The following is a 72,089-nucleotide window of genomic DNA, read 5'->3' on the forward strand; positions in this document are numbered from 1 at the left end:
TATTTTAATTTTGGCTGCGTTGGGTCTTCGTAGCTGCACACGGGCTTTCTCTAGTTGTGGTGAGCCAGGGCTACTCTTTGTTGCGGTATGCAGGCTTCTCATTGCAGTGGCTTCTCTTGTTGCAGAGCACGGACTCTAGGTGCACAGGCTTCAGTAGTTGTGGCTTGTGGGTTCTAGAGCGCAGCCTCAGTAGTTGTGGCGCACGGGCTTAGTTGCTCTGCGGCATGTGGGATCATCCCGGACCAGGGCTTGAACCCGTGTCCCCTTTATTGGCAGGTGGATTCTTAACCACTGCGACACCAGGGAAGCCCCATTTTTTTCTTTACTTTCTTTCTTTTCCTTTTCCTCTCTCTCTCTCTCTCTCTTTCTCTCTTTTATTTAGTTTTAGCCATTCTAATGGGTGTATAGTGGTATCTCATTGTGGTTTTAATTTACCTTTTCCTGATGACTAATGATGTAGCATCTTTCCATAAGCTTTTTTGCCATCTGATATTTTCTTTGGTGAAAGATCTAAGTCTTTTGCCCATTTATCAAGTTGTTTGGTTGTTTTTTTCTTAATATTCAGTTTTGAGACTTTTAAATGTATGCTGGATATAAGTTCATTATCAGATATGTAATTTGCAAATGTTTTCTACCTATTTGTGGTGTATCTTTTCATTCTCTTTATAGTGTCTTTTGAAGAACAGAGGGTCTTAATTTTGATGAAATCCACCTTATTAATTTTTCTTTTATGGATTGTGCTTTTGATATTATATGTAAAAATTTTTTGCCTAATCCAAGATCACAAAGGTTTGCTCTTATTTTTTTTTCCTAGAAGCTTTATAGTTTCTGATTTTGGATTTCGGTCTATGATCCATTTTGAGTTGCTTTTAAAATAGGGCACAAGTTATGAATTGACATTAATTTATCTTTTTTGCATATGGATACCTAATTGTCCTGGTGCCATTTGTTGAAAACATTATCCTTTTTACATTGCATTGCCTTTACAAAATTATGGAAAATCAATTCACCATATATTTGTGGGTCTATTTCTGGACTCTTTATTCCATTGAACTATGTGTCAGTGCTTTCTCTGATACCACACTGTCTTAATTACTGTCTATTTATAATAAGCCTTTGCCTTAATCTGCTCAGGCTGCCATAACAAAATGCCATAGACTGGGTGGCTTAAACAAGAAATTTATATTCTCATAGTTCTGGAGGCTAGAAGTTTGAGATCAGGATGCTAGCATGATCCGGTTCTGGTGAGAGTTTTCTACCTGGCGTGCAATCAGCCATGTTCTTACTGCATCCTCACATGGACTTTGTGCTTACACAGAAAGAGATACTTCTCTTTTTTCCTCGTTTTATAAGACCACTAATCCCATCATGAAGACAGCACTCTCATGACCTAATCTAACCCTAACTACTTCACCAAGGCCCCATTTCCAAATACCATCATATTGGAGCTTATGGTTTCAACATATGAATTTTGGAGGGACACAGTCAGTCCATAACAACCTTGAAAACAAGTACTATGAATCTTCCCATCTTGTTGTTCTTTTTCAAAATTGTTTTGACTATGCTAGTTCCTTTGACTCTCCATATAACTTTTAAAATCAGTTTGTCAATTTTTATTTAAAATCTTTGGGAAGAATTGACATTTTAACAGTATTGAGTCTTTTAATTCATGAACATAGAATATGTCTCCAATTATTTGTTTTCTTTGATTTCGTTCACCAGGGTTTTATAGTTTTCAGCATACAGGATGGGGATGGGTGTGGGAGCGAGGTCCAAGAGGGAGGGGATATAGGTATACATATACCTGATTCCCTTCATTGTACATCAGAAACTAACACAACATTGTAAAGCAATTTTACTCCAATAAAAATATAAATAAAAATAAATAAAAATAAAGTAAAATAAAATAAACTAAACCTAAGTATTTCACATTTTTTGGTGCTCTTATAAATGGTACTCTTTTTTTTTTTTTTTTTTTGTGGTATGCGGGCCTCTCACTGTTGTGGCCTCTCTGGTTGCGGAGCACAGGCTCGGGACGCGCAGGCTCAGCGGCCATGGCTCACGGGCCTAGCCACTCCGCGGCATGTGGGATCTTCCCGGACCGGGGCATGAACCCGTGTCCCCTGCATCGGCAGGCGGACTCTCAACCACTGCGCCACCAGGGAAGCCCCAATGGTACTCTTTTTAAAATTCAGTTTCCAATTGTTCATTGCTGGAATGTAGAAATACAGTAGATTTTATTTATTGATCTTGTATCCTGTAGCCTAATTAAACTCGCTTATAAGTTCTGGTTGTTTTTGTTTTGTTTGTAGATATTTTGAGATTTTCTATGTAGAAAAGCATATTGTCTGTGAATAGAGATAATTTTCTTTCTTCTTACCAATCCATATGTCTTTTAGGTCTTTTCTTGTCTTATTGTACTCTCTAGACCTCCAGTATGTTGTTAAATGGGAGTGGTGAGAGCATTCTTGTTCCTGATCTTAGGGAGAAAAAGTTTATTTAGTTTTTCATGATCAAAAATGATGCTAGTTGTAGGGTTTTTTGTTTACCTTCTTTATCAGATTGAAAAAGTTGCCTCTATTCCTAGTTTGCTATAAGTTTTTATCATAAACAAATATAGAACTTTGTTAAATCCTTTTTCTGCATCTACGGGGGTAATAATGTGGCTTTTCATCTTTAGTCCGTTGATGTGGTAAATTAGATTGATTTTCAAATGTTGAATAGCCTTTCATTCCTGGGATAAATTCCACTTTGTTATTATACATTATTCTTTTTATGTGTTGCTAGATTTGATTTACTAGTGTTTTGTTGAGGATTATCTTCATGTTATGTTCATGTGGAATGTTGATCTGTAGTTTTTTTTTTTATGTTACCATCTGGTTTTTGTATCAGGGTATTGCTGGCCTCCTAAATGAGTCATCAGTGTTCCCTCCTCTTTTACAGTCTGGAAGAGTTATGAAAACTGGTATTATTTCTTCCTTATGTCCTCTGAAAAAAAATGCACAACCTAAAAGTTGAGAGTTATGTTTTATTTGGCGGACATTCTTAGGACTTCAAGCCCAGGAGGCAGGATCTCAATTAACCCTGAGAAACTCCGAGAGGGCGAGGGGGAGCTAGGATATGTAGGAGTTTTGCAGCAAAGGGCAGGTAGTCGGAAGTCAATAGATTATTGTTAATTAAAGAAAACCAGATATCTCAAGTTAAGGAATTTAGCGCTTTTCTATGGGAATATGCAAGAGTCCTGGCTCTCTGAAATCATTCCTTTGATATGCACCTCAGCTATCTGGGGCCATTATCCTGTATGTTCTCATCCTGAGTTCCCTCAGGGCTTACCAGCTCATCATTGGAGGTGGCTGCAAACGCTGATGACTGTGCATTCCTTTGTTTACAGATATGGCAGGCAATATTTTATTTCTCACTTAGATATTTGGTAGAATTTTAATATTTGAAGACATTTGGGCCTAAGTTTTCTGTGTTGGAAGGTTTTTAAGTGTACATTCTTTAATAGATATAAGACTATGCTAATAATCTATTTCTTCTGAAGTGAGCTTTGGCAGTTTTGAGTCTCATGGAATTTGTTTCATTTAAATTTTTGAATTTGTGAGCATAGACTCGTTTTTATTATTCCCTTATCTTTTTAATGTATGTAGGAACTATAGTGGTGTCCCCTCTTACTCCTGATATTTGTAACTTGTTTCTTCTCTTTTTTTCCTTCACCATTCTAGCTAGATGCTTATCAATTTAATAGATCTTTTCAAAGAATCAAGCTTTTCATTTCATTGATCTTCTTTATATTTTTTTTCTCCTGGTCTCACTTTCCTTGTTTTCTGCTCTTAATTATTTCCTTCAGTCTGTGTCGGGTTTGATTTACTCTTCTATTTCCAGTTTCTTAAGGTGATGTTTTAGATAATTGATTTTAGACCTTGCTGTGGGTTTGTTTTCTAATATAAGTAGTGCTTCAGTTGCATCCCATAGATTTTGATTTAAGATTTTTTTTGATGTGGACTATTTTTAAAGTGTTTATTGAATTTGTTACAATATTGCTTCTGTTTTCTGTTTTGGTTTTTTGGCTGTGAGGCATGTGGGATCCTAGCTCCCTGACAAGGGATCAAACCTGTACCCCCTGCATTGGAAGGCGAAGTCTTAATCACTGGACTGCCAGGGAAGTCCCCCCCATAGATTTTAATTTTATTTATTTATTTATTTTAAAATTTACTTATTTGGTTGTGCTGGGTCTTAGTTGCGGCAAGTGGGCTCCTTAGTTGTGGCGTGAGGGTTCCTTAGTTTCGTCATGTGAACTCTTAGTTGTGGCATGCATGTGGGATCTCGTTCCCTGACTAGGGATCGAAGCAAGGCCCCCTGCATCAGGAGCATGGAGTCTTAATCACTGCCCCACCAGGGAAGTCCTGGATTTTGATATTTTAAAATTTTGATCAATTAAAACGTTTCTAATTTCCCTTGTGACTTCTTCTTTGAGTCATGGGTTATTTACAACTATCTTGTCTAATTTCCAAATATTTGGGGACTTTCAAGGTATTTTTTTGTTAAACATTCCTAGTTTACCTCCTTAATTGCCTTAGAATATATTTTGTATGATTTCAATTATGTTAAATATTCCAAGTTTTTTTTTTCCCCTAGAATATGGTCTGCCTTGGTGAATATTCTGTATACTCCTAAAGTCAATGTATATTCTGCACTTGTCAGGTGAAATGTTTAAATATGTCAGGTCAAGTAAATTGATGATGTTGTTTAGATCTTCTGTTTTCTCATATTTTTTTCTATTTATACCATCAATTATTTAGAGAAGAGTATTAAACTCTCCAGCCATAGTTTTGTACTTGTCTATTTCTCCTTTCAGCTTTATCCATTTTTGCCTTGTATCCTTTGAAGCTACATTATTTAGTCCATATGAAACAGTAGGGAAGGGGGCAGGGCACAACCTTTAAAAGAATGACATAGCTGTTGAAGATGTGACATAAACTGGTTAGAACCAACTAGGTCCAAGATGGTGGAAGATTCAACTTCCAGTGGACCTTGAGCCTCATTATACACTCATTGTAATATATTAACATGCTAAATGACACACCCACCAGCACCATGACAGTTCCAAGGCTGACCATAAAAGGCTGAAAAGTGGGTGGTGGCTCAATTCCTGGAAATATCCGCCCCTTCCCCAAAATAGTTGGAATAATCCTCCCACTCATTAGCCTATGAAATTACCCAGCCCATAAAAACTAACCACCCCATATTTTGGGGCCTCTTGCCTTCTGAGATGACCCACACTCTGTCTTTGGAGTGTGTTTCTCCCAAAGCCATTCTTGCCTTTTTAGAGGGACTGTATTCTGTCTATGGAATGTGTATCTCTCTAAATAAATCCACTTCTTACCTACCACTTAGTCTTTCACTGAATGCTTTCTGTGATGAGACATAAAGAATCTGAGCTTTGTTAAGTCCTGAGACCAGTTGTGTGACCTCAATTAAAAGACAGTGTGTTCAAGTCCCAATCTGAGTTGTGTGGTTTCACATACATATTTAGGATTGTGATATAGTCTTGGTGAACTGACTCCTTTCCATTAATGTAATGTTCCTCTATCTCTGGCAATATTCTTTGTTCTGAAGTCTACCTTTCTAATATTAATATAGACACTCCAGCCTTTTTTTTTGGTGTTAACATGATATGTCTTTTCCCATCTTTTTACTTTTATTCTGTGTTTTTATATTTAAAATGGGTTCCTATAGACAGCATATATTGGGTCTTGCTTTTTTTTTTTTTAATCCAATCTGACAATCTCTGTATTTTTTGGTTTATTGCAGAGTTTAAACTATTTATATAACTATTGACATGTGTTGACTGAAAAAAAAAAGCACAACCCAAAAGTTGAAAATTATGTTTTATTCGGTAGACTTACTGAGGATATAAGCCCAGGATAATACAGCTTCTCAGATAGCTTTGAGGGATTGTTCTGAAGAGGTAAGGGAAGAGCCAGGATGTATAGGAGTTTTTGAAAAAGAAAAAAAAAGAAAAAACAGGTAGTCAGAACATCAAAAGATTACTGCTAATTAAAGAAAGCCAGACTTTGAATTTAGCGCTTTTCTATGTATGGGAAGATGCAAGAGTCTGGGCTTACTGAAATTATTCCTTTGATATGCACGTCAACTATCTAGAGCCAGTATCCTGTTCTTTCCCATCCTGAATCCCCTCAGGGTGCACCGCTGGGGTGGCTGCAGAGGCTGATGTCTTGATGGCCTCAACATCCTTTGTTTACTGAAATGGCAGGCTGAAAGGACTCTAGAGTGAAACCTAGAGGAGTTAAGCTCACAAACAGTACGTTGGCCCACCACAGGATCTTCACTAGTGATTTTTTCTCAACAGACCAACTTTGGAATGGGGAACAAAGCTTTCAAACTAAAAGAAAAAGGAGCGACAGATTGTCAGCCTCCAACTAACATCCCAACCAGGTTTATGTACGTACAAAACTTATCCTTACAAGTACTTACTTAATTGGGAATTAAAGGAAATCTCACCCTGAAAATGACTAAGATGGAGCTCTTTATTGTGTTTTCAGTTAAGTTAGAGAAAGCCGGCTTGATAAAACAACTCTTCAGAAACATTTGGCAGTCAGTTGAATAGACTGGGATTCTAAACAGGGAATTCCCAGAACTCTTAATTTTCAGTTTAGTTGGAGATCATCTCACTGATACAAATTAAAGAAAATATAGCTGGGCAAGTCAATCTTTTAATATCATTTAGGTGGCAGACCAGTTTTTTGGAGAATGAAAAGTAACTGTTTTTGTCTTGCAAATCTCTACAAATCAGAAATGTAAATACAGTCCACAGTGACCTGAGACTGAGGCTAATTCACTCAATCAGATAGAACCTGAAACCAAGGGAGAACAAAAAAGGGAAATAAGGCCTTTTTAAACTCAAACCACTGGAAAGGCTCCCTCAGCCCAAATCTGATTCATAGCCTCCTTAATGGTTTATCAAGGACAAATACAAATCTTAAAAGTCTTTTCCACAAATAGTAAAAGCCTTAGTCATCTGAGTAAATAAATTTAACTTATTCCAACTGTTATTTACAAACTGGTAAGTTTATATTGTAATACCTGATTCATAACTAAGTGTTAAAGTGAAGCTATGAGATCTCTAGTTTTGTCTGTTTATATGTCTGTATGTACATTATACATATGAGATGTCTCTACCTCCAGAAAATATTATCAAAACTGAATTTATAAAAGAGTTCTATCTAACTGACTTAAAAGTAAGTGCTTACAAATTAAATGTTTCTAAATATAAAGGAAGCAGGCCAGAATGACTTTCAGGTTCACATAATCTAGGAAATATTAATATTAAATTAATATCTGGTATTAAAGCTAGCTTAAGCTTGTTGATTTAATCAATACAGACATGTCTTACTTTTATTGTACCTAGGTATACTGAAGGTCAGTAAGTTCATGTTATTTCTATTGCAGAGTTTATCAGCAAAAAAAAAAAGAAAAAAGAAAAAAATTAACTTTGGTATGATGATATTTTCATAAGTTATAAAATAAAGATAAATGAGGTAAGAATTTTCAATGTACACTCTAGGAATAATTATGTTTTGGGTGTGTCTACGTAAAATAGTTTCTGCAGATTTTTTTTTTTTTTTTTTTTGGCTGTGTTGGGTCTTCATTGCTGCATGTGGGCTTTCTCTAGTTGCAGTGAGTGGGGGCTACTCTTCATTGCAGTGAGCAGGCTTCTCATGGTGCTTGTTGCGGAGCATGGGGCTCTAGACGCGTGGGCTTCAGTTGTTGCAGCACGTGGGCTCAGTAGTTGCGGCACGCAGGCTCAGTAGTTGTGGCGCACCAGCTTAGTTGCTCCACGGCATGTGAGATCTTCGAATCCGTGTTCCCTGCATTGGCAGGCGGATTCTTAACCACTGCGCCACCAGGGAAGTCCCTGATAACTTTTAGATAATACTGTTACTCAAAAAACTGTGTTTGCCTCTTGAACCAAAAGATACAACCAAGCCAAAGACTGGGAGAAGGAAGGATTTATTACTTGCAGCAAGTAGAGAGAACATCAGGGATCTTTTCCAAAGCACTGTCTCCCCAAACAGCAAAATTGGGGAAGTTTTAAGCTAAGGGTACATGCATATTCACGAAGGGGCTTGGGTGGTGTATGCGTATTCATGAAGGGGCTTGAGCAGAGGAGAATTCAGCATAGAATTGGGGCAAAGTTCAACAGAGTCCAAGCTTCAGTTGATTGAAATCAGAAAAGGTCAACATCATCATTCCATCCTCTATCTGGGTGGGGTCCTTAGTTCCTGCAGAACTCAAAGATATGTATCAGATTGTTATGTACATCCCTTGAGAAGGAACTAGGATCTATTTTATCCCTGAACTATTGTTTCTTGACTGTTTTTCCTTTGTTCCTGTATTCTCTCACTTCCCTTAAGATCATTAATTACTGAGACATGTTTTTAAGGGCTAGCACTGTGGCCAGGCTTAGACCACAAATTGACTTAGGCCCACAATGGCTTCTCTTATGTTAGGAAAGCCATACCTGGTTCTCTTTCTCCGGGGAGCCCCTCCCCTATCTGCTTACAATACCACTGAATTAGGTAAGAAATTACAAAACTCTAATGAAAAACACGATAACTTCATCCAGATCAATAGGAATTAATTACCTGGGGCTGAATGAACTGATAAATATGGTTTATAATGTTATGACTTTTTTCTGAAATATACTGGCTAAACATCTTGAGGCAGTTGATCATATATTTATCTCTACGTAGAATAATTATAATAGAGCAACTCTAGATATGGGAAGAAGCAACAAGGGAAAATACTTCCTGGATTATAAGAGGCTAGTAAGAAAAGAGAGCCAGAGAATTTCAGATTATCAACAGGGCCTAATCCAAAAAATACCCCAGCACATTGAGTGGCCTATCAACAGAATCCTCACCTGATCCAGCAGTGAGCCTTCCTAGGGTAGTGGGGCAAAATTGGTCATGAAATGCCTACCAAATGTTGGTCAGATTTATGTCCAAGAGAGGGTGCTGTGGACAAAGAATGTCACCAGCCATTTTATTATAGTAAATAAAGGATGTTGAGACCATCAAGCCATCAGCCACTGCAGCTGCTCCTGATGGCGCACCTGGAGGGAATTCAGGATGTAGAAAAAAACAGGTTACTGACCCTAGATTGTTAAGGTTCATATCAAAGGAATAATTTCAATAAACCCAGACTCTTGCCTCTTCCTATTCACAGAAGAAGGCTAAATTCATTAACTTGCAATGCCTGGTTTTCTTTAATTAGCAGTAATCTTTTGATGTTCTGACTACCTCTTTCTTTATGTTTGTTTTTTTGCAAAAACTCCTCTATATCCTGGCACCTCCCTTACCTCTTTGCAACAGTCCCTCAGAGTTATCTGAGAGGCTGTATCCTGGACTTAAGTCCTCAGTAGGCTCACCAAATAAAACATAATTTTCAACTTTTAGGTTGTGTATTTTTTTTTCAGTCAACTTGTCTTTCCTTAGATTTGGGGATAATTGGTTGCCCTGCAACCTCAGGTCACTGATGGGTTAAAGAAAATTGTAAATTTTCAGATTATCTGAATTTTTAAAATTGTTATGAAGATGAGAGCAAGACTTTTCCAGCTTTCTACATCCTAAATGGAACATAGAAGTTTTATTCTGCTTTTTTCCCCTAAATTTTTCTCTCTGTGCTGTTCAGATATTTTCTGTTGACCACTCCTTGAGTTCACTCACCTTGTCTTCTGTTTTATCCAGTTCGTTAAACCATTTTAGTTAGTTCTTTTTATTTTATTTTATTTTTCTTTTTTGGCTGTGTGGTGTCTTCATTGCTACACGTGGGCTTTCTCTAGTTGCAGCGAGTGGGGGCTACTCTTCATTGTGGTGCGCAGGCTTCTCATTGAGGTGGCTTCTCTTGTTGTGGAGCACGGGCTCTAGGCACGCGGGCTTCAGTAATTGTGGCATGCAGGCTCAGTAGTTGTGGCGCACAGGCTTAGTTGCTCCGCGGCATGTGGGATCTTCCCAAACCAGGGCTCGAACCATTGTCCCCTGCATTGGCAGGCGGATTCTTAACCACTGTGCCACCAGGGAAGCCCAGTTAGTTCTTAATTTTAATCCCTAGAATGTGCATTTATTTTTTACAAATTTTAATTGTCTTTTCTAAATCTCCATCTTTTCATCTATTTCTCCACCTTTCCCCTTATTTTCTTGAAAAGATTAATCATAGTTATGTTAAAGCCCCTGTTTGATATTTCTAATATCTGAATCGTTTACGGATTTGTTTCTATTATCTGGCTTTTTTTTTTTTTTTTAAATGTGTTGTTCTTTTAAATTAGATGCTGGACATTGTAATTGAACATTTGTAGAGGCTCTGGATGATATGTTATATATGCTTAAAGAAGGTTAGCATTTCTTTTGTCAGGAAGATAGGGTAGAAATAGACTGACTTATTTCTGTTGAGCCTTTGTTTTATGTTTGTTATTTCGGCTTTGTCTTTCCCCTAGGGCACAGTGTTTATTCTTAAGACTTGTTTCTTATTACTAGGCTATGGCCCCTTTAGGGTCTCAATAGAAAGCCTGATGTGTTTACCAAGGTCGAAAACAAACATTTGTCTCTCCAGTACCACATAGTTGCTGAAATCTCTGCTCAGGTCTTTTTTTTTTTTAGTATATTTATTTATTTTTGGCTGTGTTTGGTCTTCGTTGCTGCGCGTGGGCTTTCTCTAGTTGCAGTGAGCGGGGGCTACTCCTCATTGCGGTGCCCGGGGTTCTCATTGAGCTGGCTTCTCTTTGTTGGGGAGCATGGGCTCTAAGCTCATGGGCTTCAGTAGTTGTGGCACGTGGGCTCAGTAGTTGTGGCTTGTGGGCTCTAGAGCACAGGCTCAGTAGTGGTGGCACATGGGCTTAGTTGCTCCATGGCATATGGGATCTTTCCTGACCAGGGCTCAAACCCGTGTCCCCTGCATTGGCAGGCGGATTCTTAACCACTGTGCCACCAGGGAAGTCCGTCTGCTCAGGTCTTTAAGCACTCCAAATACTGTTTTTCACTGAGTTTCTTGGTGTCTTGTTTTGAGCATCTAAAATTTTTGAGTTGGCCAATGACTTTGAAATTTGGTTGCAGGTTTTTAGGCTCTTTCTTCATTATTCTTTTCTTTTTTCCTTCAAAAAGACTGCTTGAGCATTATTTCTCTGCATTGTGATTTGAAAAATAAAATGCCTTCAGGAAAAGAGCTGGGATGAATGTGGAACTCAACTGGTATGCTTCCCTTCTCTCAAGAATCAAAAACCTCCAAGTCCTGCTTCCATTGATTGCTCTGCAGTGCTTTCACCTGTTGATTTATATATTTGTCTAGCCTTTTTAGTTGTTCTCAGCAGGAGAGTTAGTTAAGTGTAAGTTACTTCAGTAAGACCAAAACTGGAAGTTTCTATATGCTCTCTAGTTCCCCTTGCTTGTACTAGTAATCAAGGAGAGGTCAAAGCAGGAAGGATAAAATCATTTATTATTTATACCCTACTTATTTCCCAGATGGGTTTGTGGCAGGCCACCTGGTTTTCCAGGAGCAACCCCTAGACTTTAGGAGAGCTCTGAGGCCAGGCTTGCATGGAAATAACCATAGCTAGCCTCCAGTCCTGACTCTGCCCTAACCAGCTGTATGACTTTAGACAAATTGCTCGTTTTCTTTGAATATAATTTTCTCTGTACCTAAAATAGGATTAGTAGTTGACATGCTTACAGGAATATTATGAGGATGAGCAGTGAAAGTACAGGAAAATCTTTTGAAAAACTGTAAAAGTCTGCAGAGACAGAGCATCTCTTATGTTTCACCCTACAGCCCAGAAATAGCACAGAACCAGGAGTGAGGATCCCAGGATATTGGTTTGGCTTAGCCACTAACTAGCTGTTGACTCTGGGTAAATCATTTCATTCTTCCTGATCTGTACTTTGAGAGTTTATCAAACTGTAAATGATAAGAGAAAAAGAAAACATTTAAACAATGAAGCCCAAGCTTGTGAGCCAACAGTTACTCAAGGGGAGGTATCAGCCGGATTAATTCTCTTCCTCTCCGCAGTTGGGTGTTATCAATTGTACCTGCATTTAAAGGAAACTTGGATCTGCTGGACAAGTGAGATGAGTGCTGTAGCCTGCATTTAGAAGATGAACATGGATTTTTCACGCCTTCTAGAGGAAAAAGAAAGAGGGAAGAGGAAGGGCAAGAGAAGACAGATGTGATCACTGGCATCATTTCACCTGGACTGAACGCTAGGCTCTGTGCCTATAACTATACCTGGGCTTGACCCCAGAACTGGCAATTTTCTAACGTAAAAATGAAAACAGAGATAAAGTGTGTGCTAGGATGAGTCAGAGAGACTTCGCAGTCATACTGAGATTGTAATCAGATGTCAGCTTGAAAATATCTTTAATTTTCCTGAGTTTCTATAAGAATGTACGATAGTAGACTACAACTGCAAGTTTACCTACTCTTTTTCAAATTCTTTTTCTGTATTAAATTACTTAATTTTCCTAATCATCTTGTCAAATGGCATTGGGCAATTAGGCGGGGCAAGAATAACAGAAGGGGCCCAGAGAGGCAAAATGAGTTGCTCTAGGTTGCAGAATATAACACACATTTACTCTGGTAGGGCTTTTATGTTTGTGTGTACATGTGTGTGTGTGTGTGTGTGTGTGTGTGCATGGAGCTAGGGAAATAGAGATATGTTTTCCTATTTTGGTGGTTGTTATCATCATCTACATACCCAATAATCTAAGCCAGAAATCTGTGTTTGTTTGTTTCACTTATTTTACAGATCTTTATTGATTGCCTAATATTGTGGCAGGCCTTGAGCCTGGGGATACAGTGGTGAACAAGATAAAGAGCCTGTGCTTGATGAGATCATGGTCTACTGGGAGACAACTAAACATTTAGAGCACTAAATGCTCTGTAGTCTTCTGCAAGAGCATGTTGCAGTAGGGGTGTGGGGAAAGGGCTCTTAAGTCTCATCTGGAGGGAATCATGGAAAGCTTCATTGAAGAGTATCCTTGCAACAGAGACTTGAAGGTGGTGTGGGAATTTTCCAGGTAAGTAAATAGGAGCAGGGTGTTGGAGGCAGAAGGAACAGCATCCACAAACAGGCACAAGGGAACATCAAGTGTTTAGGGAACAACATACAGCTCAGTATTACTGACAGGTAGGAGCAGGAAGAAAATAGATCATTTTGAACAATTTTGAAGAATTAACTTCCCCCTTTCATTTACTCCCTTATGCCCAATTAGTCACCACATCCTGTAGATTTGTTTCCTTCTCTCCATCTACTGCTTTGGTTAGAGCTTCACCATGTCTGACCTGGACTATTGCTTTTGTCTCCTGACTGGTCTCCCTGTCCCCAGTGTGCATCCTTCCAATCCATTCTCCTCTTGCCTCCGCAGCTGGTTCCAAATAAGCCCAAACTTTTAGCCTGGCTTACAGAGCCCATCTCCATCTGGCACTTGACTACATCTCCAGACTTATTTCTTGATAAACTACCACCGTCTCATTCACATTTCCCCCCTCCATTCCTTAACTAATTTCTTAATTTATTTTGTCCCTCCTTCATTAGTTTCTCAAAAATTTGCCTCTGTTCTTTAGCTATTTTTTTAACATCTTTATTGGAGTATAATTGCTTTACAATGGTGTGTTAGTTTTTGCCTTATAACAAAGTGAATCAGTTATACATATACATATATCCCCATATCTCCTACCTTTTGCATCTCCCTCCCTCCCACCCCTCTAGGTGGTCACTAAGCACCGAACTGATCTTCCTGTGCTATGTGGCTGCTTCCCACTAGCTATCTATTTTACGTTTGGTAGTGTATATATGTCCATGCCACTCTCTCACTTTGTCCCAGCTTACCCTTCCCCCTCCCCGTGTCCTCAAGTCCATTCTCTAGTACGTCTGCATCTTCAGCTATTTTTTACAGCCTCCTTAGTGTGTCAGGGAAGTCTTCACCTCTGTGCCTTTGTTTCAGTTTCTCCCTCTGGTGGTATATCTTTCCCCTTCTCCATCAGTGATTCCCTACTTACCTTTCAAAACTTTCCAGACTCAGGGCCAATGTTACCAACTCTGTAAAGCCTTTCTTGACACACGTCTTTCCTCACTGATTTGTAATTCTTTCATGGCAGAGGCAATATCCCATTCATCTTTGTGTCCTCAGCACCCAGAACTGTGCCTGGGTGATGGTGAATACTTAACAAATATTTGTTAAATGGATTAGTAAAAGACTTCCTAGCAGTCATTTAGAATTGAATCATGTACAGTCCTTCATTCTGTTGTTTTCTAGCAACTGTCTTTCCTGTACAAAATGATGCTAAGTTTTCTGAGTACAGAGATCCTTCTCTTATTTTTCTTCTCCATACTACCCCGTGCCTAGTTCTGTGCTGGGCAGCGCTCCTGCTGATGTGCCTGTTAGGAATTCCTGCAGAATTCTTAGACCTGACCCTGCAAAATAGTCTTTAGAACATATAAATATTTAACTTGAGAGTTGCACTCCTCCTCTACAGAGAAGGGCAGGAACAGCAAAGGAGGGCCCAGGGCAAAATGGGCCAATCAGGAAATCCTTCTCTCTCATCTCCAGCCCATCCCTTCAGAGTCAAGGTCTTGTGGAGCTGAGTTTTTCTTTCTGTCCTTCACTGAGGCACCAGAAGGAATCCTGCAAACTGGAGTAAGTAATGGTCTCGGAGGAGGGCAGGAACCTGATTTGCCAGATTTCTTAATTGATCATATTTAGACCAAATTCAAGTAGTTCTGTGCCTATACAGGAAAGTCCTGATTTAAAAAACAAAAGTTGTTTATGTATGTTGAATAAAATTATATTTAAATGGTTGAAGAGATCACAGTAAAAAACAAAAAACAATTCCATAAAATTGAAGGAAAATTTCTACAAAGTAAAAAAAATCTCAGATGAACCTATATTATAACTTTGAATGTTTATCTATTAAGGTTGCTTATAGTGAGGCTCAAGTGTTTGTTTCTTTATTCTCTCATTTTGTTTTAAAACTTTCTTTACTGGGGATAATTAACATTCATACTGATTATTCTACATGTAGGTTTCTTTTATTTATCTCATTAGGTACTCTCTTAGATGCTCCAAAAACAATTCTCATGCTACATTATAGTCAGGAACTGGAAAGTCTGTTAATCTTGGTTTCTCAGTAGTATGTTGGGGGCTGTGGTCTTCCCAGCCCTCTGCCTCCTTGTTTTCTTCTTACTCAGCACAGCTCAGTGGGGCCACCTGGAGGCTAACAGGAGTAGTTGCCCTCTAACCCTTCCTTACGGGGACTGAAGAGAGTCCTTTTTAGTTCGGGTCCTGGAGCCCTGGGTGAGCCACTGATTCATTTCAGTTCCCTTGCCCTTCATTTCTCTTTTCCTATCTTATTACCCCTTCCTTTGCTATTCACAATAGGAAGTAGAAGTCTATATTTCATTGTTTATTATTTTAGAATTATGTTTCCAATTTTCTCAATTCTTAAAGAAATCAACTAAATCTCTAAATATTTTTAGTTTTGTTTTCCTGTGGGTAACTGGCCCTAAAAGTTCTATCTGGCCCCATATTATAGAACAACTAATCTTTCAGCCTTGGCTCTGAATTTGTTTTTCAGGAGAGCAGGAGATGGAGAAAACAAATGGAAGAGAGGGCATTGCTCTGTCCACAGTGGAGATTGGCATAGAGAACCCAGGGCTGGAGCTCACGGTAACTCACCAGTTTAGTTTCTGCACATCTCTGTGGGCTGATGCATGGCCTCATGTACGGTCTTTGATTGCTCGCAATCCCTATCACCCCTGGAAGGGCCTTATGACTGACCTCAACTCTACCTGTGCTTACAGGAAGAAGGAATAAATCCTGAGGGAACCAGGAAGACTGAAGAGCGAGGACACAGCCTTGGGGATGGATTGGAACCCCTAACTCAACAGAGGTACAGGTGTTCTGGCATTGATTCAGTTAAGGCCTAGGGTTGGCTAGTATGGTTGGTGGACTCAGAAGAGGTCAAACTTACCCTGTTCTCAGGAGCTTATGATCTATGTTGTCGAAATAAGACTCACAGCCACCTGCTGTTACCAAGTGCACATATACATTTTTATGTAATTAATTGTTACATAAACCTGTGCCATAAGTAACGAGTTCAGCGATATCAGTGTTGGTTGGACCGGCAACAAAAAGAACAGAAATGAGAATAACAACAACTAACATTTATTGAGTACTTACTATTGTGCAGAATGCTTTACGAAACGAATTCATTTAATTTTCATGCCAACAGGTGGGTACTAATTTTAGTCCCCTTTTTCAATTAGAAAATTGAGGCTTAGATATTAACTTACCCATATAATTTTTTTAAAATAGCTCTTTTGGAATACTCAGATTTGGGGATGAGGAGAAAGAGAAATCAGAAATTTAAAAAGATGGAGAAGGACCCACCAAAAGAGATAATAGAGAAAGGTAAAAAGTACAGTCTTGAAAGTCAAAAGGGAAGAAAGTGTCAAGAATGAAGGTACAATGAATCCACAATGTTCTGTGTATCAGGAGACAAGGAAGGAGAAAAATCTCTGAATTTGGTCATGGTCATAATCGCAGAAGTAATGTCTATAGAAGTTGTTGGGGTAAAATAGGTCAGCTGGAAGCTGTGTTCCACGGTGTGGAAAAGAGTCTGGGTATTTATAAAAAAGTGCAGGGTTTTCCTGGTGGCGCAGTGGTTGAGGGTCCACCTGCCGATGCAGGGGATGCGGGTTCGTGCCCCGATCAGGCAGGATCCCACTTGCCTCGGAGCTGCTGGGCCCGTGAGCCATGGCCGCTGAGCCTGTGCGTACGGAGCACAGGCTCCGCAATGGAGAGGCCGCAGCAGTGAGGGGCCCGCGTACTGCCAAAAAAAAAAAAAAAAAAAAAAAGTGCGGAAGTCATACGTTGAGAAGCTTAAAAGAGGATATTGGATAGTTTCTAAAGGGAATATATGGATATGTGTTTTTTCTTTTTCTTTTTTGGCTGTGTGGTGTCTTCATTGCTACTCGTGGGCTTTCTCTAGTTGCAGCGAGTGGGGGCTACTCTTCATTGTGGTGTGCAGGCTTCTCATTGTGGTGGCTTCTCTTGTTGTGGAGCATGGGCTCTAGGTGCGTGGGCCTCAGTGGTTGTGGCACGCGGGCTTCAGTAGTTGTGGCACACGGGCTTAGTTGCTCCGCGGCATGTGGGATGTTCCCGGACCAGGGCTCGAACCCGTGTCCCCTGCATGGGTAGGCAGATTCTTAACCACTGTGCCACCAGGGAAGTCCTGGATATGTCTTTTCTTCTCTTTATTTTTAGGAATTAACTAAGTGACTTCATAGAGAAAACAAGCTTAACTTTTTTTTGGGGGGGGGTGGTACGTGGGCCTCTTACTGTTGTGGCCTCTCCTGTTGTGGAGCATAGGCTCTAGACGCTCAGGCTCAGCGGCCATGGCTCACGGGCCTAGCTGCTCCACGGCATGTGGGATCTTCCCGGACCGGGGCGTGAACCCGTGTCCCCTACATCGGCAGGCGGACTCTCAACAACTGCGCCACCAGGGAAGCCCAAGCTTAACTTTTTAAATTCTATATTCTTCTCCAGAATTTCACATCTAGATACAAATTGATATATATCAATGTGGACATTACCACTTTGTATTTTTGTTTTTCCACTTATTTTATACATCACATTTCTATGAATTGACAGTAAGCTTTCTATAAATTTTCATGCTTACATAATATTTCATACTCTGTTTAGCAATATAGTGGTTAATGTGAATTCTAGAATCAGACTGCTTAGGTCTATATATGAACTCTACCCAGTGATGTGCTGGTATATGTTTAAGAAATGGCTCTCCAAGAGTAGTTTTTTTTTGCGGTACGCAGGCCTCTCACTGTTGTGGCCTCTCCCGTTGCGGAGCACAGGCTCCGGACGCGCAGGCTCAGCGGCCATGGCTCACGGGCCCAGCCGCTCTGCGGCATGTGGGATCTTCCTGGCCCGGGGCACGAACCCATGTCCCCTGCATCGGCAGGCAGACTCTCAACCACTGCGCCACCAGGGAAGCCCTCCAAGAGTAGTTTTGCCATGAATATTGGTTCATATTTTTGCTCGCCTTAGTGAGTAAGACCCTGGGTTGGCAAACTTTTTCTGTAAAGGGCCTGATAGTAAATATTTTAGGCTTTTCAGGCCATAGGGTCTCTGCCACAGCTACTCAACTGTGCCATTTTAGTGGGAACGCAGCCACAGATGATACTAAACAAATGGGCATGGCTGTGTTCTTAAAACTTTATTTATAAAAACAAGGATGGACTGGCCCACAGACCACAGTTTGCCGCTTCTTGATCTAGACAAAATAATAAATCAACCTTTGATTTGTAGCATTTGCCTGTAGTATAAATACTCTCAACATGGCTTATTTCAAGCTACCAATGGGATGTCATTGAATGAGGAGTTGGGAAGAGATGGGCAGTGGCATATCATTACATAAGATTTCCACCATACACACAGAAGAGAGAACCTTAAGAGCTTAGGTAACAGTAAAATGTAGCAAAATGATTCGGAGGTGTCCTGAGATTTATGACCTGTCTTGTTAAAAACCAGAAGCTTGGTGTCATAGTTATGGCATATTAGTCAGCCTCTGCCTCTTCCGGTAGCGTCAGGGCCTCCTGCTTTGCACCTGCCATGCTGTGGCTCAGCTTCCAGTGATGTGTCCTAGTGTGCCCAGTGGTTGTTGAGACAGTGGTCAAGCTACCTATAGATTAAAGCCTATTTAAACACAGGGCTGTGTCTTTCTCTATTAAACTTAAACCTTCTAACTTCTGTGGAGCCTTTAGAAGATTGTTTGATAATTGGTTTATATTTAGCCCAGTGACTGTGCTGGGCATAGAAAAGACAGAGTATAGATCCACCTTAAAGTGCCCTGCCCAAGTTAGGGAGTAGGTTCCATGAAGCTGTTGATCAGCTCTTGACTCTTCTAATACTGGGCTTAATTTTTTTAAAATTTCATTTAAAAAAATTGAAGTGTAGTTGATTTACAATGTAGGCTTGAATTCTTATTCTATTTTATTTTTTTCTGGCTGCATTGCACAGCATGCCAGATCTTAGTTCCCCAACCAGGGATGGAACCCGGGTCCCCTGTAGTGGAAGGGTGGAGTCTTAACCACTGGACCACTAGGGAAGTCTGTGGACCTGCCTACATTTTGTCAGATTGCTGTTGGTGTCTTAAACTGCTCTGATGTATAATTGTGTCCAGTTCCCTCAAATCTCATCAACTTTATATTTTCTCAGATGAAAAATTTGTTACATAGATGTTAAATCATGCTTTAAAGTTATAACTTGCATTTCTTTGAATCCTAGTAAAGCTATACATTTTCCCCATTTAGTTTACTTTCCGTATTTCTGTGTGTGGTTTGCTTTCCTTCTTTTACCACCTATAGTAGAATCTGGATTTTGAAACTCATTTCATTTCTGCTGAACTATTCAAATAGCACCCATACAGATTCTTGTTTCCAGTCCTTCCCACTTGCTACACACCTATCTTATATAGATTCTACCAGAACTGCCTAAAGCATGACTCTGAACTGCCTTGTTCAAAAACCTCTATCATTCCCCACTGGTTGGCATTCAAGTCTTCCCCACTCCTCCTGCTCTCCAGCCATGATTTGTACCTAACTTGACTTGCCAAAATTAACTCTTACAATTCCCTTTCTAATGCTACTCTATGCATTAGAATTAACCCTCAATTGTTCCTTAAACATAACTGCCTCTGTGTCATGTTTTCCATCATTCTCTCTGTGTCAAATGTCTTTTCATTTTACATCTTTCTGCCCAGATACAACATATCTTTTAAGGCCCAACTCAAGAGCAATCATGTCCATGATATTATCACAAATGGTCTTCCTCTTCCTCAACCTCACTGGCCGCAGTCCAAAGAGGCCCCTTCTTCCTCAAAACTCCCATAACATTTCTATTTGATCTTCTCTAATAACACTTAAAAGTTTTGACACTGTGTTACAGATTTATATGTATATTGCATCCCCTAAACTGGACTGTAAATACATTGAGGGCAGGATCCATGTCTACTTCATCCTTTTATCTCTTATAGCACCTGGTACAATGCTTTACCCATAGTATATACTCAAAAATTCAAAAATATTCAGAGTTCAATAGATACACTTTCGAAGTAGAATTGACAAGATTTGATGACGATTAAGGCCAGCCATTCTCAGGACACATACTCAGACCCCTGTCTTTATCCTTTCTTCTGTTCTTGGTTCCTCAGGATATCCTTAATCTGATCCTTCAGTGCAAACTATTTTAACTTCTCTTTCTTTTCATTACTCTTTCTGAATTTAGACATTTCTATAAAGCAATTTAGCAAAACATAAACATTTTAAAGAGGGTTCTTTCTGTTGTTGTTAGAATTCAAAAATGTTTGGTGGTGGTGAGGGGTGTTTGTTTTAAAGAACTGGTGAACTTGAGCACATCTGATGGCTGAAAGAAGGAGCCAGAAGAGTCAAAGAAAGAAAAGGAATGGACAATAGAAGAGGATGGAGATAGTGAGATAAATAATTGTCAGATAAGCCCTTAGGAGTTGCGAGGAGGTGGAATTGAGATCAAGAGTTGGAGGATTTGCTTTGGTAAGTGGGAAGGCCAGTTTTCCCTAAGATTTTAGAAAGGAGGCTCAGAAGCTATTGGGTCAGAGATGTGCTAAAGGATCTAGGTCAAAAGAGGCTGACTTTCTGTAAAACAGAGGGTATACCTGCTGAAAGCAAAGGAAACTAGGCTTCATAAGAGCATCCCTCTACCCCTCAGTCCCACAGACCCTCAGCCATATGCCCTTATGCCCCCCACCACCACCCCCACAGTGATGCTAGGGTCCTGGGGCTGGCTTAGCAGGGAAGCATCCTGTCCTAAGTTTAGGTCTGGCTGATGGAAGGGCCAGTAGACCTGAGGAGGGCTCTTCTGCCCTAGAGGAAAAGAGTCATGTACTTTTTCCTAGCTTGTCTTCTAAATACTAGCTCTTCTGGTTCTTGATTCCAGAAATGAAGAGTTGGATCATTAAAATTTTCTTTTACATGTATGGTTTTTCATTCAAGTCAATTACCAGGAAAAAAAGGATAATGATCATGTACCAAATTAATATTGCTTTAAATCTTGCTGAATTTCAGCTATAAATTCTGTTCAGATAGGCCTAGTCTTCACGTGGAGCCCAGTAAAGTCATTAGAACTTAAAACAATTAAGTGGAACTTTGGCACCAAACTGGACTGCCTGAGCCATCTTCAGTGGTTTGGCACTTCACTTTGTTACATGTGGACTCACCTGCTTATTTACCTTTAGTAGTTGTTTTAAAACTTCTATTCTTTTCAAATTCTCAACCCATTTTTTCTTACCCATCCCCATCTCCACTGCTATATAATAGCTATACAATCTCCACTGTGTATAATCCAATATCATTCCTTTCTAAGAAGACTAAGTATTTTTGTTACTAAGACCCCCATTCATTACTTATAATTTTCTTTGTCTTTTCCTCTTTTTTTTTCCATTCTCTCAGAAAAAGAGCAGTCTCCCTCTTGCTCTTTTTTTTTTTTTTTTTTGTGGTACGTGGGCCTTTCGCTGTTGTGGCCTCTCCCCTTGTGGAGCACAGGCTCCGGACATGCAGGCTCAGCAGCCATGGCTCACGAGCCTAGCCGCTCCGCGGCATGTGGGATCTTCCCGGACCGGGATATGAACCCGCGTCCCCTGCATCAGCAGGCGGACTCTCAACCACTGTGCCACCAGGGAAGCCCCTCCCTCTTGCTTTTTAAAGCTAACCTGCCAGTCTCTGCTTTTTAATTGGCATTTTTAGGCCATTTACATTTAATGATTTAAATCTACCATCTTGCTATTTATGTGTGTGTGTGTGTGTGTGTGTGTGTGTGTGTGTGTGTGTGTGTTTGCTTTGTTTTGTTTTGCTGCACCGTGTGGCATGTAGATCTTAGTTCCCTGACCAGGGATTGAACCCATGCCCCCTGCAGTGGAAGCATGGATTCTTAACTACTGGACTGCCAGGGACATCCCAGCTATTTATTTGTTTTTATTTGGCTCCACTGCTCTTTTCTTTTCTCAACATATCAAATTTATTTCTTCCACTGTTAATTTTCCCAGTCATCCACTAAGAATAGATTGTCTTTTCACTAGTTACCCAATGTTACATTCCTCTCATCAATTAAAGTCACCCCATGCCACTGATTTTATGAAAGTTTTCTTAATGATAAAATTTAGGATTTGGGAAGCATTTATAATTTCATTTGTCATTCTTGGCTCCACAAAACAAAACTAGACAAAATAAAAAGTAAAGGCCCAATTCACAGTCAATGAGAATTTAGCTCAGCTGTTTACCCAGATCCTTCCTCTCATCTCTGGATTGCAACTAAATGTAATTTTAAAAATTGAAATATGTTTGACATATAACATTGTGCAAAGATAAGGTGTACAACATGTTAATTTGATATATTTGTAATATGATTGCCACTGTAGCAATAGCTAGCACCTTTATCATGTTACATAATGATCATTTCTTTTTAGTAGTTGGAATCAAGTTCTAGTCTCTTAGCAAGTTTGATGATTATAATACAATACTGTTATCTATATTCACTATACTGTGTGTCAGTTCTCTAGGGCTTATTTACTACTTGTTGAAAGTTTGTACCCTTAACACCATCTGTCCTATCCCCTCACCACCCCATTCCTTGGTAACAACCATTTACTTTCTGTTTTTTAATGTTTGGCTTTTTTATTTTTAATTTATTTTATTATTATTATTTTTTTGGCCATGCCACAAGGCTTGCAGGATCTTAGTTCCCCAACCAGGGATTGAACCAGAGCCCCGGCAGTGAAAGTGCCGAATCCTAACCACTGGACCACTAGGGAATTCCCGAGTTTGGCTTTTTTATAGATTCCACATATAAGTGAGATCATACAGTACTTGTCTTTCTTTCTCTGACTTACCTCATTTAGCATGATATTCTCAAGGTCCATCCATGTTGTCAAAAATAGCAGGATGTCCTTTTTTCTCATGGCTGAATAATATTCCATTGCATATATATATATACCACATCTTCTTTACATATTCATCCATTGATGGGCACTTAGATTGTTTCCATATCTTGGCTATTGTGAATAATGCTGCAGTAAACATGGGAGTGCATATATCTCTTTGATACCCTGTTTTCTTTTCCTTTTGGCATATACCAGAAGTGGAAATGCTGGGTCATATGGTAGATCTATTTTTAATTTTTTGAGGAAACACCATATTGTTTTCTATAGTGGTTGAACCAATTTATATTCCCACCAACAGTATATAAGTGTTTCCTTTTCACCACATCCTGGCCTACACTTGTTATCTCTTGTCTCTTGATGATAGCCATTCAAACAGATGTGAGTTGATATCTCATTGTGGTTTTGGTTTCCCTAATGATTAGTGATGTTGAGCATCTTTTCATGTACTCATTAGCCATTTGGATATCTTCTTTGGAAAAAATGTCTTTTCAGTTCCTCTGTCCATTTTTATTTTATTTTATTTTATTTATTTATTTATTTATTTATTTTGTGGTACATGGGCCTCTCACTGTTGTGGCCTCTCCCATTGCAGAGCACAGGCTCCAGACGTGCAGGCTCAGTGGCCATGGCTCACGGGCCCAGCCGCTCCGCAGCATGTGGGATCTTCCCGGACCGGAGCACAAACCCGTGTCCCCTGCATCCGCAGGCGGACTCTCAACCACTGTGCCACCAGGGAAGCCCCCTCTGTCCATTTTTAAATTGTATCTTTTGTTGTCATTGTTGTTATTAAGTTGTATGAGTTCTTTATATATTTTGGATATTAACCCCTTATCCAGTATATGGTTTGCAAAAATTTTCTACCATTACATAGGTTGCCTTTTATTTCATTAATTGTTTCTTTTGTTGTACAGAAGCTTTTAAGTTTTTTTAATAATTAATTAATTATTTATTTTATTTTTGGCTGCATTGTGTCTCTGTTGCTGCACACGGGCTTTCTCTAGTTGTGGTGAGTGGGAGCTACTCTTCGTTGGGGTACGCGGGCTTCTCACTGCAGTGGCTTCTCTTGTTGCGGAGCACAGGCTCTAGGTGCACAGGCTTCAGTAGTTGTGGCACGTGGGCTCAGTAGTTGTGGCTCACGGGCTCTAGAGCGCAGGCTCAGTAGTTGTGGCACACAGGCTTAGTTGCTCTGTGGCATGTGGGATCTTCCCAGACCAGGGCTGGAACCTGTGTCCCCTGCATTGGCAGGCAGATTCTTAACCACTGCGCCACCAGGGAAGTCCCGCTTTTAGGTTTGTTATAGTCTCACTTGTTGACTTTTGCTTTTGTTGTTTCTTCTTTCAGTTTCCTAGCCATAAGAGTATTGCCAAGACCAATGTCAAGGAGCTTCCTCCCTGTGTTTTATTCTAGGAGTTTTATGGTATCAGGTCTTATGTTTAAGTTTTTTATTCATTTTGAGTTAATTTTTGTGATTGGTATAAAATAGGGGTCCAGTTTCATTGTTCTTTATGTGTTTATCCAGTTTTCCCAACACCATTTGTTTAAAGAGACTATCTTTTCCCCACTGGGTGTTCTTGGCTCCCTTGTCAAATATTACCTGACTGTATATGTGGGACTTTAAGTCTGGGCTGTCTATTCTATTCCATTGGTCTATGTGTCTTTTTATGCCTGTACCATACTGTCTTTATTACTATAGCTTTGTAGTATAGTTTGAAATCAGGACATTTGATATCTCTGGATTTGTTCTTTTTCTTCAGGATTGCTTCAGCTATTTGAGGTCTTTTGTGATGCCATACAAATTTTCGGATTGTTTTTTCTATTTCTGTGAAGAATGCCATTGGAGTTTTGCTGGGGATTGTATTGAATCTATAGATGGCTTTGGGTTGTATGGACACTTTAACAATATTAATTTTTCTGATCCATAAACACAGGTGTCTTCCTTTTTTTTTTAAATGCCTTTCCTCTTTAATACCCTTTCCTCTTTTTATGCCTTCTTTCAGATTAATTGAAAAAAAATTTTTTTTGGCTGTGCCACACAGCTTGCAGGATCTCAGTTCCCCAACGAGGAACTGAACCCGGGCTCTTGGCAGTAAAAGCATGGAGTCCTAACCACTGGACCACCAGGGAACTCCCTGAATATTTTTAAATGATTCCATTTTACCTCCTTTATTGGCTTATTAGGTAAACTCTTTGTTTTGCTATATTAGTGGTTGGTTTAGAGTTTTTAGTATATATTTTCTTTCTTTCTCTCTCTCTCTCTCTCTTTCCTTCCCTCCTTCCTTCTTTCTTTCTTTCCTATGTGGTATGTGGGATCTTAGTTCCCTCACCAGGGATGGAACTGGTGCCCCATGCAGTGGAAACATGGAGTCTTAACCACTGGAGCACCAGGCAAGTCCCCTGTAGTGTATATTTTCAACTTATCAAGTCTACCTTCAAGTGATATTATACCCCTTGGCATATAGTATAAGAAACTTATAATAGTATACTTCTGTATGTCCTCTTCCAGCCTTTATATTACTCTTGTTTATGTTTATATATTTTACTTTCACATATGCTATAAACCCCATACAATATTATTATTTTTGTTTAAACATTAAGTTACCTTCCCATATGTTCCAACTTAAATATACCTGCACCTGCATGAATCCTTATCTTTTCCCCTCCTTATTAGAAGGCCTACTCTCCCTGAGTTTGAAGCCAACCTCTTTATCCATCTTCTTAATGCCACCCTTCTCCATCCCCTTCAACAGGGCCTCTTTCCCCTACCTCTTCAATTATTCCTTCCCTCAATCTATAAATATACTCAAGTTTCTTTCCTCAAAAATCAACCTTATCTCAAACTTGTGATATCCTTTTCCTTCATGGCCAAGTTTCTTGGAAACGTGGGATTTCCTTGCTATTTCCATTTTTCTCACCTCCCCATTCAATTTTCAGCCCAGTACAATCTAGTTTTCACCATCACTGCTCTGCTGAAAATCTTTTACTCAAGTGAGCAATGAAAACGTACATACCAAGTCCAATGTACACACACTTTCACTGGGCATCTGCAGCATGACTTCTGACCCTTTCTTTCTGGAAACTCACTTATTGGTTTTAAGGGCACTATCCCCTCCTCATTCTTCTACCTCTCTGGATGTTCTTTCTTGTCTGTTGTTCTCCAGAGCCTGTCATTTGTCTTCTGTTCTCACTCCTACACTTAATGTCTTGATTCCTAAAGCCACATCTGAAGCCTGAATCTTTGTTCTAAGCTTCTGACCTATATATCTAACCACTTACCAAACACCTTCATCTAGGTGTTTCATATACACTTCAAATTAAACATTAAAACCAAATTTCTGTCAGCATAGGTTTGATACTTTTCTACTCAGTCAGGCCCTAGTCAGCCTGGGCTCTAGGCACACAAAGATAAATAAACTCACATTTCCTCCTCAGGTCTGTTCCTCCTCCTGTCTTTTCTATTTTGGTTTATGTTATCACCCTGACTGAGTCACTCACAGAAGGAACCTCATTTGTCATCCCAGTTTCCCTCCCCTTGATGTGGATCCTCTTTCTCAAACACCTATGCCTTTGTTACAAAGTTTTAAAAGAAGAGATTTTTTAAATCTTCTAAAGTGGAAATGGAAAATAATTTAAAATAATTCAGTGCCTTAATGAAAAACTGATTAATGAATTAAAGTGGCCTAATGGAGATCATTCTGGAAAACAATTTCTTGAGGAAAATCCAGCAAGGTTCATATAATTCTGAATAAAATGTTTATAATAAAAACATGAATTTCCTAATGAATTAAGAGATCCTGGCAGGGCTTCCCTGGTGGTGCAGTGGTTGAGAGTCCGCCTGCTGATGCAGGGGACACGGGTTCGTGCCCCGGTCCGGGAAGATCCCGCATGCTGTGGAGCGGCTGGGCCCGTGAGCCATGGCCACTGAGCCTGCGTGTCCGGAGCCTGTGCTCCGCAACGGGAGAGGCCGCGGCAGTGAGAGGCCCGTGTACCGCAAAAAAAAAAAAAAAAAAAAAAAAGAGATCCTGGCAACAGTCATCAATGCTAACATCTCAAAAATAGAGACAGCCTGTGCCTTCTGATAAAAGCACACAACGTCTCTGACACAGTCCTGCACACCTGCCTCCCCCGCTAAAAATGGAATCTGATCAGGTCTCTAACTCTACCTACAATTTATAGGAAATACAGGGGTAAGGAGTAACAGGTTCAATTGTACCGCAGGGATGCAATCATCAAAATGCAGCCTGGGGGAAACCTACAGAATAAACAACCTACTTTACTCAACAAATAAAAGATGGCAGGACATTCAGATGGAAAGACACTTGAAAGAAGCTTCGTCCAACTGCAACATATGGACCTTAAAAAGATCCAGATTCAAAACCCAAACTGTAAGAACAAAACTAACAAAGGACACTTATGAGAAAATCAGGGAACTCTGAACTCTGACTAGATAACTGATATTAAGGAATTAGTGTCATACTGTGATTAAATTGAAAATTAAAAAAACAAACAAACAAACACCTATGCATTCACCTCCTATCAGTCCTCCCCTGCACCTTCAGTTACTTCCATACTGGCCCCTAGCCCATCCCTCACCACCCGCCTCCAGAGTGATCTTTCTAAAAAATACATATATACTTATGTTATTACCTTGCTTAAATTCTTCAATGGGTCTCTGCTTTCTACAAGATAAAACTGAAATTCCTAAGCATGATATATAGTCTAAATGACCTGGCTTCTGTCTTCTTTGCATGCTTTCTTCCCACCATCCATCCACATGCTCCCTGCTTCTCAGCGACAGTAAATCATACTGTTCTTCCTTTCTTTCTTTTTTTTTTTAAAGAAGATGTTGGGGGGTAGGAGTTTATTAATTAATTTATTTTTTTGCTGTGTTGGGTCTTCGTTTCTGTGTGAGGGCTTTCTCTAGTTGTGGCAAGTGGGGGCCACTCTTCATCGCGGTACGCGGGCCTCTCACTATGGCGGCCTCTCTTGTTGCGGAGCACAGGCTCCAGACGCGCAGGCTCAGCAGTTGTGGCTCACGGGCCCAGTTGCTCTGCGGCATGTGGGATCCTCCCAGACCAGGGCTCGAACCCGTGTCCCCTGCATTAGCAGGCAGAGTCTCAGCCACTGTGCCACCAGGGAAGCCCCATACTGTTCTTTCAAAATGCTTGGCTCACTCAAGTATGCTTTTCCTCCTCTAGAGGTAGCCCAGGGCTCTCTTCTAACTCCCTGAAACACATCCCCCTGACAAGCGCCTTCCCCTTTACCTTTAGGATCAGTTCATCTGTCCTCTTCTTTGTGAAAGCTTCTTTGACATTCACCTGCTCCTTCTCCTCTGCTCTCTTCGTAATTATAACTTTGGAATTCTGGAATGTTCCCTCTGGAATTCCAGTCTTTCATGTCTAATTAGAAGCCCCATGGAGTAATGGAAAGATCTGGGGTTTAAATCCTAACTTTGCCAGCAGGCTCACTTTCCTTGCCTGTGAATATAATATTAACCTTGTGGTTTTAGGGGAAGATGATTGAAGAGGTCTTGCAGTACCTGGTAAAAAGTGCTTACTAAATAGTATCTGGTTTTTCTTTCCTTTATAGGCAATTTTTTGAAAAAGTAGTCCATATATACTCACACTCCCTCAATCCCCTGCAATTCCATTTTCATCCAGTCACTCTCCTGTAAATGGCTCTTTCAAACAGAACCAGTCACCTGTTCACGGCCATCTTCTCATTTGCTATGCTACCTGATCTTACACATCACTGAATGTTGTTGACCTATCCTCCTTTTTTTAAAAAAAATATTATTTTTTTAAAATTTATTTATTTATGGCTGCATTGGGTCTTCGTTGCTGCACACAGGATTTCTCTAGTTATGGCGAGCGGGGGCTACTCTTCGTTGCGGTGCGCGGGCTTCTCATTGTGGTGACTTCTCTTGCTGTGGAGCATGGGATCTAGGCATGCGGGCTTCAGTAGTTGTGGCACACCGGCTTAGTTGCTCCGCGGCATGTGGGATCTTCCTGGACCAGGACTCGAACCAGTGTCCCCTTTATTGGCAGGCAGATTTTTAACCACTGCGCCACCAGGGAAGCCCTCTCCTTTTTTTTTTTTCCGGTACGTGGGCCTCTCACTGTTGTGGCCTCTCCCGTTGTGGAGCACAGGCTCCGGACGCGCAGGCTCAGCGGCCATGGCTCACGGGCCCAGCCGTTCCGCGGCATGTGGGATCTTCCCGTGGGATCTTCCCGGACCGGGGCACGAACCCGTGTCCCCTGCATCGGCAGGCGGACTCTCAACCACTGCACCACCAGGGAAGCCCGGGATAAGAGTTCTGGAAGGAAGACGTTGAGGCTGGGTAGAAGGGCCGGTTGGAAAACCCACTAACTAGGTCCCTCTTGTTTTTGTGGATCTTTGGATCTCTACTTTTAGTGTGAAGAAGATCTGACTTTTTATTGCACATCAAGCAGAGATTTGGGTCCTGTGTGGAGAGAGGGTTCTTTTCCAAGGCAACACATCCATCACAACTCAGCAGTTAAGCACCCGGCTGTGTTCTGGTTTAGGTTCCCTTCTCACTCTACCTGGGGTGATGGTTCTCAGAACTGGTCATCCCCCGGTGCACAGAGCCTCTGACTCCAATGTAGGTTTGCTGGCCTCCATCTGATACACTTTTCTCTTGCCTTCCCAGGTTTTCCAACTCCTTTTTGGCTTTCCACTTTGGTTTATTAATAAGCTTTTTGCTTCTCAATCACCATTCTCCCTTGGACACTTTTTGTACCTGTTCTTGAGCTCCTCTACCACACTATCCAGCAACCCTTGCCCATCCAGTTTTAAACCAGTTTTATACACACCTTTGAATCTGGCAAAGTGGTACCCAGTACAATACCCACGGACCAGTTCTTCTTATGCTATCATCAAATGAAAACTTTGGACACCTTGAAAAGATTCTGGTCACTTCTACCTGGAGGCCCTTGCCCTTTACTCAGACCATCATTTGGGTTGACTCATTTTCTTTCTTCTAGTTCTGACTTCAAGCCAGGGCAAGCAAGGATTCACCCAGGGCCCCACTGTCAACAGTCACAGGAGATGGATTTTTTGAAAGCTACCTACGCCTTCCATTCTAACTGCTAAAAGATAGTACCCCAGACCCTGGGAATTTCCATAGCTTTGTCTCCCTTAGTTGGGGGAGTTTCCACAACTTGTGGAAAGGGTCACTGAGAAAATGCATGAACACCCGTGCTGCTAGGCCTGACCTATAGTGACCACTAATGCTGTGTTCAGCTAGCACAACCTACCATCCTTACCCTACTCTTTCCCATGCTGTCACTTGAGGCTGCAGGCAGTAAGCATGTAAGTGAGAGAGTTATTATTAGTCCATATCTGGAAAGCCTTCCACATACATACCTAGAGAATTTATGAGTGGGTACAGACATCACAGCAAGTTATGGACAAGATATCAAGTGTCACCATCTACCAGACAGATTTTTTTTTTCTCAATTAAGCTTCTGAGTATAGCACAGTTACTAACTCTCAAACTGAGCCATTATGTAAAGAGCTTGGTTGTATTAGCAAGATCCTAGGCCAAGCAGGATGCCAGGACCATGAACACCCGTGCCCATACCTCTATGCACTGCTTCTCAGTTGGTTTAAAAGGGTCTGAGAACATATATTCTCTTTTCCTTGGAATGTCCTGTATGATTTTTTTTAATTTTCATTTTTTAAAGCAGAGGTCCAGTTGTAAATTGATATGCTAGGATCAGGTTGTTCATGGGTTTTGCAGAAATGAGTGCTCTTCACTGACTTCTGGTAGAACCCACTGATCTTTAGTTCCCAGGGAACGGTTGAATGTGGTCCTGAGGTAATGGCAGAAATCTTTTCTAGGTGTGTGGTTTATATTTGTCCTGGACTAGTGAGTGTCCCCGCTCATTTTGCAATGGCTTTGCTGAACTGGCATTTGATTAGGTATGATTTTAAATCAGCTTCACCTAATAGATCAGTTTGGGTCCTAACAGGAACAGACGGAATACTTAAATTAGTATAATTAGAGAAGGGTTTATTTACAGAGGGGGTTTATTTACAGAGAGACCATTACAGGGGTGTGTGCAAGATGTAGCGGAATCACAAGAAACAATAGTGCAAGAACCTGAGGCTGGAAGCAATGAACAGTTACTATTGCTAGGCAAGGGACAAGATATAAGAGAACCCAGAAGGAGAGTCAGATAGAGAAGACTTCACTATGCTGACCTCAGTCTTTTCATCCACTCTGATCTCCTTTTGGATCCTCTTGGTAGAACCCAACTAGATAATCCAGAGGGTTATGTAATCCCACTGATGCAGTCCACATGGGTTAGAATCCCAGGGCACAGAGCAAGATGGAGAGTGGATCTGGAGGAGCAAACCAAAGATATCTGGCGCACATGGGAAGTCTAGGATTGAAATTACATTAGTTCCTTGATATACTTTGCAAATGATATTCCAAAGATATTGACATCCTTCAGGTACACTGACACCTCTCAGCAATGGTTTTTACTCACTACTTTCTCTATTAAGCATGGAAAGTTAGCAGAGTTCTTGAGATCCTAAAGCGTCCTCTTGAACTGATAAGTCAGGTGGTGATAAAGAATGTTTTCTCCTTTCTCAGATCACCTATATCTAATAATACACACTCTACTCAACTAACACAAAGGGTTGGACTCCCTGAAGAAAGAAGAAATAAGGAGAAGGAGAGAGGAGTGAAAAGGAAGGCTTTGTATAAAGAAGAGGAGGGAGTGTGTTAGATGGGAGAGGTAGCAATGGAGAAAGAGCCATGGAAATCTGTGAGCTAAGTCCCCAGGGCATTTGGAGCTAGTGGTTGGTCTCAGCCCTGGCTAAGCTGTCCTGCCTCAGCATGATGGGCTTCTTGCTGGGCTCACCTTCTTTGGAGCTTCTAAGAGTTTGGAAATTAGAGCTTTTTGTTCATATGACTTCAGTGTGCTGAGGACATTTAAAAGTGGCAGAGACAGGCGAGCCCGGGACCTGGGTAAGATGCAGCAAAGGAAGATGGTTAAGAGCTCAGATTCTGAAGCCAGACTGCCTGAGTTTACATTTTATCTATGCTCCTTACAACTTCCATGACCTTGGGAAAGGTACTTCTCTGTTTTCCAGTTTCCACATCTGTAAAATGGGAATGATAATAGTAGCCACCTCAAGAGTTCTTATTAGGAGTCAATGAGTTAGTACTTTTAAACTTCTTAGAAAGAGTTCAGCACATAGAAAGCACTATATAAATGTTTGATAAATTAAACTTGAAAAGTTCTACTTGCTGGGCACCTTCTTTCAGGCCCTCTCACCCAGGGATTCTTGAGGGTGGTAGTGTTTTCCATCCAGTCTGTCAATTCATATCTGATTGACTGTTCAGGGTTATGGGTTTATGTGATTTTTATTTTCTCTCAGAAGAATAGGCCCTTTTCTGAATCTGGAAGCTGAGCAATCCCTCGTCCCTAGAGAACAGGAAGGAGTAGGTCCCAGTAGTCTCTCCCTGATGTGACCAGTGTTCCCTTCTATGGTAGGAAATTACTGAGGATATTGCTAGTCCAGGTTGGGTAGGAGTGTTCTGACCTGCTGCCCATTGACAAGGTTGACCTGGCCTTTTTGGCATCGCTACAACACTACCTAACTTCCCCAGGATGTATTTCATTAAGAGAAAACTCTTCCTCAGGCCAGGCAATCTAAGTTCTGGGAATTGATATAAATGGGATGGAATAATTTTTGGTTCTTAACTTTTGGATTCTCATCAGGAGGAACCTACAGCCTTTCACCAGGGCAAGAAGTTTCTGTAAGACACATGCTGCCTTGTTCAAGAAGGTCCTGCTGAGCCTGTTGTGTTTGGGTAAGGTATTGAGGATCCACGGAAGTGAGAGACACAGTTGTTTTAGAAATGTGACCTTGTGTCAAGACTATTACTAGATGGAAAGCAAATTTATTCACAAGTTGATCTAAAGGGCTATATGATGTATAGATCGTAATTACTTGTAGGTGAGCTGTAATTTATAGAATTGCACTTCTAGGAATAAGTAAATAAGTTGCACTTCTGAGAATAAGCTATTTTTCAAAATGTACTATTTGATAGACTTAAATATGTCAGAGAATCTGGGCTTGTCTCTTTTTTAGTATCTTGATTAGATGAGGGGCATGGTTCTTAAAGTCTGTGAAAGAAGCCTGTAGTATGTTACTTATTTGCTGGTTTACTGGTAAGATCAATGATATAAAATATTTTTAAAAGATAGCAAACCTCTTGGGAATTCCCTGGCAGTCCAGTGGTTAGGACTCAGTGCTTTCAATGTTGGGGCCCGGATTCGATCCCTGATTGGGGAACTAAGATCCTACAAGCCGCGGGGCATGACCAAAAAAAAAAAAAAAAAATAGATAGCAAACCTTTATTTAAAATATACCGTCAGTGACGTATGGGACTTTGATGTGAATATTAGAGGCAGCTGGGGTAGTGAGAACAAAAATTATATTTTGGGGTGAGTCAAGGGGCCATGGAATGAGAACCATATGGCTGTACCCCCTAGTACTAGCCTTGTTTACTAAAAGAATGGCTCTGCTGAAGAGGAAAGGTTAAAATGACTGGGATTGTAAAGTTTTGAGAAAAGATGACTTTTTAAGAGTATAAAGGTGGGTGCTGATCAAATCCACTTCCAGGGATTGAAAGAGAATATCAAGGGAATGAGATTTTGTCAGGGTCAAGTGAAAATATGCAACATTCAAACTAAGTTGGTTCCTCCTTGGGATACCCCAAGAAAACAGTTAGCCATCTATCCTGGCCTTGAGAATTGCATCTCAGTCTGACAGGGCTGGGTGGTAAGGTCACTGGAGGGTTTTACCTGCCTTAAGTCCCAGACATTCATGACTAAATCTTCATTTGGTCCTAAGGGGCTCTGCCTTGCTGGTCCTTACTCTGTACTTTCTCTTTTTAGCTTATGCTGCCTACTTCCTGGCAGCTTGCATCTTGAATTTCCATAGGGCACTGGCCTTGTTCGTCCTCACCTGTTTGGTGCTTTTAGTCCTGGTTCACCGCTTTCTGAAAAGGTTCTTTGGTGAAAAATTAACGAGATGTCTGAAGCCCCTTGAAAACTCATGCCTGAAGCTTTGGATGAAACGGTAAGTTAAGAATCTCAATATCCCTCATCCCACAACTTGTCTTAAACCCCAATCCATTACCCTTTTCCTCCTTTGACGGTTCTTGGGCTGTCTCTCACACCCTCCCCTATACTTTACAAAACCAAGGCTCATACGGTATTTGTTTTTCTCTTTCTGACTTACTTTACTCTGTATGACAGACTCTAGGTCCATCCACCTCACTACAAATAACTCAATTTCATTTCTTTTTATGGCTGGGTAATATTCCATTGTATATATGTGCCACATCTTCTTTATCCATTCATCTGTTGATGGACACTTAGGTTGCTTCCATGTCCTGGCTATTGTAAATAGAGCCGGAATCTAAAAAAAACAAAAACAAACAAAAAACCTAGGGGCAAGATGGGAATAAAGATGCAGACCTACTAGAGAATGGACTTGAGGACATGGGGAGGGGGAAGGGTAAGCTGGGACAAAGTGAGAGAATGGCATGGATGTATATACACTACCAAACGTAAAATAGATAGCTAGTGGGAAGCAGCCGCATAGCACAGGGAGATCAGCTCGGTGCTCTGTGACCACCTAGAGGGGTGGGATAGGGAGGGCGGGAGGGAGGGAGACGTAAGAGGGAAGAGATATGGGGATATATGTATATGTATAGCTGGTTCACTTTGTTATAAAGCAGAAACTAACACACCATTGTAAAGAAATTATACTCCAATAAAGATGTTAAAAAAAAACCAAGGCTCGGTGAGCAAATAGCAACGGGCCTCTGAACCCTGAACTTAGTCCAGTTTCTTATAGCCTCATGTCTCAATATTGCTAGGGGGCAGGAGGGGTTCCATTTCAGAGAAGAGTTTCAGTCTGTTTATTGTCAGGGCTGGTATCAGAAATGAGAAAAACCATACTCCTCTTCAATGAAGAAATCAAGGCAAAGAGGCTTATAGCAGCATTAAACTATCAAATTGATTTGGTGGTCATGTGTTTCTCCCTTAGTTCCTGGATACTTTTTGTGCTTTTTTTCCCTCTAGTCCTCCAGACTTCCTGCACCCACTGGTGTCTTATAATTCCCTAGAGTTTAAGGAGCAAACTCACTGTTCAGTGTATACTGAGCTGGATGCTACAGCAGCCGCACCTCATCTAACTAACTGTGGCATGCATATGTCCTTTGATCACACGCCTGGGCTGAGAGGATAACTTTCAGACTCTCTATATGTTCCACTTTTATGACTTTTGTCCAATGGATGCACAGAAAATAGCTGTTCAGATGTTTGCAACAGCGATCGTTTGGAGAAACACACCAGACTACAGCCTAAATTTTGGATCATTGATTTATTTGACACTGGAGCGATAGAGCGAAAGGACTTTCTTCATTAACAGGATGGATTCTGGAAGCCAGATTTATTTATTTATTTATTATGTTACTTTATTTTTTTAATTTTATTAAAAAAATTTTTATACAGCACGTTCTTATTAGTTATCCATGGAAGACAGATTTAATTCACTTTGAGTTCACAGTGAGAACAGCTCCAAAATTCAACCCTGACCTGTGATCCCTTCTGTCGTCGTCATCGTTGTTCCTATGGCATCTCAACGGACAATGTGTTCTTTTTGTTTTCTTTTCTTTTCATATGTGATTCACCTTCTAATTCTTTTCCCTTGAACTGAAATGACTCCAACACTCAGACATGAGGAGACTAGTTTATGTATTTTTTTTTTTTCATTTTAACATCTTTATTGGAGTATAATTGCTTTACAATGGTATGTTAGTTTCAGCTTCACAACAAAATGAATCAGTTATATATATACATATGTTCCCATATCTCTTCCCGCTTGCGTCTCCCTCTAGTTTATGTATTGATCAAGCATGTTTGGTACATAAAGGGACCACAGGGCATTAAGTAGTTGATTTGTGGCTTAGCCTTTACTCTTGCCCTTGGAGTGGTTGGAAAGTGGGTGGAGATCCATGGGAGGACTTTTCCTCCTTCTTTTTTAAATATTTTGGTTATGCATTAGAACATTCTTAAAGAACAAGTCTTTATATCACATCTTACTGATATGATAACTTGAAGAAAAGGAGGTCATGAGATTTATGTCCTCAGATTGGACTCTTTCAGCTTCATTCTGTGAGTAAAAGAGTTGAGGGGAGGGGAGAGGTGTTAACTGGGAAACCACCAGATGAATGATTCTAAAGATATGTCTCTGTGTCTAATCTATTGGGTTGTTTCATTTATCCTTGTGGTGAATTTCTAATTTTTAGAGGTAAAGTTAATGATTTCTTATTCACTCACTGATTTGATGACATGGTCTTGAAATTCCCTCTCCAGTGTGTTCGCGGGAGTCTCCTTGGTTGGCCTTATCCTGTGGCTGGCTCTAGACACAGCCCAAAGGCCAGAGCAGCTGACCTCCTTCGCAGGAATCTGCATGTTCACCCTCATCCTCTTTGCCTGCTCCAAACACCACAGTGCAGTGAGTTTTGGGTATTGCAGGGTGGGCGTAGTAATACCTAGCCAAGGACCATGTCTTACTAATTACAAAGTGCATGAGCCAAGTATTGATTACAAAGGCATAGAACTAAGTTCTTAACAATCTCTGGAATTGGCCCCTTTGACAATATTGCCCCTAAGTGAAGTTTAAAGTTCTCACAGGCCCTAGACCATTTATTTTCACACTGTAGGTTGTGATCCGTTAGTGAGCCTTGATATCAATTTTGTGGATCCAGGCCAGTGTTAAAGAAAAAACAAACAAAACAAAAAATAAAGAAGGAAAGAAAGAAAATAGAATACAATAGAGAATGAGCTTGCATTGCACACAGTAATATTAAAGTAGTGGTTTATGATGCTTTTATAGGTATGTGTGCGTGTGTCTGTGTGTGAGGTCTAACCTGTAGGCATAGTTTTGAGAACCACATAGACGTATGTGGCTCTTTATATACTACTGCCCTATTTCCCCCGCTCCCTGTTCCATCTTACCCCAGATTTACTGTTAACATGCTAAGGTGGTTCCAGAGTACACGTACCCACGTTTAAAACCCCAGCCAGGTAATGAACAAGTCGGGTTTAGAGCTCACATTAGAATAACGTTCTTATTGGTCCCAGGTGTCCTGGAGGGCAGTGCTTTGGGGCCTAGGTCTTCAGTTTGTCTTTGGGATCTTGGTCATCAGAACTGATCCTGGATTTAATGCATTTCAATGGCTGGGAAACCAGATTCAGGTATGAGAAATTGAATATGAGAGCTCTTTTAGAACCCTAGAGAAAGGAGACTGGGGGAAAGCATGAGGAGATCAGGCTGTGTCTTGTTAGTGATGGTGGTGGGTGATCTGGTGGGAAAGGAGAGAGTATACTGGGGTACAACTATGCATACAAATAAAGAGAATGGAACTGCTGAGTCCTCTGTCATTCAATGAGTAGCTCATAGTGACTTAGGCTGCTTCCCATGCTGTCAAAGGGAGGCCAACCTCAGTAGCAGCACTAGGTCCTCATCATACATGAGGCTGATCCTATCTTCCCTGTGTCCTTTCTGGCTTCACTCTAGTTCTGTCTCTCTTTTTTTTCTTTCAGATTTTTCTCAACTATACTGTGGCTGGCTCCAGTTTTGTTTTTGGGGATATGCTGGTCAAGGATATCTTCGCTTTTCAGGTCATATGTTTCATGAGCAAGAATGAGGGTCAGTGGCAGTGAGGGTGAGGGGGATAAAGCGAGATGACGAAGATGTGTGTCCAAGAGATCAGCCAGTCTATATACCAATTTGACCCTAAGAAGAGGATTTGATCTTATCCATATAGGAAGCAGCATTAATGTCTTGCCCTTTGATCATTGTCATACTGAAATTGGAATGAAATAGGGGTGGGAGAAGAAGGCTCAGAAAACATCTCCTTGTGGCTTAGTATTGACGGCATAATAGATTTGCAATACATTTAAAATTTATTCCTAGACTAGCTTGTGTTTAAATATCCAGAGTATCTATTACTGTATCAGCAGCTGTGCTTGGGATGCTAAGAACTTAACTTAGAGACCTGAAACACAGTCTCCTTACGGCACACAGTTGCACATTCAGTGTAGTATCTCACTGGTTGCCCCATCATTCTCATTATAGGCCTTACCGATCATCCTTTTCTTTGGATGTGTGATGTCCATTCTTTACTACCTGGGCTTTGTGCAGTGGGTAGTTCAGAAGGTGAGTCATTCTCCTGCACAGTCAGGAGGTGGGCCTTTGTCTTGTGATCTATCAAGAGGCATGAAGATGGCACTTACTTTGGGGAAAAAATGATCATATGTCAGATCTAGAGCATTAGAACGAATGTGAAAAGCAAACTCTTTCAAGCGTGCCTGATACCAGGTGGTCAGGACCAGGCCCTAGGCAGGCTGAGGGGCAGAGCAGGGAGAAAAAATGGGCTGAACTACCATTTCATACTGAGTTTTAATCTACTTTTTCTGGAAGCCAAGAGTCCTGAGTTCTGGTCCAGGCTCTGTTTGTAACTTGGTTTGTGGTCTCGGCCTTGTGCCTCTTCTTCTCTAGGCCTTAGTTTCCTTACCAACATAATGGAGGAGGAGTTTTGATGGATACACCCCAAGATTTCTGCTAATGTTAATGGTTTGGAACTTTGCATCCCTTTAGATTGCCTGGTTTTTGCAAATCACCATGGGCACCACTGCCGCAGAGACCCTGGCTGTGGCAGGAAACATCTTTGTGGGTATGGTAAGCACCCTGAGGCCTTCTGATCTTTTCTCTGGGGAACAGAGAGTATGGCAGAAAACAGTGTGAGACATGTATGCTTTCCTTTTGAAAAGTCAAATAGATGAAGACTGTATGGGCAGCCAGTCACTCTGATGAAAGAAAACTTGGAACTCAGCTCATTGCTTTCACCTTTCATGCCTAATAATACTTATTTGGGTGTATGTAATGGGGACATACTTAACCACAGATCCAACTTCTTACACAGGAATTTAGGGAAATGGCCTGGTCCAAGTCATCCCCCTTCAGGGGCTATGAAAGATGTTTCCTCCATATTCTGGTTTCTTCCTGTAACCTTTGTTTTCCAGAATCTCTAAGGAGACAATAGCTTGCCTTGCTCAGGGCTAACACCAAAGCTTGTCCCCATAATACTTGTTTGATACATTTGTCTGTATGGAGTAGGTGTTCAATATATGCTACTGACTGATCAACTCAGTGTTAGGGACAATGGCTTGTCAAACTGACAAGGAATTAGTATTGAGGTCTTTCTCTCCTAAGGCCCTAGGCTGATTAATGGTATTTGAAATGTTCTCAGAAAACTTCTGTACACTTCTACCATAGCATGCTGCATTTTGCTGAAATTCTCCATAATCAGCTTAGTTTCCTCTGCTAGACTGTAAAGTCCTAAGAGTAGGAACTTTGCCTTATTCATAGGAATGTCCCTAGCATATCATATAGCACTAGGCACATAGTTGTCACTCATTAAATAATAAGTATTTCTTAGGTCAATGCTAGATATATTTTACATAGTTGGGTCTTCATAATTTCATACCATTTTCACAAACATTATTTCTTTTGATTCTTTCATCAACATTGGGCTTCAGTAATCTATTTGCAATTCATTTAATGAGTACCTTTTAAGCAATTAATATGTACGCAGTAAGTACACTATACTAAAGTCATTCACTAAATATATAGTTTCTGTTTGTTTGTTTGTTTGGGCCACACCACGTGGCTTGTGGGATCCTAGTTCCCCAACCAAGGATCGAATCCTGGACCTTGGCAGTGAAAGTGCGGAGTCCCAACCACTGGACCACCAGGGAAGTCCCGAGTATATAGTTTTAGACATTGAGGACATAAAAAAGAAATATACTGTTTGTCTTCTATAGCATTCTAAATTTTAAATAGATGAGACAAACTGATATGAAAACACATGAGAAGAGTGCTAGCCAGGATATGATTAGGTGCCAGAGGGGGTGAGCCAGACACTGGGAGAGCCTAAAAGCAGAGCTTAGTTTTGGAAGCGCACCCACACTGGAGGGATGTGTGCCCGGAGCTGGGGCAGGCACTCTGGGATGGGGAGCTGCACCTTCTTGACTCTGACTCTCTTCTCCTTTTTTATAGACAGAGGCACCTCTGCTCATCCGTCCATACCTTGCAGACATGACGCTTTCAGAAGTCCATGCAGTGATGACTGGAGGGTTTGCCACCATCTCAGGCACTGTCTTGGGAGCCTTCATATCCTTTGGGGTAAGCATAGTCTGTTTGATCACTCCTGGGTGAGCCCAAGTCTGGGTTCTGTAGATGCTCATTCCTAAGTCTGGCCTTACAGATTGACACGTCATCCTTGATTTCTGCCTCTGTGATGGCTGCCCCTTCTGCTCTTGCTTTGTCAAAGCTGGTATATCCAGAAGTGGAGGAGTCCAAGTTCAAGAATAAGGAGGGGGTAAAATTGCCCCGTGGGTGAGTCCAATGAGGCATATAATTTGGGAGATGATGAGGTCAGGTGCAGAGTCAAGAGTGGTGCTATGGTGGTAGAGGCTTCAAGTCTCCTGGAGAAGGAATAATATGATTCCATATCTCCTCTTGTCTACCTCTGCCTTTAGCTAATCATGTTGATTTTTTTCTTTTGTTTAACCCTCCCACCTGCCTCTCTCTTCTGCATGCCATTATCCTCTGTCCTTTGTGTCAGTACCATTTCATGGCGATTAAATCTGATACTGCTTCAGTGTTATTTCCACAAAAAGGGTCACCAGGAACCCCCATCATCTCTCAAGCTGTTCTTGCAGTCTCCTGTTGCACTCCTGCACTGTTGGGACCCTGGGACAGCTCTTCTGTGAGGAGCCGAGATTGCTCTAGACACCGTATTCTTCCCCTATGCCCAATAACCACAGGAAGGAGAAGAATGTTCTGGAAGCTGCCAGCAATGGAGCCACAGATGCCATAGGCCTTGCTGCTAATGTAGCAGCCAACCTGATTGCTTTTTTGGCCGTGTTGGCCTTCATCAATGCTGCCCTCTCCTGGCTAGGGGAACTGGTAGACATACAGGGACTCACTTTTCAGGTAAAGGATTCCATTTGTTGGGCTGTTCCTCTAGGGTGTGTTTAAGTAGTCCTTGAATTGTGCATGTCTTCCTGACCCACAGTGCACTGAGGGAGCGTGGAGAGGAGAAGGGTGGAGGAGACTGAGTCAAGGCTTCAGAGAAGTCTTTGTCTCCTGTCTCTTTCTCTCACCCAGGTCATCTGTTCCTATATGCTAAGGCCCATGGTTTTCATGATGGGTGTCGAGTGGGCAGACTGTCCGATGGTGGCTGAGATGGTGGGGATCAAGTTCTTCACAAATGAGTTTGTGGCCTATCAGCAACTGTCTCAGTACAAAAACAAACGTCTCTCTGGAGTAGAAGAGTGGATTGGAGGCGAGAAACAGTGGATTTCTGTAAGTGACAATCTAGAAAAGCATAAACAGTCCAGGCAGACAAAAAGTGTTACGCTAAAGTTTAACACCCACAGATCCCTTTCCAGGGTCCCAGGCCTGACCACAAAGCAAGAGTAACAGTATGCTGAGCTTCGGTGCCTGAGCTGCCCTGAGGTCTGTGTGCTAGTCCCCTACTCTCTGACCCAACTTCTCTCTAGAATGTAATTACTGAGCCTTTACAGTTGGGGCAGTCCAAGGAGGATACTATTTCTGATAGTCTAAGGTCTCCTTCTTCATTTATAAGTTTAAATTGCTATAAACTGAGCTCCTTTTTTCTCTCCCTCTGTCTCTTTTCTCTCAATCAGCCTCATTCCTAGACCTCCTAATTCATAGGCTTCAACAAGAAGAGCACTGGGTAAAGAGGCCATGGTGGTTCCATATCATTATCCCTATAATAACTCATGAAGCGATTGTTTTCTGAGCATCCTTTCCATATTCCTTAGAGTAGCACACACAAGATTGGGGGTTCTAAGTACTCTGGAACGTCTATCATGATTATACGACTGCACATATAGGACTGAGTGTACTTATTTATTTTTGTTTTCCCTAGGTGAGAGCCGAAATCATTACAACATTTTCACTCTGTGGATTTGCCAATCTTAGTTCCATAGGAATCACACTGGGAGGCTTGAGTGAGTTAATTCATTTTCCCAGCTACCCAATGTGCCAGCCAGTTCCCAGCATCTGTAGTGGGCACTCCTGGTGCTTCAGTATGAGTTGAGACCAGATAGAGAAGCTGATGTGAAATGGGCCTCTCAGGTGAAAGTTAATTTGGAGTTAAGGTAATCATGCTACCTGACTATTCATGAAGCCCAGGCTGGGTTTGCAATCTCAACTTCTGCCATTTTTTTCCGTTTCAGATGGAGGCCCAAAAGACCAATTTTATTTTTATTTTCCCTATGAGGAAGACTATAATGATATTATTTTTATTTTGCCATTAAATGGACATAGTGCATATATAGTAAAGGTATTTTGTTTTTTATTCAGTAGTGAAGGTACTTTCTGAAATTATGCTGCGCACCAGTTGACTTCACAGAATTAAGCATTGCACAAGGAATCAAAGGACAAATAAAAGCAGCAGACACGTAAGGCAGATAGATAATTAGAGCAAGTGGTGTGAAGTGTTGCATTAAAAGCTACAAGTCACCAGGTGTGGGAGGAGTGAGTATGTGAAGCATACATAGATACAATTAGATTGCTGAAAATCTTGCTGAATGGTGATGGCTGGAGGAAATAATATGAGGAAAGTGGAATTGTCCTTGAAGGCAGGGGATTCCAAGAGTTTGGAAGATCCAAGTGAGAAATAAAGTGTAAGAAAAATACAGCTCAGTGTGTCCATTTTTTATGGCACTCATATTCTGGGCTAGAATCATTAAGTTGATTCACTTGGTAGCTGATCGATCAATTTAGAGGTAAAACAATTTCCTTTCAGTTTATCTTTTTCCCTTCTGTTAAACACTTGTCTGTATTCTAATTCTTTTCTTTATAAATGTATTTATTTTATTATTTTTGTTTATTTATTTATTAGTTTTGGCTGTGTTGGGTCTTTGTTGCTGTGCGCGGGCTTTCTCTAGTTGCTGCGAGCAGGGGCTACTCTTCATTGCGGTGAGCGGGCTTCTCACTGTGGTAGCTTCTCTTGTTGCAGAGCACGGGCTCTAGAGTGCGCAAGCTTCAGTAAATGTGGCGCGTGGGCTCAGTAGTTGTGGCTCACGGGCTCTAGAGCGCAGGTTCAGTAGTTGTGGCACATGGGCTTAGTTGCTCCGCGGCATGTGGGATCTCCCCGGACCAGGGCTTGAACCCGTGTCCCCTGCATTGGCAGGCGGATTCTTAACCACTGTGCCACCAGGGAAGCCCTCTAATTCTTTTTTTTAAAATATTTATTTATTTATTTTTGGCTGTGTTGGGTCTTCGTTGCCGTGCACGGGCTTTCTCTAGTTGCAGTGAGCGGGGGCTACTCTTCGTTGTGGTGCGCGGGCTTCTCCTTTTGGTGGCTTCTCTTTGTTGCTGAGCATGGGCTCTAGGTGTGCAGGCTTCAGTAGTTGTGGCTTGTGGGCTCTAGAGTGCAGGTTCAGTAGTTGTGGTGCACAGACTTAGTTGCTCCGCGGCATGTGGGATCTCCCCGGACCAGGGCTTGAACCCGTGTCCCCTGCATTGGCAGGTGGATTCTTAACCACTGCGCCCCCAGGAAACTCCCTGTATTCTAATTCTGATGCCTGATTACAATCTGATTGTGAGCTTGTCCTCCAGTAGTGGGATATGCATCATGTGACTAAGGCTTAGGTGAATGTTGCCCTCCTTATTTCTCTGGCTCAAAATAGTCTGTCTAATTCTGTCCAGGTTAAGAATGCAGATTTCAACTAGTGAACACCCAAGGCATTTTCACCTGTCTGGAGCAACCCAGGGCTTTGCTTAATTCAGATATATCTTGGGAATATTCACAGAACCACTAAATAGTTAGGGTCAGACACACAATCCTTGACCTGGGGAATGTCTAAGTTAGTGACCCCTTAGGACTAATGAATATACACACTTCTTAGGGTACCACTGTCCAGCCTCTGGTGGTTGGTGGTAAGAATGCTATTCATCTGCTGCATTTTGATCCTCAGCATTCTTCTAATGGGGTTTCATGGGGTATGCCTAATTGCCTTGTGGGGAAGAGATTGAATTATTTTGTTGTGTTGTCCGCAGCATCAATGGTGCCCCACCGGAAGAGTGACTTGTCCAAGGTTGTGGTCAGTGCCCTCTTCACAGGGGCCTGTGTATCCCTTATCAGCGCTTGTGTGGCAGGTAAGTGTCTCAGCTTAGTCTCAGAATATTGTTTTAACTCTCCATCTCACATATGCATAGAAAAGGCACCAAATCTACAGTGTTCTCAGTTTATACCCAAAGAATTAAGAGCCTTAAGGAACATGTGTAAAAGCTTCCCCTTAGCATCTCTGTCTCCTTTACCCAGGAATCCTCTATGTCCCCAGGGGAGCTGAAACTGACTGTGTCTCCTTCCTAAACACAAGTTTCACCAATCGAACCTATGAGACCTATGTGTGCTGCAGAGAGCTCTTTCGGAGGTGAGTGAGCACTGGGATCCCTGCCCCCTCCTCCTCTATGCTTTCCTCCACTCAGGAGTCTTCTGGGAGTGGGGAGAAGTCAGGTCTTGAGGGTAATCACATGGATGCTGAATAGAGTGTATAAGAAGGGAGACAGGTATTTGTGGTGGTCTAGATCTCCGTTCTTTTCTCTTACTAGATGCATACTCACTATTAGCTCTAGCATGGACAAGTGACAGATTTTACCTGTATTGCTGGGGCACTGAGAAGTGGAGGGTGAGGGGAAGTAAAAGAGGGTGGTTTCCCTGATCAGAAGTGATGTATTTATTGTGATTGGAACATAGATAAGGTGTAGGTGAAGACTTGGCAATGGTCCTAAGTGACTAAAAACTTACAGCCTTCTTCAGACAGAAATGAAGACTGAGAGAGGATAAACTTGAATTGATAAAATCATGATGCATTCGGATAGTGTAAAAATGAACTTGTTTACCAATTTCTGGGATATTATTAGAATAGTTTTCTGGTTCGGCATGTAAGGAGCTCAGAAGTCACCACTCCATTGTAACAATAAGAAAAAAACTGAACAGTCTGAAAAATCAATAACTCTTCTTGGATCTGTAAGAGACACAGGGCAAACTGCTGACCTGAAGATTGGAGAGACAGACAGGCAAACACATGGCTTACTGGAGCAGACTCATGAGCGGAAACTGCCACAGAATCCTGTGCTGGGGCAGGAAAACCTGAAACTAATTGCTGGAGCCTCAGTGAGGACAGGTCTGGATGTTAAAAACTCTGGGGGGACCCAGTTATAGGGGGCAACCCTACACTTTGGGGAGTTTTACCTCCGGGAGCTAGACCAAGTTCTCACAGTAAATATCAGGCAAAATCCCCTCATTCTTCTGGCAGGAGGAGGGGAAAAGGAGCCATTTTGAAATACACCAGAGCACTCCGTTTTTTTAAACAAGGCCTGCCCTCAGGAGAAACTAGTTAACCAGAACCTAACCAGCTGGGGTATTATCAGAGCCTACCTGACCTGGAAGTAGGGAAATACCCAACTAAAGCCCACTCTAACCATCCTATCCCACTTAAAGGGGGAGGAAAAACTGAGAAACACTTGTGAAATTCACAGTGCAGAGGCACAGGCTCGCTAAAAGCCTGAGACCTAATCATAGGACTACAGAATGCTTCCCCTTCCCCACACCTCACCACCACATTACTAAGGCCTATTTACAGCAGTTCCTTTTTTGGGTACATCATGTCCAGTTATCAAGAAGAAAGTACAAGGCCTGCTAAAAGGCAAAAAACACAATTTGAGGAGATAGAGCAAGCATCAAAACCAGACATGGCAGAGATTTTGATTTATCAGAGTGGGAATTTCAAACAACTATGATTTATGTGCTAAGGGCTCTAATGGATAAAGTAGACAGCAAGCAAGAACAGATGGGCAGTGTAAGTACAGAGATATAGGAATCCCAAGAAAGAACCAAAAAGAAATGCTACAGATCAAAAAACACTGTAACAGAAATGAAGAATGTCTTTGATGGCTTACTAGTAGACTAAACACCTCTGAGGAAAGAACTCCTAGCTTGAAGATATATCAATAGAAGTCTTCAAAACTGAAAAGGAAAGAGAACAAAGACTGAAAAAAAAAAAAACCAGAATGGAGCATCCAAGGATTGTGGGACAAATACAAAAGGTGTAACATACACATAATGTGTATACCAAGAGAAGAACAGAAGAAATATTTGAGACAATTATGACTGAGAATTTCTCCAAATTAATGTCAGACACCAAACCACAGCTCCAGGAAGCTCAGAAAACACCAAGCAGCATAAATGCCAAGAAAACTATACTTAAGCATATTTTGAAATTATAGAAAATCAAAGATAAAGAAAAAACACTGAAAGAAGTCAGTTAAAAAAAAGAGAGTATATCATTAAGCTGAAAGAACTAGTTACAGGACACACAAAATGAAAGATTTGAGGAACTAGAATGTTTGGTTCTTCAAAAGCAAAAGATGTGTATATTAGTAGTGATATATGGGTGAATGAAGAGAGTTCTGAGAGATGAGGCTGAAAGATCTTATAAGGCCTTGTGTGAAATGGTAAGGAATTTAGACTTCGACTTATAGAATTCTTAACACTGGTATGTTTTTTCAAAAGATCATGCTGGTAGCCATTTGGATGTCAGGGAGATCAATAAACACATTGCTGTAATACTCCCAAGTAAGAGATGATGAGAGCTGATACTAAGTAGTTGTGAGGATGAAGATGCACTAGAACAAGGAGAATCAATAGGATTGGTTATTGAAGTGAAGGGCAGGATAAGGATGACTGTACCCTTTCCGGCTTGGGCAAGTGGGTCTGAGGGATGCCATTCATTCACTGACAGGAAGAGGACTAGTTCCAGGAATGAGAGTAAAGGGGAGAGATTATGGCTTAATTCAGGTGGATATGTTGACTTGGAGGTACCTGTGGGACCATCAAGTTAAGCAACTCACAAACCAACTTGGGTCTGAAGTTCAGGAGAGAAAAAAGAACTGGAGATAGATTTGGAAGTTGTCATTAAGTAAATGATCTGTTCAGTATATAGGTAGATGTTTGGGTACCAGCTCCTTAACAGTTTACTATGGCAAGTAAACAGTTTACTATGGCAACCTCCTGTGTTTGGAGGTTTTCACCAGAGAAAGCAACCAACATCCTCTGAAAAAAATAATCCTTTTGCTGTACTATTAAAGATGAATTATAAACTGGATAGATCATTGTTCTGGCATAGTTATGACTCCTATGTTCTTGGGGAAGTTCAGTGGATGTCATTGTAAGCATAGTCTAAAGTAAATGAATGAAGTGAAAATTGCTAATTTGTGTTTAATGATGAGTTGTCTTTACATCACTGAACTTCACTAAAAAATTAGTAGAATACTCTTTCCTGGTCATTTCTGCCTTCAAAACAGAAACTGACTTTTTGCCTAAAGTCACATACTAAGCATCATTAGTGTCGAAAATCTGAAAGAGATAATGTTTTTGTCCAGTTCATTCATGCTAAATATATTTGGAGTGACTCCAGACCAAGATAACAACAAAGGAGGCTTAAATTTCCCTCTTCCTATGGATGCACCAAATGTACAGCTACACATGGAGTAATTCCCTCTAAGCAAAATCCAGAAACCAGCTGAATGACTCCTACAACTGAGAAAATACCCACATTGAATTGGGTAGGAAAGGCTGAGAAACAGTCTCATCATAAAACCCACCCCTGGCACAGCACCATATAATGGAAGGAAACTCCCAACTCTAAGCTTATCCCTAAGCAGTGAAGGGTTTAGACTGAACATCTAGTGCTCCAATTTTTAAGACTGTACTATGCCTACCTCCCCACCACCCCCTGCCTGCCCCACAAGGCTCAGTGTAGAGGAAGCAGTCAAAAATGTCCATCTCCCACTCTTTCCCTGGAAGGGGTTTGACTGCATACTTTCCAGCTGGTGCCTGAGGGTCCAGCTTCTAATCAGCCTGCATCTAGATGCTGGCTGCAATTCTCCTCTTTGGGACACTAAAGAGACCCACACTGAGACACATTATAATTAAACTGTCAAAACTAAGACAAAGAAAGCATAGATAAAGGCAGCAAGAGAAAAGCAACTTGTTATATACAAGGGAGCTCCCATAAGACTATCAGCAGATTTTTCTGCAGAAACCTTACAGTCCAGAAAAAAAGTGGGATGATATACTAAAAAGAAAAAAACTACCAACCAATGCTTGGTAATGCTTTACCTGGCAAAGTTGTCCTTCAGACTTGAAGGAGAGAGAGTTTTTCAGACAAGCAGAGGTAGCTATACTTATATCACACAAAATAGACTTTAAGCCAAAACAGTAATGAGAAACAAAGAAGGTCATTATATAGTAATAAAGGGGTCAATTCATCAAGAGGATGTAACAACTGTAAATTTTTATGCACCCAACATGGAGCACCTAAATATATAAAGCAAATATTTACAGATCTGAAAGGCAACAATACAATAATAGTAGAGGACTTCAGCATTCCACTTTCAACAACAGATAGATCATCCAGGCAGAAAATCAACAAGGAAACATCGGACTTAAACTACATGTTAGACCAGATGGGCCTGACAACATTTACAGAACAGTCCATCCAACAACAGCAGAATACACATTCTTCTCAAGTACACATGGAAATTATGTTAGGCTACAAAGCAAGTCTTAATATATTTAAGAAGACAGAAATTATATCAAATGTCTTTTCTGACCACAATAGTATTAAACTAGAAATGAGTAACAAGAAAAAACCTGGTAAATTCACATATATGTGGACATTAAACAACATGCTCCTGAACAATGGGTCAAAAATGAAATCAAAAGAGAAATAAAATATCTTTACTCACCACAAGGAAAAATCTGTAACTGTGTGAGTTGATGGATGTTAACTAAACTTATTGTGGTAATCATCTCACAATATATACCTATATCAAATCATTATATTGCACACCTTATACAATGTTATATGTTAATAATATCTCAATAAAACTGGGGGAAAAACTTGAAAAAATATCTTGAGACAAATGAAAATGGAAACACAATATACCAAAACTTATGAGATACAGCAAAAGCAGTTCAAAGAGGGGAGTTTATATTGATAAACACCTACGTTAAGAAAAAAAGAAAGATCTCAAACAACCTAATTTAACACCTCAAGAAAAAGAAAAACAAACTAAGTCCAAAGTTATAGAGAAGGGAAATAACAAAGATCAGAGCAGAAACTAATGAAATAGAGGCAAAAACAGACAACAGAAAAGTTCAAGGAAACTAAGAGCCATTTGTCTTAAAAGACAGACAAAATAGATACATGTTTAGCTAAGCTAAGAAAAAGAGAGAGAAGACTCAAAGTCAGAAATGAAAAAGGAGGTATTACAATTAATAAGACAGAAATACTAAGGATTTTGAGAAACTACTATGGAAAATTATATCCCAACAAATTAGATAACATAGAAGAAATGGATAAATTCCTAGAAATATACAACTGACTGAGACTGAATCATAAAAAAATAGAAAATCTGAACAGAATGATTACTAGTAAGGAGATTGAATCAGTAATCAAAAACCTCCCAACAAAAAAAGCCCAGGACTAGACAGATTCACTGGTGAATTCTTCCAAACAGTTAAAGAATAATTAATACCAATCTTCTCAAACTTTTCAAAAAAACATAAAAGGAGTGAACACTTCCAAATTCATTTTATGAGGCCAGAATTACCTGTTGCCAAAGCCAGACAGGGACACTATAAGAAAAAATTACAGGCCAGTATTCTTGATGAACATAGATGCAAAAATCCTCAACAAAAAGTTAGCAAACCAAATTCAACAGTACATTAAAAAGGTCATACACCATGATCAAGTGAGATTTATTCCTGGGATGCAAGGATGGCTCAACATACACAAATCAATAAATGTGATATACCACTGTAACAAAATGAAAGATAAAAACCATATAATCATTTCAATAGATGCAGAAAAAGCATTTGACAAAATTCAACATCCTTACATGATAAAACTCTCAACAAATTGGATGTAGAAGGAATGTATCGCAACATAATAAAGGCCATATATGACAAGCCCACAGCTAACATCATACTGAATTGTGAAAAGCTGAACACTTTTCCTCTAAGATCAGGAATAAGACAAGAATTACCACACTCACCATTTTTAATCAACATAGTATTGGAAATCATAGCCAGAACAATTAGTCAAGGAAAAGAAATAAAAGGCACCCAAATCAGAAAAGAAGTAAAACTGTCTCTGTCTGCAGATGACATGATCTTATACATAGAAAATCCTAAAGGCTCCACCAAGAAACTGTTAGTACTGATAAACAAATTCAGTAAGTTGCAGGATACAAAATAAACATACAAAAATCATTTGTGTTTCTATACAATAACAATGAACTATTGGAAAGAGAAATTAATGAAACAATCCCATTTACAATAGCATCAAAAAGAATAAAATACTTAGGAATAAATGTAATCAAGGAGAGGAAAGATCTGTACACTGAAAACTATAAAAAAATTGATGAAAAGTGGAAGGGATAAATAAATGGAAATATACTCCATGTTTATGGATTAGAAGAATTAATATTATTAAAGTGTTCATACTACCTAAGGTGATCTACAGATTCAATGCAATCCCTATTAAAATTCCAATGGCATTTTTCATAGAAAAAACAATTCTAAAATTCATATGGAACCACAAAAGACCCTGAATAGCCAAAGCAATCTTGAGAAAGAAGAACAAAGCTAAAGGCATCACACATCTTGATTTTAAACTATATTACAAAGCTGTAGTAATCAAAACAGTATGGTACTGACTTAAAAATAAGCACACAGGGCTTCCCTGGTGGCGCAGTGGTTGAGAGTCCGCCTGCTGATGCAGGGGACACGGGTTCATGCCCCAGTCTGGGAAGATCCCACATGCCGCGGAGCAGCTGGGCCCGTGAGCCATGGCCACTGAGCCTGCGTGTCCGGAGCCTGTGCTCCACAACGGGAGAGGCCGTAACAGTGAGAGGCCCGCATACCGCAAAAAAAAATAAAATAAACACACAGATCAATCAGACAGAATAGAGAGCCCAGAAATAAACCCATGTTTTCAACAAAGGAGCCAAGAATATACAATGGGGGAAAGAGTAGTCTTTTCAATAAATGGCATTAGCAAAACTGTATATCCACCTGTAGGAGAATGAAACTGGACTTCTGTCTTACACCGTATACAAAAATCAACTCAAAACGGATTAAAGACTTTAACATAAGACCTGAAACCTTGAAAATCCTTGAAGAAAATGTAGGGAGTAAGCTCCTTGACATTGGTCTTCGCAATGATTTTTTGGACTTGAAACCAAAAGCAAAGGCAACAAAACCAAAAATAAACAATTGGCGGACTTCTCTGGTGGCACAGTGATTAAGAATCCTCCTGCCAATGCAGGGGACATGGGTTCGATCCCTGGTCCAGGAAGATCCCACATGCTGTGGAGCAACTAAGCCTGTGAGCCACAACTACTGAGCCTGCACTCTAGAGCCCTCGAGCCGCAACTACTGAGCCCACACGTCGCAACTGCTGAAGCCCGCGCGCCTAGAGCCCATGCTCCGCAGCAGGAGAAGCCACTGCAGTGAGAAGCCCATGTGCCACAACAAAGAGTAGCCCCTGCTTGCTGCAGCTAGAGAAAGCCTGCACACAGCAACAAAGAACGAACACAGCCAAAAACTAATAAAAATTTTAAAAAGCAAAAAACAAAAAACAATTGGGACTTCATCAAACTAAAAAGCTTCTGCACAGCAAAAGAAACCATCAACAAAATGAAAAGTCAACCTACAGAATGGGAGAAAATATTTGCAAACCATATATCCAATAAGGAATTAATATCCAAAATATACAAAGAACTTATACAGCTCAATAGCAAAAAATCCAAGTAATCCAATTTAAAAATGAGCAGAGGGTTTGAATAGACATTTTTCCAAAGAACTCAACCAAATGGCCAACAGGTACATGAAAAGGTGCTCAATATCACTAACTAGCAAGGAAATACAAATAAAAACTTCAATGAGATATCACCTTACACCGGTTAGGATGGCTGTCATAAAAAAGACAAGTGATAGCAAATGCTGGCAATAATGTGCAGAAAAGGAAACCTTTATACACTCTTAGTGGAAATGGAAAATGGTACAGTCACTATGGAGGTTCCTGAAGAAATTAAAAATAGAACTACTACCATATGATCCAGCAATCTTACTTCTGGGTATATATCCAAGGGAAACAAATGTTCACTGCAGCATTATTAACAGTAGCCATGGTATGCAAACAACCTATGTGTCCACTAGCAGATGAATGGATAAAGAAAATATTGTGTACGTATACAATGGAATGTTAGTCATCCTTACAAAAGAAGGAAATCCTGCTATTTGCAACAATGTGGATGAACAATTACACTAAGTGAAATAAGCCAGACAAAGGCAGATACTGCATGGTCTCACTTATATGCAGAATCCAAAAAAAAAAAAAACAAAAAAAAAAACCTCATAGAATGGTGGTTAGGGCTGGGGCATAGGGGAATAGGGAGAAGCTGGTATAATAGTACAAACTTTCAGATATAAGGTCAATAGGTTTGAGGACCTAATGTATAACATGGTGGCTATAGTTGATAATACTGTATTATATAGTTGAGATTTGCTAAGAGAATAGAACTTAAGTGTTCCCACCAAAAAAAAAAAAAAAAAAAGTAAATATGTGAGGTGATGGATGTGTTAACTCAATGTTGGGAATCCTTTCACAGTATATGCATATGTCAAATCATCACGTTGTACACTCTCTATATATTACAATTTTATTTGTCAATTATACCTCCATAAAACTGAAACACATATACATATATACATACACACCGAGCCTGAGCTGTTTTCCTTTCTCAAGAGGAAAGTGGCTTTGGAGTACCATCTCACTATTTAGAATAAATTCAGTTCTAAATCATTACAAGGCATAAATGTTGCTTCAGTGATGTTTGGACAGGAAATTCCCCAAAAGACTATGGTTATGAACTGGACAGAGAAGCAGACACATTGTATAGGATTTCTTGCTAGTACTATCTTGGGCATGAATGAGAAAATACGCTTAATTCTGTCCTTTTTATTGGTTAGCCAAAAAGTTCCTTCAGTTTTGAAGTAAAAATAAAAGACACATTTTCCATTTTCACCAAGAGCTTTATTTGAACAACGTATTCACTGTTTTGTTCCACTGCCTTCTGCCATTTTTCAGGCAGCTTCATAATTCCGTCTTCCCAAAACTTTTTATCTTTTTGAGCAAAGAACGGTCCCAGGTGCCTTTTATAATCTTCCGGGGAATTGAAATTTTTTCCATTAAGAGAATTTTGTAAAGACTGAAATGAATGGAAAATCCAAAGGTGCAATTGTCTGGTGAATAAGGCGGATGAATCAGAACTTCCCAGCCAAGCTGTAACAGTTTTTGCCTGGTCATCAAAGAAACGTGTGGTCTTGCCGTACCCTAATGGAAGATTATGCATTTTCTGCTAATTCTGGATGCTTTTCTTAGAGTGCTGCTTTCAATTGGTCTAATTGGGAGCAGTACTTGTTGCAATTAATTGTTTGGTTTTCTGGAAGGAGCTCATAATAGAGGACTCCCTTCCAATCCCACCATATACACAACACCACCTTCTTTGGATGAAGACCAGCCTTTGATGTGGTTGGTGGTGGTTCATTTCGCTTGCCCCACAATCTCTTCCATTCCACATTACTGTACAGTATCCACTTTTCATCACCCGTTACAATTAGTTTTAAAAACAGAACGTTTTCGTTACATTTAATTAGAGAATCGCATGCAGAAATACGGTAAAGAAGGTTTTTTTCGCTTAACTTATGTGGAACCCAAACATCAAAGCAATTAACATAACCAAGCTGGGGCAAATGATTTTCAATGCTTGATTTGGATATTTTGAGTATGTCAGCTATCTACTACGTGGTATAACGTTGATTGTTCTCAATATCTCGATTTCATCACTATCAACTTCAACTGGTCTACCCAACCGTGGAGCATCGTCCAGCGAGAAATCTCCAGCATGGAACTTTGCAAACCACTTTTGACACGTTCGATCAGTCACAGCACTTTCTCCATACACTGCACAAATCGTTTTTTTTTTTTTTGCATTTCAGTTGCATTTACCTTTCTTGAAATAATAAAGCATAACATGCTGAAATGTTGCTTTTTTCTTCCATCTTCAATATTAAAATGGCTACACAAAAATTCACCAATTTTGATAAGTTCTTTTTTTTAATTGCATGCTGATATGACAGCTGTCACAATACAATCTAATACAATTGTTTCGAATGAAGTTAAAGACAACTAAGTGCTACTAGAGCCATCTTATGGAAAAAACCGAAAGAACATTTCGGCCAGCCCAATATTTGGTCATTGTGATTGGATTCATTAATAAGTTTCTGTTTTTGTTTTCACCTGCTTGGTAGAACTTATTGATACATCTTGTTGCATTGTTTTTATCTGACCCACTATGTATCTCTCTGGCTTTTCATTTCAGTACCTCTCTGAATGGCACCAACCCTCCTTCTTTTCCTGGTCCCTGGGAAGATAAAGAGTTCAGTGCCATAGCCCTTGCTAAATGCTGTGACCTCTACACCAATGCTGTCTGTGCCTAAAGCTGGTGCATTTCCGTAACAATCCTGATCTGGATGGCTTTTTGATGGCAAAGTTATTTTCGTACTCAGAGTTCTCATTGTACAGCTAATTCACCTTGATCTTGAATAGTAAATGTAAAATATTCATTTTGGCTCACTGTATGTCAGTAATGAAAATTAGCACTCGTTTTTCCATTATTTGGCTGAACCAAATGAGAAATTCCTTATGGGCTCTGTCTGAGCTTAGAGTTGAAATAAGAAATGTTACGATGTCAAAAACTGTCTTTCAAACCTTGCTTCTAGTTGCCATCAATTATGTGATGTGTGCCAGAACTCTTCTGTATATGTTTTGGTAAAACAAATATGGGAGGCAGGCACAGTCTGCCTTGGAGTTTGATGAGTGTCATTCCTCTCTGCCCCTTACTGAAAGAAGTTGTATGCAGGCAAGTTATTCAAAATCTTGTACCAGTTTTCTTATCGTAAAGTGGGAGGAATGATGTTTGCCCTGTTCACTTCAAGATTATAATAATCAAAGCAGTGTGTGGAAGTTCTTGGAAGACGTAAAAAGTGTTTCATAACTCTGTCCTAAAGATGCTACCAGAAAACTACTAGAGCTAATCAATGAATTTGGTAAAGTAGCAGGATACAAAATTAATGCACAGAAATCTCTTGCATTCCTATACACTAATGATGAAAAATCTGAAAGTGAAATTAAGAAAACACTCCCATTTACCACTGCAACAAAAAAAAAATAAAATATCTAGGAATAAACCTACCTAAGGGGACAAAAGATCTGTATGCAGAAAATCATAAGACACTGATGAAAGAAATTAAAGATGATACAAATAGATGGAGAGATATATCATGTTCTTGGATTGGAAGAATCAACATTGTGAAAACGACTCTACTACCCAAAGCAATCTACAGATTCAATGCCATACCTATCAAACTACCACTGGCATTTTTCACAGAACTAGAACAAAAAATTTCACACTTTGTATGGAAACACAAAAGACCCCGAATAGCCAAAGCAATCTTGAGAAAGAAAAATGGAGCTGGAGGAATCAGGCTCCCTGACTTCAGACTATACTACAAAGCTACAGTTATCAAGACAGTATGGTACTAGCACAGAAACAGAAATATAGGTCAATGGGACAGGATAGAAAGCCTAGAGATAAACCCACACACATATAGTCACCTTATCTTTGATAAAGGAGGCAAGAATATACGGTGGAGAAAAGACAGCCTCTTCAATAGGTGGTGCTGGGAAAACTGGGCAGCTGCATGTAAAAGAATGAAATTAGAACACTCCCTAACACCATACACAAAAATAAGCTCAAAATGGATTAAAGACCTAAATGTAAGGCCAGGCACCATCAAACTCCAAGAGGAAAACATAGGCAGAACACTCTATGACATAAATCACAGCAAGATGCTTTTTGACCCACCTCCTAGAGAAATGGAAATAAAAACAAAAATAAACAAATGGGACCTAATGAAACTTCAAAGCTTTTGCACAGCAAAGGAAACCATAAACAAGATGAAAAGACAACCTTCAGAATGGGAGAAAATATTTGCAAATGAAGCAACTGACAAAGGATTAATCTCCAAAATGTATAAGCAGCTCATACAGCTCAATATGAAAAAAACAAACAACCCAATCCAAAAATGGGCAGAAGACCTAAATAGACATTTCTCCAAAGAAGAGATACAGACTGCCAACTGACACATGAAAGAATGCTCAACATCATTAATCATTAGAGAAATGCAAATCAAAACTACAATGAGATAATCATCGCACACCAGTCAGAATGGCCATCATCAAAATATCTACAAACAATAAATGCTGGAGAGGGTCTGGAGAAAACGGAACCTTCTTGCACTGTTGGTGGGAATGTAATTTGATACAGCCACTATGGAGAACAGTATGGAGGTTCCTTAAAAAACTACAAATAGAACTACCATACGACCCAGCAATCCCACTACTGGGCATATACCCTGAGAAAACCATAATTCAAAAAGAGTCATGTACCAAAATGTTCATTGCAGCTCTATTTACAATAGCCCGGAGATGGAAGCAACCTAAGTGTCCACCAACAGATGAATGGATAAAGAAGATGTGGCACATATATACAATGGAATATTACTCAGCCATAAGAAGGAACGAAACTGAGTTATTTGTAGTGAGGTGGATGGACCTAGAGACTGTCATACAGAGTGAAGTAAGCCAGAAAGAGAAAAACGAATACTGTATGCTAACACATATATATGGAATCTAAAAAAAAAAAAAGAAATAGTCATGAAGAACCTAGGGGTAAGACGGGAATAAAGATGCAGCCCTACTAGAGAATGGACTTGAGGATATAGGGAGGGGGAAGGGTAAGCTGTGACAAAGTGAGAGAGTGGCATGGACATATATACACTACCAAACGTAAAATAAATAGCTAGTGGGAAGCAGCCGCATAGCACAGGAAGATCAGCTCGGTTCTTTGTGACCACCTAGAGGGGTGGGATAGGGAGGGTGGGAGGGAGGGAGATGCAAGAGGGAAGAGGTATGGGGACATATGTATATGTATAACTGATTCACTTTGTTATAAAGCAGAAACTAACACATCATTGTAAAGCAATTATACTCCAATAAAGATGTTAAAAATAAATAAATACAAAGAAAAAAAGTGTTTCATGACTCTGTATGTGGAATCATTACTATAAAAGGTATTGTAATATATAATTAACATATAATTGACAAATCCTTCACTTTATGTTGGCTGGAGTTGCCCTGAAGTAGACCGTGGATGTTATCTGAATACTTAGGGAAGGATGCTGTTAGAGGTACCCATTTGAGAATGAAAGTTGCAGTTTAATGCCCTTTACTTATAGCTTACTGGGTTTCATTTCATTTTTCTTTTTGTATCAAAACAGTGTATCACAATGGGCATTTGGACAATTTAAACATTTGGATAAAATATATAATTGACAAAATTTAAAAGAAATTATGTGATGTGGGTGTGCTATAAATGTGATTTGGTATGTAATGTGTACTGAGGTGAAAAGCTGTATTTCTTGGAGTTCTGTGGCTGAGCTGGGTTTATGGTACTAAAGGTACATATGAAAGTTCCATGAATATTTTTTTTTTTGCGGTACGTGGGCCTCTCACTGTTGTGGCCTCTCCCGTTGTGGAGCACAGGCTCCGGTCACAGGCTCAGCGACCATGGCTCACGGGCCCAGCCGCTCCGCGGCATGTGGGATCTTCCCGGACCGGGGCACGAACCCGTGTCCCCTGCATCGGCAGGCGGACTCTCAACCACTGCGCCACCAGGGAAGCCCTTCCATGAATATTTAATGATAAGATTTTTCTGGTTGCCACACATTCATAAACCTGAAAACTCTTTAACATCATTACACAGTAAACAGTTTTTCCTATATGAAAACTTATAAGGAATATCTGTTTATTAGGGTCCCTTACTTCATTTTAGTATTCTGCTTTAGTGCCATATTTGCTTCAAGTTTACAATGACTCTTTTTAAAAAGTGACTTTTGGCAGGGAGGGGGGACAGTTTTTCCTCCCAGAGGACATTTGGCAATGTCTTGAGATAGAATTAGTTGTCACAACTGGGGGAATGCTACTGACATCTTTGACGGACTAGAGGCCAGAACTGCTGCTAAACATTCTACAGTGCACAAGTTAGCCTCCACAACAAAGAATTCTCTGGCCCCAAATGTCAGCGGTGCTAAGGCTGAGATACTCTGATTGAAAATATTTAGCATATTTCTTATATCTAATATTATTTATAGTATTAATAATATAGCCTTAAGGAAGAGTTTCAAAAGGATGTAGGAGTTCCTCAAAAAGTTAAAATTACCCCCTGGCCCCACAGTTCTATTCCTTGGTATACCCAAAAGAACTGAAAACAGGTGCGCCAACAAGTACATGTACACGCATGACCATGGAAGCACTATTCACGATAGTCAGAAGGTGGAAGCAGTCCAAATGTTCATCAACAGCTGAACGGATAAACAAACTGTGTTATGTACATACAATAGAATTCTATCCAGCCATGAAAAGCATGAAGTACTGATATAGCCTACACAGAAGAACCTAGAAAACATTATGCTAAGTCAAAAAGCCAGACACAAAAGATTATTATTGTATGTTCTATTTTGTATGATTCCCTTTATATGAAATATTCAGCATAGATAAATCCATAGAGACAGAATACAGATTGGTGGTTGCCAAGGGTGGGGTGAGGGGAAATAGGGAATTACTACTTAATGAGTATGCAGTTTTACTGTGGGATGATGGAAATGTTTTGGAACTAGATAGAAATGGTGGTTACACAACATTGTGAATGTACTAAATGTCACTGATTTGTTCACTTTCAAATGGTTAGTTTTATGTTATGTGAATTTCACCTCAGTAAATTTTATATATATGTAAAATTTATATCTATATATAAATAAATATATAATTATATATATATAGACTATTTGTATGTTCCCTTAGCTAATCTACCTTCTTCCATTTCACAATTACCTGAGCTCAAAACCTCTTGGTCTGGGCTTCCCTGGTGGTGCAGTGGTTAAGAATCTGCCTGCCAATACAGGGGACACGGGTTTGATCCCTGGTCCGGGAAAATCCCACATGCCGCAGAGCAACCAAGCCCGTGCGCCACAACTACTGAGCCTGTGCTCTAGAGCCGGCGAGCCACAACTACTGCAGCCCATGTGCCACAACTACTGAAGCCTGTGCACCTAGAGCCCGTGCTCTGCAACAAGAGAAGCCACTGCAATGAGAAGCCCACGCACCGCAGAGAAGAGTAGCCCCTGCTCGCCACAACTAGAGAAAGCCATGCACAGCAATGAGGACCCAACGCAGCCAAAGATAAATAAATATCTTTATACTTTAATAAATAAATAAATAAATAAATACCTTTAAATAAAGTTTATTAAACTTTATTAAAGTTTATTAAATAAATAAATATGTAACTTTAAGTGGCGAGGGGGTGGTGGTGTGATGAATTGGGAGATTGGGATTGACTATCCATATAGTTATCTTACGGATAACTAATAAGAACCTGCTGTATAAATAAATAAATAAATAACTTTATATAAAAAAGAACCTCTTGGTCTTCCTTCCAGTCTCCTGTCCCAACTTCTCTCCCTTATTTTCCAAACCTGAGGTAAAAGAAAACGAAGCCTCAATAAAGAAGCATGCTTCTTGTCCTGCACGCCGATTTTCACCCTAGCCTAGCTTCTTTCTGAGAGGCAGCTGAATGCAGTGGTTGGTGGTACTGGACAGTAGGCCAGATTACTTGGGTTCTGCTTTGAGCTCTGCCACTTATCCCAGAGGATCATGGGCAAGTTCCTTAACGTCTCTGTGCCTTGGCATCCTTGTCTGTAAAATGGGGTTAGTGGGACCTACCTTATAGTTAATGGTTGTGAGGTTGTAAAGGGATCAAGAGTATCTGCTCACTGTAAGCCCAATGTAAGGGTTAGTTACTATTATTACCATTTAAGGAGCTGAGTTCACAACCATCAATTTATTGAGTTATGTATGAAATTTAGTTCACACGAGGAAGGGTATGGGGCAGAGGGATCTTCTTATCTCCTTTCAGGGGAATGGGCTGGCTTTCTAACTCTGTCTCCTATTTCAAGCAAATCTGGTCTAAACTCTCACACTTAGAGGGCCGCCCTGTAACAGCCGGAAGCGTGACGACGCCATCACCAGCAGAACAGCCTCACAAGCGGGAGGAACGAACAGGAAAAGCTGAACGTGATGTGGGCAAACACAATGCTACCTCCTGGGGCCAAAGGGCACTCGCAGGTGAGCACAGCAGAGACCAGGGTGGAAGTGGGCTGGGCGGGCCCGGGTTGGGTTCGAAGTGCCCGGTCAACCCGGAGGGGAGGCGCAAGACGGGGACCATTGGCCCTCGGGCTCCGTCCTGTGGGCGGGGCAAACATGCAGATTCCCAGTTCTTGGAGACTCCATGGCACGTGCACTTGACTTCCACAAACAAGTCTCCCTGTTTCCATCCCTGATAAAGGAGTCTTAGGCAGAGGGAAGAGAGGAGCCTGAGGAAGAGCTGCCAAGAGAAAAGACTGGAGGACTAGGAAGGGGGCTGTGTTGGGATATGGGAGCCGTAGTGGGAAATGTTGGCAGGAAGGGGGACCCCTTCCAGGGCCCGAGAGTGGGCTCTTGTCTAACACTCGGAAATGAATTGTCGGAGGAGACACACGTGCTGACAAAGCGAGAGACTTTATTGGGAAGGGGCACCCAGGTGGAGAGCAGGAGGGTAAGGGAACCCAGGAAGGACTGCGAGCCACGTGGCTCGCAGTCTCGGGTTTTATGGTGATGGGATTAGTTTACGGGTTGTCTCTGGCCAGTCATTCTGACTCAGGGTCTTTTCTGGTAACGCACAACCGCTCAGCCATGATGGATTCTGGCAAGGATTCTGGGAGGTTGGAAGGACCTGTGGACTGGCGTCTCCTCTCTCCTTTTGACCTTTCCCGTATTCTTCTGGTTGGTGGTGGCTTGTTAGTTCCGTGGTTCTTACCAGGATCTCCTGTCGTAAAATAACTCATGCAAATTGTTACTGTCTTTGCCTGGCCAGGGCGGGCAGTTTCAGTCAGTGTTTCCCCTAACGGAAGGGAGACTGTGGAAATGAAGAAAGGGGAGTGGCCGACTGGATCACGGAATGGTTAGAGTCTGTTCCTGCAAACATTACACCATAAAGCCTCTTTTGTGTACATTATTCCACAACCTGCAATTTTTGCTTATGTGTGTGGACATCTTTCTAGATCGGTACATGTAAACAGTTTGTGTTTGACTCCCACTTCTGACTCTTCTTTGGATGCCTGAACTACTCTTGGTGAAATTCTTTGGCTAAGCTATTGGTTGTCAGACATTTAAAAGGTTATCCCATCTGTGGGAATAATTGACTTTCAAGATAGGAAGAAAAAGATTAAGAGGGCTTCCCTGGTGGCGCAGTGGTTGAGAGTCCGCCTGCCGATGCAGGGGACGCGGGTTCGTGCCCCGGTCCGGGAGGATCCCACATGCCGCGGAGCGGCTGGGCCCGTGAGCCGTGGCCGCTGAGTCTGCGCGTCCGGAGCCTGTGCTCCGCAACGGGAGAGGCCACAACAGTGAGAGGCCCGCGTACCAAAAAAAAAAAAAAAAAAGATTAGGAGCCGGAAGATCTGGATTCAAAGTCCTGTCCTGAGTCCCTTTCAAGCCACATGAAAGTTCTTAATAATTCGAAAGCTCAATTTCTACTTCTGCTGATAATTATAATAATGAAGGTGATGATAATAATATCTACCTTATAAGTTGCTAGAAAATTTGAATTAATAATATATATGAAAAAAGTACATTATGTAAATGGTAAGGTGTGCCAAAGCTATTCTTTTCACAAGTAGTTAGTGTACGGATTTTGTTTTTTCCCTTTGGGCTGTGTTGTGCAGCATGCAGGGTCTTAGTTCCCTGACTAGTGATCCAACCCAGTCCCCCTGCATTAGGAGCATGGAGTCTTAACTACTGGACCACCAGGGAAGTCCCAAGGTGTAAGGATCTTAAATAGAGAGCATTTGTTCCTTTATACATGAACATTTGCTTGGCACTTACCAAGTTCCTTGCGTTGCTTAATGAGATGTGCGTGTCCCCTGCCCCAATTTAATCTGTACAACAATCCTTTAAGAAAGGTACTATTATTATCCCAGTTTTCCAAAGGAGGAAAGATAGGCTTAGAGAGATTAAATTGCTCCCTAGAGTCACATAGTAAGTACAGAACCATGATTTGAGCCCAGGGAGTGTCTAACACCAAAAGCCTCTTAACCACTATGTCTGTTCTCCTTCTATCGCAGCCCTCCCTGCCTTCTTTCCTTCTCTAATCCAGTGCCTCAAGGCCGACCAGTTTAACCCAAGTGATTTCATCAGCTTCTAAAGTATTTATTATTTCTGAACGACTTGTGTGCCAATCATGTCCTGCTGTGTGACATCTTTTGTATTTTTGTCTTATTTTGCAGTTTGTCTTATTGTTGTCTTCTATTGCAGTAAGTAGAAAAATGATTGTTATAAAAACTGGCAAGTACCTCAAAGACAGAATTGTCTTTATTTAGCAAGTTACTTTTATCAGGTCTTTGAATATGGAGCTCCATGAGGGCAGAAACCAAGACTGTTTTATTTATTACCAAAGCTCTAGGAGCTAGCACTGTGTCTAGCAAAACAAAACAAACCTGCAAGCAAAAAATGCATTTAATATTGTTGAGAAACAAAAAAGAGGAAACTCCAAGGGTTTTGACCTAGACACCTGGGGGCAAAACAAAGAGAGAGAAAATGTCTGCTATATGAAAGAACATACGGCCTAGTACAAAGTAAGCTTTTATAATCAGTATTAGTTATTATTACTGCATATGTATAATAGGTTTGGGGAGGGTATGGGTAGCAGGTAGAAAATGGGAAGGCAAAAGAAAGAAAAAATAGAGCAAAATGATGCTGGGCTAGTTTGTGAATAGATGGCCAGTGAGGACTTTTCAGCAGAAATGGGTAAAGAGCATTTAAGAATAGGGATACTTAGGGCTTCCCTGGTGGCGCAGTGGTTGCGAGTCCGCCTGCCAATGCAGGGGACACGGGTTTGTGCCCCGGTCCGGTAGGATCCCGCATGCCGCGGAGCGGCTGGACCCTTGAGCCATGGCCGCTGAGCCCGCGCATCCGGAGCCTGTGCTCCGCAACGGGAGAGGCCACAGCAGTGAGAGGCCCGCGTACCGAAAGAAAAAAAAAAAAAAAAAAGAATAGGGATACTTAATATTTAAACCCACCAACTTTGCCCTCAAATCTTCAGTAAAAGTCTGCTCTCTATATGATCTGGTGCCAGTGGTATTTTGATGAATTTAAGAATCCAGGTGGTATCTAGTACAGATAGTATGGTATAGGCACTCCAGTCAACAGGAGTAAAATAGAGGCATAAATTATAAGGAGAGAGGTAAGGTGTCCAAGAAACCTCAGAAACATTGGGAACAATGCTGTTTTTTCTCATTTTATATAGGACGGGGGCTCAAGACCATTTCCATTAAATTGTAAAGGATGGGGAATTCTCCAGTAGGCGGGAGGACTTTTGAGATATCAAGACAGCTAAACCTTGAGTTACACTGCTGTGGTTATTCTCTGTAAGTTATGTTTATGTCATGTCCTCCCAGCTGGATTGTAAAATTTTGCAACTTGAAATGATGAGAAATGAGTTGAGTTTGTATGGCATTTTTCTATGTATGAATTTTTTTTTTTTTACATGAGTTCATTGAAACTAGCAAAACCGTTTGTGGTATGTATGATGTCATCACTTTTCTCCTCTCTGTTTTAAAAACTTTTCTCCCGTTTGTGGTATGTATGATGTCATCACTTTTCTCCTCTCTGTTTTAAAAACAAGGCAATTCATGCACAGAGAGTTTAAGTACACCTGCCCTTGGTTACAGAGCTAGCAAGGACCTAAGCCAGCGTGGTATAGTGAAAAGGATATAGTTTAATAAGGCTTTTCACTATATGGGTGAAATCTAGCTTTCCAATCTCTTTCTTTTATTTTTTCTTCTCTTTTTTAAAAATTGAGATATAGCTGATTTACAATATTATATTAGTTTCAGGTGTACAACATAGTGATTCAAAAGTTTTACACTTTGTACTCCATTTATAGTTATTATAAAATATTGGCTATATTCCTTGTGCTGTACAATATATCCTTGTAGCTTATTCACTTTATACATAGTAGTTTGTACCTCCTAATCCCTTATCCCTATCTTGCCTCTCCTCCTCTCTCTCCCCGACTAGTTTATTCTCTGTATCTGTGAGTCTTTTTCTTCTTGTTATATTCACTAGTTTGTTTTATTTTTTAGATTCCATATGTAAGTGATAATATACAGTATTTGTCTTTCTGTGTCTGACTTATTTCACTAAGCATGATACCCTCCAGGTCCAGCCATGTTGTTGCACATGGCAAAATTTCATTCTTTTTTTTTTTTATAGCTGAGTAGTAGTTCATCCAGTCTCTTTCTTACCACTATCTCATGCTACCCATCCATGTACACAATCACCACAGAGATCTACCAACTTTCCCTAAGAAATCTACACCTCAGTGACTTTGAAAAAGTACCTAACGTCCGAGAGCCTCTATTCTCACAGTTATACTAACGAAGATAATAGTGGCTTCATTAAAGGGTTGTTGTGGAGGTTAAATATTTTAACTCTAAGGTGCTTGGAACACAGAAATGCTTAAGGAACGTTCTCTCCTTGATTCCTTGGCTTTCTTTTTCATATCTTTCAACTTAAAGTTCAATACTTTCTGCATAACGCTACCAAATATTTCTTATATTTCTCTGCAACTTCGATGGCACCTGGCTTCATGTCCTGTGCATGTCCCAACTCCTCCCCTGGGGCCAAAGGTAGTCTCAGAAGGACGGGGCAAAGGACTGGGTTAGGTCTGGCTGGTAGTTGCTGAGGGTGGCCTGAGGCAGTCCAACAGGCACCCCATGCCACGTTTAAGTCACAAGACCAAAGATCAGACTTGATGGAGCCAGATCTTTTCTTAGGGAATGGAGGTGATGTAGATCTGGGAACAGGGGTGACTAGGTCATCAAAGGGTTTCAAACAAGTACCAGATACTCACGACAAACACTTGTCATCAACAAGAAAAGCATGATTTAGGAAATTTATTGGAAACCACCCATGTTAACAGCTTACATTTTTCATTAGATAATAACTTCTACAAGTTTTTATTTTTAAAAACTCAACTCTTACATCCAAAAAAGAAAAGCATATTTTTTGAAAACCCCAAATGCACTTTTCAGTTTCAAGGCTCATGTCTATCACATTTATCACATAGATTTACCTTGACTATAAAAATCCTTTCTGTATATTTTAAGCAAGAATGAAAACAGAATATTGAAGCCATTTTTAACACATAGAGCAGCAATTTCTTTGCTGAAATCATTTCCACTTGTCAAGAGCTGTTGTACCCTCAAGGGAAGTACACATTATGTCTGTGGCACTGAGTGTCTCATATAGAAAAAATGGAAGAGGGAGCCCTCTTTTCCATGGTGGCAAGACTAAGGTTTGAATTATTCATTAAGTGAAGGATATTTATTTGTGATTAACCAGACTCAGAGGATGATGTAGGAAATTTCCCAAAGAAAATATTATCCTTCAGGTATTTGACATTTGAGGGCTCCTGTGTTCATGGTTTCAGAAGCAAATCTATGACTCTGTGAAAGGGCAAATTATCCTTCAGCTACATGGCTATGATTTATAGAACAAAAAACAATACCAATTTACTTCCTTTGTGGATTTCAGAGACAAGTTAAATGTTTAAAAGTTTTTGTTTTTTTTTTTTTGCGGTACGCGGGCCTCTTACTGCTGTGGCCCCTCCCGCCGCGGAGCACAGGCTCCGGACGCGCAGGCCCAGCAGCCACGGCCCACGGGCCCAGACGCTCCGCAGCCTGTGGGATCCTCCCGGACCGGGGCATGAACCCGCGTCCCCTGCATCAGCAGGCGGACTCCCAACCACCGCGCCACCAGGGAAGCCCTCAAAGAATTTTTTAAGGTGGCTAAACAATGAAAGGCAGTATCACTAGTCATATTTTATAAAGGGAAGATTCTCAGCTCCATCGCATATCTGTATGCTGCCTGGCCAGTGGCCACCACTCTTGTGAATTTGTTGCAAATCCGTTTGGCTGCTTGGCTATCCCCCGCTGTTGTGGACCACTGCCTATGGTATTGCTGAACCACTCAGATGAGTCTGGCTCTGTATCAGAGTGATGATTGGGTCCAGTGGTGCCTAACAGAGGCTTGGGGGGGAGGGGGGAGGAGGATGCTCATAACAGTCATATCACATAACAATCACACACAAAATTTTCACTTAATTACTATTAATAATAATAGCTAACATTTGCTGAGTGCATACTAAATGCCAGGCACTGGGTATTACTTAACCGAGTCCTCACAAAAACACTATGAGGTATCCTATAGTCATGAAGTTATGGCCCCTGGTGCTATCTGGCCCCCACAAACTGAGGGTCCTCCACAGGTAGTACTGACTGGGAGGAAGAACTGAAGCACCTGAAAATTGGCCAGAATGAACTGCCGAGGCTTTAGCTTCCCAAGAAGCTACCTGGGTGGGGAGGGGTAGGGCTGGGTAAAACAATCCAGAAGTGTAGGGGAGTTATGTCTGGGGGTAGATAAAACTTAACCCATGAGAGACAGGAGACAGAAAGAAGCCAGCATTGCTCACTCTTTCTCCTGTGTGAAGGGCAGTTCTGAGAAGTAGCAGCTTCATAAGTACTTCCTGGAGATGCCCTGGATGGTCAAGCAGCCAGCTTTGTTTGCAGTGAAGCTATGGCCATCTTGCTAACACATCCGTTATGTTTGTTTTCACTTTTTCCCTACCTCACTTCCTTTTTCTCTCACACTTTCTTCCCTGGAATTTCACCCATCAACAAAGCATTAGTACATTATCTTCTGCTTCAAGTTTTGTTTTCTTAGGACTCTCTATTAAAAAGCACTGGTACAGGCTTCCCTGGTGGCGCAGTGGTTGCGAGTCCGCCTGCCGATGCAGCGGACACGGGTTCATGCCCCGGTCTGGGAGGATCCCACATGCCGCGGAGCGGCTGGGCCCGTGAGCCATGGCTGCTGAGCCTGCACGTCCGGAGCCTGTGCTTCGCAACGGGAGAGGTCACAACAGTGAGAGGCCCACATACCATTAAAAAAAAAAAAGCACTGGTACCAGGAGTGGTCTTTAAGAACAGACCCTCAAAATGAGATTTTGGAGTTGAATAGCCCACCTATCTGAAGGCAATAGGAATGGTTTTCCTGACAGTAAGTGGGATAATAATTCCTGCTATGTATGAAGTAGCATGGCATCACAGCTACTAAAGCTTTCATCTATAGTTAAATGGGGTGAGGTGCAGGTGGAAGTAAAGCACTGGGATACCAAGTGGATGCTGTACTTGACTGGTATGGGAGAAACGGTAATGATAAGGGTTGGGGAAGAGATTGGCTCCTTTTTTTTTTGAAGTATAGTTGATTTACAACGTTGTGCCGTCTCTGCTGTACAGCAAAGTGACTCAGTTATATACATAGAGACATTATATATATATATATATATATATATATATATATATATACTCTTTTCTATGGTTTATCCCAGGAGATTGGATATAGTTCCCTGTGTTCTACAGTAGGACCTTGTTGTTTATCCATTCTAAATGTAATAGTTTGCACCTGCCAACCCCAAACTCCCGAGACTGGCTGCTTTTGACAGCACTGGAAGCCTTGCAAAAAGAAAACAATAGTTTGAAGCAGCTAATTGCGAATGTAGGAACACTATGGAAGCCAGAGGACTTCTCTGGCACCCATAAAGGAGACTCCGATCTCTTGCAGAGCAAGTGAGGCACTGTAGAAAATTCGGTTCAGGATCCAGAGTGGCAGAGTTGCAAAAGAGATTGAATGCATAGCTTCAACAGGTCAAAGACTCTTCCAGGTAAGAAAAATGTGAGACCTTAAGACCTGGACAAGAAATATTTGGGTGGATGAGAGCCTCAGAACCTTGACCTCCCAATTGTCCCTAAATCTTCTGGGCCTGAAGAAGCAGTCCATTTCCTCTTGACTGAAGAAAACAGTCTCCCTTTACCTGGAGACTGTACATGAATGAAATATTAATAGATTCATTGCAAGATGACTCTTGTTTTCCTCCATTGCCCTTTTTTGCTCCCAGTCTGATAACCAGTGTCAGAGCTCTGCACACCCTAACCAGGGAAGTTCAGGTCCTGCTCCAGAAGGAATTCACCTACATTCTAAAAGAATTATAGGACCTGAGAATATGTGAGGATCAGAATAATGTAGGAAGGAACTTGACAAAAGTCATGCAGAGCCAAATTTGAAAAGACTTTAGTTCCAGGTAGAATAAAAGATCAAGATAATCTCTGATGTCATTTTCTGTTGGAAAATGAAGGTTGTAGGAAAGTAACCCAAGAGTGAATCCCTACCTAAACTGTGTTTAAACCTGTAGCATTTCATTAATTCCATCATTCTGTAGACAGGTGTCTTAACTGACCTCCGAATGTATTCAGAAGTTGGCAGTTTACAGGACCACTTTGGTAAGCCTCACGCATCAATAGAGGCATTAGATAGCCAAGCCTCTAAACAAGGTAGATGGAGCAAGAGAACTCAAGGCACAACTACTCTGAAGTTCTGCTTCTATTTCTCTAATCCCAGGCAGTGTGGAGTAGAGGAAATAAGACCAGACTTCAGTCAGGTAGCCTGGGACTTTAAAACCTGGCTCTGCCACCTACTGGTGACGTCGATTTTGCTCATTAGAAAACTGCGGTAATAATACGTACCGGCAGGGTGGCTGTGAGGATGAGTAACATCCCATCTGTGCAGAACCTGGGAGGAGGTGCTGAAGAAGAGGTAACTTATTTTTCCTGTTTTAAAATTCACTTACAAATACAAGTGTCATCTCAAAGTCTGTTTTTCTTTCCAAAGCAATTACTCCCCCAGACCTGTCTTTTCCTTAGTAGCTCTGTCATTCTTCCAGCCAGCCAGGCTGAAAACCTGTCATACTGGATTTCTCCTCATTCTTTATCTGCCTATTTTTGTTTTGTTTTGTTTTTGTTTTGTTTTTTGCGGTACGCGGGCCTCTCACCGCTGTGGCCTCTCCCGCTGTGGAGCACAGGCTCCGGACGCACGGGCCCAGCGGCCACAGCTCATGAGCCCAGCTGCTCCGCGGCACGCGGGACCCTCCCAGACCGGGGCACGAACCCGCGTCCCCTGCATCGGCAGGAGGACTCTCAACCACTGCGCCACCAGGGAAGCCCCTACCTGCCTATTTTTAACCAGACACAAAATCCTGCCCTTTTTCTTTCCTTCTTCTAGCATCCTTGTCTTATACTTCGGAATTCCCTACCTGGACAGTTGCCATTGTCTTCTGGCTGGTCTCAGATACCACTTCACCAATGTCACTCCTTTGTGCCAAAATCTTCCATGAATCCTTACTAGCTATGGAATAAAGTCTCAGTTCCTTAACGCATATGAACACCTTCCATAATCTGTCCATATGGTCGCCAGATTTAGCAAATAAAAATACATGGAGCCCAGTTAATTTTGAATTGTAGATAAACAACCAATTTTTTTTGGTAAAAGGATGTCACATGCAATATTTGGGATGTAAATTTTTTGCTGTTCATCTGAAATTCAAATTTAACTGGGCATCCTGTATTTTATCAGGCAAACCCACTTGGCCCTAACTTTTCTCTCTTTGGTCCTATAACTCAATAATCTCCACGAATCGAGGCTACTCGTGGTCTGTCCTCAGGTCTCATGTGGCTGATGGCTTGTATTTTGGCCTCAGGTGCCCAAGGAGAATCAGAAAGATCTGATTCTGAACCTCTGCTTTCTTACTTACCAGCCCTATGACTTTGGCAACTAATTTAACCTCCCGAACCTCAGATTTCTCATTACAAAATATGAGCCCTAATATTGACACACGAGGGAGTGATTGTGAGGATCAGACGAGCCATGTAAAACCTGGAATCATGGGGTCTACTGTATGTATTCAGCATGTTAGTTCATTGTTGTTGTTGCTAGGATTTCTGTAAGAGCAGAACTTAGTCAGCTCTTCAGGTCCTCAGTTATGCTGCTGGCCATGATTTGTAAGAAGCAGTGTGGTCTAGGTCACATTTGGAAGTTACAGAGGCTGGAGTGGGTGTCAGGGTGATCTCTCCCGGGCACACTTGCCTTCCCACGTCCTACTCTGAGCCCAGCAGTGGGAGTGAAGCAAGCTGTGCAGCAGGGGGGACCTGGGGACAGGGAGCCACTCACCACCCCTGCGCCAAGGTTCCTCTACCCCACAAAACTTTCTCTCCTCACCTTACTCCCTCTCAACCTGTACCCCGTCACTCTCCTTGTCTGTTTATTGCCAAACGTCTTTTAAAGGTTCTCACACTTGCTGTTTTCCATTTCTACATATGAAGCTCAGTTGACACCCCAGTAACTCCTTTGAAACAGTGCTTTCAACCCTCTCCAGTCACCTCCTGATTGCCAAATTTGGTCTATTCTTTACTCCTGTATTTGGAACCGCTGACCACTCATCTTCCTGTGACCTCTGTGGTATTGACCTCTCCTGGTTCTCCTCCTACTTCTCCGGTGGCTCCTTCTAAGTCTCTTCTGCCTGCTCCTTCTGTATGACTCTTCCGAGCAGGATGGTGGTAGAGTATGGAAGCCTAGCATCTCCCTCCCCCAAGTCCACTGAAATAATCAATAGAGCGGGGAGATGGGAGGAAATAATTTATCATTACTGAAAACTAAGGTTGGAATCATCCATAAACTAAAAATCTGGAGGCATTTCTTCCAGCAATAATGATGAGCTCGGATTAAAAAGAGCCAGTGAGGACTTCCCTGGTGGCGCAGTCGTTAAGAATCCGCCTGCCAATACAGGGGATATGGGTTTGAGCCCTGGTCCAGGAAGATCCCACATTCCGTGGGGCAACTAAGCCCGTGTGCCACAACTACTGAGACTGCACTCTAGAGCCCCTGAGCCACAACTATTGAGCCTTCGTGCCACAACTGCTGAGCCCATGTGCTACAGCTACTGAAGCCTGGGCACCTAGAGCCTGAGCTCTGCAATAAGAGAAGCCACCGCAATGAGAAGCTCGTGCACTGCAATGAAGAGTAGCCCCCGCTCACCGCAACTAGAGAAAGCCCGCGCGCAGCAACGAAGACCCAACGCAGCCAAAAATTAAAAAAAAAATAAAAATAGAGCCAGTGAGGGCTGAGAGCCACCCTCGTTCACGAGGGAGGATGACTCATCTAAGACTCCCTGGCTGCCTCCACCATCACTCCCTGACTTGGAAAGGCAAGGGCAGCGCTGTTCTCGCAGAGAGGATGTGAGGCAGGTCGGGGTCGGGGGGGTTGCTGCTGAGAGGCCCAGCACCAGGAGCACCTCGGGCCTCTGTGGACCTCTAACACTGTACTCCACTGCTAGCTTGCAAGGACTGGCTTGCAAGCAGTAAACAGAGACTGAGTGCTGTGTGTGTAGAGGTCTGGGGGTCCTTTTACAGGGCATCATGGCCCTGTGGCTTAGGCTTCCTCCTCACTCACAGCCTTGGCTGGTGACCTCAGTACTCATTACCTCCAGTTGCGCCCAGCCTCGCCTCCAGATTCAGTCCCAGACCATCTGCTGTTTGCCCACGCCCACCCTCTACGCCTCTCTCCTGCTTTCTCTTG

At 41.1% G+C, this 72,089-nt stretch overlaps 1 protein-coding gene across 1 annotated transcript; it reads left to right on the forward strand.

Moving 5' to 3' along the window:
- Positions 1-12,959: 12,959 nt before the first annotated feature.
- SLC28A2 (solute carrier family 28 member 2) lies at positions 12,960-55,470 on the forward strand. The gene is made up of 19 exons (XM_060168988.1): positions 12,960-13,091; positions 14,625-14,711; positions 15,649-15,740; positions 15,875-15,963; positions 32,817-32,908; positions 33,999-34,182; positions 36,489-36,630; positions 37,260-37,373; positions 37,722-37,799; positions 38,257-38,337; positions 38,779-38,859; positions 40,240-40,365; positions 40,448-40,578; positions 41,010-41,178; positions 41,353-41,550; positions 42,140-42,221; positions 44,278-44,376; positions 44,543-44,654; positions 54,736-55,470. Exons 3-19 carry the CDS (start codon positions 15,660-15,662, stop codon positions 54,851-54,853), a joined length of 1,977 nt encoding a protein of 658 aa, XP_060024971.1. The 5' UTR covers positions 12,960-13,091; positions 14,625-14,711; positions 15,649-15,659; the 3' UTR covers positions 54,854-55,470.
- Positions 55,471-72,089: the final 16,619 nt, after the last annotated feature.

The sequence above is a fragment of the Lagenorhynchus albirostris genome, chromosome 1 (assembly GCF_949774975.1).
Source record: "Lagenorhynchus albirostris chromosome 1, mLagAlb1.1, whole genome shotgun sequence".
NCBI lineage: Eukaryota > Metazoa > Chordata > Mammalia > Artiodactyla > Delphinidae > Lagenorhynchus > Lagenorhynchus albirostris.

Excerpts from the sequence above, each read along its gene's own strand:
- SLC28A2 (XM_060168988.1), top strand. The coding sequence starts at position 15,660 with ATGGAGAAAACAAATGGAAGAGAGGGCATTGCTCTGTCCACAGTGGAG. Across the intron at positions 42,222-44,277 it reads AATCACACTGGGAGGCTTGA|CATCAATGGTGCCCCACCGG; the intron begins GTGAGTTAATTC and ends TGTTGTCCGCAG. Across the intron at positions 44,655-54,735 it reads TGCAGAGAGCTCTTTCGGAG|TACCTCTCTGAATGGCACCA; the intron begins GTGAGTGAGCAC and ends TTTTCATTTCAG.